The 72,089-nt window shown below is 34.5% G+C and overlaps 1 protein-coding gene and 1 pseudogene across 7 annotated transcripts; both read right to left on the bottom strand.

Annotated features, from left to right (window-relative positions):
• Positions 1-25,950: 25,950 nt before the first annotated feature.
• LOC114306810 (uncharacterized) lies at positions 25,951-30,501 on the bottom strand. Of its 7 annotated transcripts, XR_014349276.1 has the most exons (7): positions 30,391-30,501; positions 30,175-30,338; positions 29,253-29,358; positions 28,914-29,009; positions 26,688-26,796; positions 26,429-26,563; positions 25,951-26,259 (listed from the first exon to the last, which is right to left on the bottom strand). XR_014349276.1 is itself a non-coding variant. In XM_028252115.2 (5 exons), exons 2-5 carry the CDS (start codon positions 29,320-29,322, stop codon positions 26,485-26,487), a joined length of 354 nt encoding a protein of 117 aa, XP_028107916.2. In that variant the 5' UTR covers positions 29,323-29,358; positions 30,175-30,495; the 3' UTR covers positions 25,951-26,484. The 7 variants fall into 7 exon arrangements, 1 of the variants encoding a protein (XP_028107916.2); XR_014349279.1 differs by having other exon boundaries at positions 26,688-27,600; positions 27,700-29,009; positions 30,175-30,495; XR_014349277.1 differs by having other exon boundaries at positions 26,688-28,212; positions 30,175-30,495.
• A 27,226-nt stretch (positions 30,502-57,727) lies between these two features.
• Positions 57,728-58,524, bottom strand: LOC114303810 (gibberellin receptor GID1B pseudogene; annotated as a pseudogene).
• Positions 58,525-72,089: the final 13,565 nt, after the last annotated feature.

The following is a 72,089-nucleotide window of genomic DNA, read 5'->3' as shown; positions in this document are numbered from 1 at the left end:
GACCAAAAACGGCGGTTCTTTACCGCCATAAATAGGTTCAAATTTTTAAAAAAGTAATTCTCTCTTCTTGCACCCCCCAGGTCTCGAACCCTTGACCTCTAATCCACGCAGGCCAACCACTCCACCACAGCCACTCTATATGAAATATATTCCCTAAATAAATATTTAAACATTACTTTTGCTTTATTGTAGATGGTCATGTTCAACCTCTGGCCGCGCGTGGTCACCACTCGCCGGAGCTCTGCCGGCAAAGACCGCCGTCATTAATGGCGATAATGAGACGGCTTTAGCGGTGGTTTCGTTACCGCCGTTAAAAGAGGGCTTTAGTGGTAGTTTTTTTAACGGCGATTTTCATTACCGCCATTAAAGATACTTTAGCGGCAGTTTTTTTAACGGCGGTAACAAAACCGCCGTTAAAGATACATTAACGGCGGTATTAACGGTGGTTTTGTTACCACCGTTAATAGTATTTTTAACAGTGGTAACGAAAACCGCCGTTAAAAAAACGACCGTTAATGCCTTGTTTTGGCGTAGTGCCCACGCCTTTTATTCATTCAATTGTTGTAATAACTTCCAACCCTACATCTTTCTATCCCTTTTATTTATACGTTTTTTTGTATACGCAGCATCATGTTTTATTTATCATATTCATGACTTGCATTTGTGGGATTTATCATTTCTAAAATGATTATATGCACTAGCTCATGCCTTGAGATGATAGACATGTAATGTGTTAGTAACCGGACCCCTAAGTGCATTTGATGTATGTATTGCATTAGCTATTTGTATATAGGATCATGCATATACTTCTGACACATTCTTTTGGCTTACCACTAAGGAACACTAGGTGAGTATTTTTAGTTTTAGCATCTTGCATGAACATGTTACTTACTATATCCTGTATTATATCATGTGGCTATATGCTTAAGTGGAATATCTGTATGAGTGCCAGTGGATGATGGCAATGTTGCTTGTGTTTGAATGTGTTTGATTCTTATGCTTCTAAACTCCCTGTTATTTTGTGAGCTATGCAAAAAGATTTTTCAAAATACATGAAACCAAAACAAGTGACACAATCTATACTTATCTACCTTAGATAGTAATGCTAGCATTAATAAAACCAAGACATAAACATATGGAGACTATAAAACTCATATCATTACTTAATAGAGGCCGATTTTTTGATCGAGTGAGCAAGGATGCTCAAATCATGACCTTCCCCCTTCATACCTAAGTTTCCGAAATGAGACATTTTGGTTATGACGGACAGTGACCTTAGGTACGAGTCGTGGGTTTCCTAGTTTTCCCAAAAGATTTGGTGGTGACTCTGAAATCTGGTGTTGTAGTCTATTTCTGGCAAAAGATTTATGCAATAAAATAGAATTTTTGTACAAATTGTCGGATCTGGACTCTCATTTATGTTTCACATTCCACTTGTGAGACTAGACCAGGAGATCGAGAGTTTGAACTGTTGGGCGCACTCGGTAACCCCGAAAAACATCCTACAAAGTCGCTAGCAGTCGGCGATGGCCAACACTGTTGGCCGGCCATGACACCTAGTAGCGGTGAGGTGATAGATAAGTGACATTGAAAAAATAGGTAAACAGATAGGTGACTTTGTTTGATTTTTGAAATTAGAGGTGAGATTAATTTTGAATTAAGTTTGTGTTTTGGAATTTCCAAGTGTTAATTTGTTTCTAGAAAAAATAGAATAGTTCAAATTCTATTGTGTTTTTAAAAAATGGTAACTATTACCGATGCTGCTGCAACTAATACCAGAGTTGTGAATGATGGTGGGAATCCGAATCCCATATCAACTAGAATGCTAACCCTTGTGATGAACCTTGCTATGAACCCTGTGGTGACTCATGTTTCTGTTCTGAGATGACTGCTCAATCATTATGAGCGCCTGGAGAAATTCACCGGCTTGAATTTCAAAAGGTGGCAACAAAAGATGCTATTTTACCTAACTACTCTTAACTTTGCAAGGTTCTTGAGTGAGGATCCACTGCCCATGGAGGAGAATGAGTAAGATAAATAGAAGCTGATGGCTATGGACACTTGGAAGCAATCAGAGTTCCTTTGTTAGAACTATGTTCTCAACGGCTTGGCAGATATGCTTTTCAACATGTATTATGCTAAGAAATCGACAAATGAGTTAGCGGATTCCTTGGACAATAAATACAAAAATGAGAATGTACGGGCAAAGAAATTTGTGGTTGACCGGTTTTTGGATTTCAAAATGGTGGGCTCAAAAATCATCATTAGCTGGGTCCAAGATTTTCAAGTGATTCTACATGATATTCATGAAGAGGGAATGTTCTTGAATGAATCTTTCCAGGCAACTACTTTGATAGAGAAGCTGCCTAATGGTTGGAAAAACTTCAAGAACTACTTGAAGCACAAGCAATAGGAGATGACAATCGAAGAGCTCATTGTCCGGCTCCGGATTGAAGAGGATAATAGGAAGAAAGGAGAGGAGTACCCTCACTGCTGAGGCCAATGTTGTCGAGCATGACCAGTCTTTGGGGATTAAGAAGAAGCAACCTGTGAAGAAAGGCTCGAAGTTGAAGCCTAGAGGTGGTGTCTCAAAGAGGCCAGTCTACAAGCAGTAAGAACCTACTTATAAGTTTTTTGGTAAGTGTTTCAATAGTGGAAGCGATGGAGATAGGGCTGCTGACTGCCGCAAGCCAAAGAAGCAATTTAAGAACAAAGATCGTGCTCATATAGCAGAAATAGAGGGTCTTTCCCAAGATGTAGATGATATGCATATTTCTACTAGTGTCACTAAAGTGAAGATGGAGGGATCCAATATAAGGGAATGGTGGGTGGACACTGGTACCACTCGCCACATTTGTGCAGAGAATAGGGTGTTTATAAGCTTTGAGCCGATTACAAATAGCGAGAAGTTGTTCATGGGAAATTCTGCAACCTCGGCCATCGAGGGGAACGACAAGGTGGTCATGAAGAAGACTTTAGGAAATGAGCGGACTCTGAATGATGTCATGTTTGTGCTATACATTTGCAAGAACCTAGTCTCGGGGTCCTTCTTAAGTAAGCATGGTTTCCACATGGTTTTTGAATTCAATAAGGTCGTATTGACCAAGAGCCGAGTTTATGTGGGTAAGGGGTTTGTAGGGTGGTATGTTTAAATTAAATGTAATGACAATTATCTCAAACATTAATGGGAATGCTTTATCTTCTGCTTATAGGCTTGAGTCATCTAGTTTATGGCATGGTAGATTAAGTCGTTTGAATTTTGACTCTTTGTGTAGATTAATCAAGTTAGATCACATGCCATCTTTCAAGATTAATCAAAATTACAAGTGTGAAACTTGTGTATAAGCTGAGTTGACTAGGATTTCATTTTATCCTACTAAAAAAAGTTTCGAGCCTTTAGATTTAGTGCATAATGATGTGTGTGACTTGAAGTTCATACAAATCTGAGGTCGCAATAAGTATTTTATTACTTTTTTCAATGATTGCACTAAATATTGTTATGTGTATTTGCTTAAAAGTAAAGATGATGCTATTTATAAATTTATTCTTTATAAGATTGAAGTTGAGAATCAATTAAGATGAAAGATTAAGGCACTGAGAAGTGATTGTGGTGGTGCATATGAATCATCGTTTAGTGAGACTTGTGCTCAAAACAAGATTATCCACCAAACCACAGTACCTTACTCCCCTCAGTCTAATGGCATTGCTGAGCAAAATAATAAAACATTAAAGGAAATGTTGAATGTAATATTTATTAGTTCTGGATTGCCACAAAACATGCGGGGGGAAATAATTCTCTCTGCGAATTATGTTCTGAATAAGGTTCCTCATAAAAAGGTAGACAAGACCTCATATGAATTATGGAAAGGCCACAGGCCTCTATATATTTTCTTATGAATGTGGGGGTGTCTTGCTAAAGTGGTGATACCTACACCCAAGTAGATTAGGATTGTGGGTATTTTTTCATAATAATACTAGAAAAATATTTTTAAAAATAAATTAAATAGAAATGACAAAATAATTTTTTTTAATTAAAGAATGAAATATAGAATAAACTACAAAACTAAAAAATACAAGAATGAACTAGATTACATCATGAAACATATCACAAGACAAACTCATATAGACATACAAAATAATATACAAGAAAGAATTTAAATCTAAAAGTTTGAAGAACAAAAGATAAGAAACGCAAACCGAACCCTGTGTGATACCACAGTTTCCTTAAAACAAATTCACTGCCTCCCTATGGGTGCTAGAGGTACGCCAGCATCTATCTCTCAAGATATGACGATTGAAACAAACTCATGCAGAAGCACCTTTTCAATAGCTTCGGAGAACTTAACAATGGCAACACACACTCTCTCTAACAAGAACCAAAGAAAGGCTAGCAAAAAGAAGATAGGAAAATTTTCTTTGGTATAAAAATCATCTCCAACTTTATTATCTCAAAACACCATCTCATTTTTCATCACTAAAAAACCTCTTTAAAAACAACCTATTAAGTTGGAGGGGAAATGCCTCTATTTATACTTGTAGGGGAGAGCCTTCTTTAAAAGGCTAATATCAATATTAACCAAGGCCATAAATTCTAGCCATTAGGGGCTAGAGTTACAAAGGTTGAAAACTCCAAAAACATTATATAAATCATAATGTATATATAATGCATACGTTTTGAGAATTAGATTAGATAGGTCACAAAAATGGATACGGATGTTAGGTCATAACCCGATCCAAGCCCAATCTCAAACACATGCATAAGTTAAGCCCAGCATAGCACAGTTCAGCCCAAGCTCAAGCTCAAGATTAAGTCCAAGTCCAAGTCTAAGACCAAACCTAGCACATGCATAAGTACAAGCCTAGACCTAGTCCAAACCAAAATTAAGTCCAAATCTAAGCCCAACTTTTATTGATGTCCACTTTATGAGACAATTCTCATTCACAACCTAATGGTTTTGGCTCATTATTTTTATATTGTAATTTTCTCACTTAAGAGAATACAACCCCACTCGGACCCACCTCAACCGGCGGTTGGATCCCACTTTATTTTCAATTTTAATGTTGCCAAAAAATCATTATTTTCCAACAAGGATAGGCCCGGAATCCGTGGATTATATATTCATTGGTTATGGATAAAATAGTAGTGCATGTAGGATTCTTGTGCACAAATACAATATTTCAGATATACACAAGAATATCATCATGGAGTCAAGGATTGTGTCTTTCTTTGAAGATGTATTTCTTTGCTAAACCCAAGTAGGGGATCTGAGTTCTGTGAAGCAAACAGAGGAAGTTGCAAGTGATAGTGATCACATGAGGAATTAGATGAGCTAAGAAAGGGTAAAAGGGCTAGGACTTTGAAGTCCTTTGGTCCACACTCTTGACTTTTATGTTGGAGAAAAAGCCTCTAACATTCCACGAAGTTGTGACTTCATCGAAAAGTCCTTTGTGGAGAGAAGCTATCAAAAGTGAAATTGACTTCATCTTGTAGAACCTCATTTGGGAGTTAGTTAATTTACCCACAGGTACTAAACCTTTTAAGTGGATCTTTAGAAGAAAAATGAAAGCCAATGGATCGATTGATAACTATAAAACTAGGCTAGTTATCAAAAAGTATAGGCAGTGAGAAGACCTAGATTATTTTGATACGTATTCACCTATGACGAGAATAACATCCATTCGTATGGTGATTCCGATAACAGCTTTGTGTAGTTTAGAGATACATCAAATGAATGTAAAGACAACTTTCTTAAATGAATATTTGAATGAAGAAATCTACATGGAGCAACCCGAGGGGTTTTTAGCTCCAGGGCAAGGTGAGAAAGTCTATAAACTTGTCAAATCATTGTATAGTTTGAAGCAAGCCCTTAAGAAATGGCATGGGAAGTTTGATAATGCTATGTTGTCAAGTGGGTTTAAAATCAACGAGTGTGAAAAATGTGCATATGTCAAAGACAATGACAAATGTTATGTCATTTTGTGTCTATATGTTGATGACATGCTCATTATTGGTAGTAATGATGAAATGATTAAAACTACCAAGAAGTTATTAAACTCTACATTTACTATGAAGGATATAGGCCTTGAGGATATTATTCTGGGTATTAAGATTACCAAAACATCTGGTGGTATTATATTGTCTCAGTCTCATTATGTAGATAAAATAGTTGAGAAGTTTAGTGGATCAAATACAAATATGTCAAGGACACCTGTAGACTTGAGTCTACATTTGGCCAAGAATAATGGTGAGAGTGTCTCTTAACCAAAATGTTCTCGAATCATTGGGAATTTAATGTATCTGATGAGTTGTACGAGATCGGATATAGCCTGCTCGGTTAGCAGGCTTAGTAGATACACAAGCAATCTTAATGCTACTCATTAAAAGGGTATTGTGCAAGCATTAAGGTATTTACGTTACATCCAGGATTATGGAGTGCATTACACTAGATATCCAACAGTACTATAATGATGCGAATTGCATATCTGATATAAATGTGTTCACCTTGGGAGGGGCAACTGCATCTTAGAAATCTTCCAAGCAGATGTGTAAATCGAGATCAACAATGGAATATGAGTTTTATGCTTTGGACAAAACAACAAAAGAAGCTGAATGACTCCATTATTTCATTGAAGATATTCCACGTTGGCCGAAATACTCCTACTCATTCCTGTATATAATGATAACTTGTACGGTAGAAGGTTGAGCTGATGTTTTTAATGAACTGTATACGTTGAATAGTCAAGAATGGTATAGTGAGATACCTTAAGAAGGTCACCTATATGAGTGTGAAGTGGGGCCATTTCTTTAGGAATTGACAAGTTTAAATTGTTTAAAACCACTCATTTAACTAGGCTAGTGTTCAGGGCCAAAACGAACACAGCAGTGAGAACAGAAAGATGGTTGGAGTATCACCTGTGTGAGGTCAGTTGTCTCGATTTACACAAAAGGTAGAACAGTTCAAAACATCACGTTCACTAATCAACCAATAAATCCGATAAACTTTCACTAGGAAAGGTTCAAGGCCAAAAGCTACCTTATTTGATGAAGGTTTTTTTTATGTGCTCTCTCTCCGAGTCTTTGTTGTTAAACGTTATCCATTTTTTCCTTTTTTTTGTTCGGTCAATTTTTATTTATGTGGGGGATTGTTGGAAAATAATGGGTTTTTGGTGACATTAATGCGAAATTAGAGTGGGTCCCAACTGACGGTTAAGGTTGGTCTAATTGGGTCTAGATTCTTTACAATGAGATCTTTATATCACAAAAAGAATGATAAAAAATTATTAAGAGTTGAATGAGAAATTGTCTCATAGAGTTGGCCCCGTGCTTAAGGTATTAGGGAAGGTGTGTAACTATCTATCCCACATTGATTATAGAGGAAAACATTGATGGATATTTAAATCCCTAGTTTTACCTAAAGGTGCGAGCCATTTGGGGCATCCAAATTTTTTGAAGGAATGGAATTATGGATGTTTCAAGGACGGGCTTGAATCAAGTTATGGTTTAAGTTGATTATGTAAAAAATGCCACACGCGCGTGCCACCTGCTCAGACCTAGCTAGGTCAAGCCTGGGGATCTTGGGCTTGGTTTTCTTACTGTTTTTTTTTCCTGTATTTCTTTTCAAAATTTTATTTGCTTTATGTTAATTTTTGTTCTTCATGCAAGTTGTAAATTCCAGCTTTTGTAGTTCTTTTATCTTCTATTTTCCAATTGGAATTTGTTATTTTTGTTTAAACACTGTTTGTTGTACAACACCAATTGCATTGATTTTTGTGTGCAATTTTCTTCATCTATTTGTGTGTGAATGTAGAATTATTGCTTTATGTGTTAGATAGCCATCTTTGTCAATTACATGATTGTTGTTGTCATTAGATGACCTCAGAATGTTTGAATTGTTTGACCAGCCCATTTGAATACTTTGCATGAAATGGCAAAATTTACTTTTCTCTTCTTTCTAAGGCCATGTTTGATTGAGAGTTTGGAGAGGGAATTGAATTAGCAATTTGTGAGATCCACCTAATTCATGTTTGTTTACAATAAATGTAAAGATTGGCAATCCTATTGGAGTATGAATCCCTCCAATGGGATTAACATTCCTATAAGAGGATTGGGATTGTTAAATCTCCTTACATGGATTGATGATTAAAAGACCATTTTGCCCTCCACCTTACAAAATCAACAAAGTTATATTGTATGGGATAAAAGTTTTTAGATAATTTTATAGATTTAATCACAACTAATTAAAATCACCATACTAGTGGACAAACAAACACACTCTATTTTTGTATCTCCAACCTAATATCACCGCATTAGTAATCTCATAACTCAATCTTACTGTCCTCATAGGCTTACCCAATCTTGTTAGGACCCCACTTGTTGTCAAATTCTGTGGACAATCTTGGGTTGAATTGAGTTGTAATTTTCTTATGTTTTTGGTCTTCCCGCTCGAGCATAGATTCCACCATCACAGTATTTTTGCTTGTCTGTAAAATATACTGAGTGGTGTGTTATTACGCTTGAGCGTGAACCCTAGTTTGGAACACGTGATATAGAGTCCCTGCTCAAGAGTCCATTTCCACACTCGAGCAGACCTCGCAATCTCAGCCTCTATAAAACCTTAAGTTGCTCCAAATCTAGGGTTACGTTTTCTAGATCTTCTTTAAGGTTGTTAGGGTTTTCTTTTGGAGATATTTTTCTGGTTTTTCTTGATGTTTGATTGAGTTTTAAACTCATGTTCTTATAAGCACACATCAAGGAGTTTGTTTGATCTTCTTAGAGAGTATTCTTCTTCGGTGGAATCCGAAGATTTAAGCACAGAGTAATCAAAGGAGTTTGATGTTGTGTGCAGTTGTTGGTTCAACAATGGATGTTGTGGATTCAACATCAGTCTAATCAATTTCGAGATGAAGGTTACAGTGAAAGATATACAGAAGATTTGAAGACAAATTGAAAGCGTTTGGATAATTTGTTTGGTATCTTTGTAATCTTTCTTTCTTCAGTAGTGGATTGATTTGTGGCGTTTCGCCCGTGGTTTTTTTTATCACAATTGGAGGTGCTCCAATTGTGATTTTTTCACGTAAAAATCGTTTGTGTCGATTTACTGTTTCAGAAACAACAATCTAAATCACATTCGTACGTGCTTGATGATTTAGATTGGTAAGTTTTGTTGTTTGGGAATTGGTACAATTAGTTCTTGATCTAATCATGAATCACTTAGGTTTTTCAATTGGTATCAAAGCAGGTCACTCTTTGTTTTTATCAAAACTATAGAAGTGTGATTCTGTGTGATTGGTGATATGGATTCTATCCGCAAAGATAACTCGACCCATACACCTCCGTTACTAGATGGTACAAACTATTCTTATTGGAAAGCTCATATGAGAGCGTTTTTAAAATCTTTCGGTGAGAAAGTTTGGCACTGTGTGATCTATGGGTGGAGTGAACCTATTATCACCATTGATGGTGTTGATATTCCCAAACCCCTTGATAATGGGACGCATTCGACTATCAAAACTTGAGTTAGAATAGTAAGGCTCTCGGTTCCCTTTTTTGCTCTGTCACACTTGAAGAGTTTCGTCAGATTTGCACGTGTGAGGTAGTAAAAGAGGCTTAGGACATTCTTGAAACAATTCACAAGGGTACTACTTCTATTAAAAGGTCAAAACTTCAACGTCTCACCTCTGCCTTTGAAACTTTTTTTATGCCTGATGATGAGACGTTTGATGATTTTTATGCTAAACTTAGTGACATCGTGAATTCCTATTTCACACTCGGTGAAAAAATCCCTAAAGCTAAGGTTGTTGGAAAAATTTTGAGGTCTTTACCCGAGAGGTTCCAATCAAAAGTGACAGCTATTGAGGAGGCTCAGAATGTTGATACCCTCAAGCTTGACCAGTTGGTTGGAAACCTGCAGACTTATGAAGCCCACCCGATTTCTAAGAAAAAACAAAAAGATAGTGTGGCTTTCACTAGTGCTCATGAGACTGCAAAAACTCCTGAGACTGAGTTTGATCTAGAGTCCGAGATGACGACTATGTTTGCTAAACAGTTCAAAAAAAATTTAAAGAAAAAGAAACCTAATTTCAGGGACCCCATTTCAAAAGATAAGAGTAATGAAAAACCCAAAACATTTCCACCAAAACTTGCTCCAAAAACTGAAAAGAAGATTGTGAAGGGGCAAGGGGTCAAATGTTATGAATGCCAAGGGTTTAGACATATTGCTCTTGAATGTCCATTGAAAAAGAATTGAAAGAAAGTCTATACGGTGGCTTGGGCTGATGAAAGTGGGTCAGAGCAAGAACCCGAAGAAACTGAATCCGGTGAAGACGAAGATAATGCTTTCAGGGCATTCTGGTCCACTTTCACTCAACCTCCTCTAAAGCCAATGGAATTTGCTTGTGGTCAGGATTTACACCGTGCTCCTACCTTTGATGGGAGTAATTACTTGTACTGGAAGATCAGAATTAGCATGTTTTTGAGAGCTTACGACCCTGAGGGCTGGCAAGCCATTGAAGAGGATGTTGAAAGCACTGACAATCCGAGCAATCAGAGAGTTCTGACTACCATTCGTAGAGCAATGTCTGATGAAGAACAGCAACACGTTGCTCACTGCACAAAGGCCAAATATGCATGGAACATTCTGAGTCAATTTCATGAAAGATGAGAGTCATCTTCACCACCATCTATCTCCTTTCCTGCCTTAGTTGCTCGACTGGATGAGGTCCACGAGAAAGATGAGCAAAAAGAAGATGATGAAACATCAGAAAACAATGATGAGATTGACGGTGATGATCTACAACAAGCTTACGAAAAGCTTTACGATGAATCTCTGAATTGGTCCAAGATTAATGACAAACTCAATTTCAAGCTCAAAGCATGTAAAAGAGGGAATGTCAACCTAAGAAGAGAAATTGTAACAGCCAAGCAGAATGTCATCAAGATCTCTAATGACAGGCAAGGCCTTTGTGGGAAACTTCTATCTTGTGAGACCAAAAGGAATGAACTTCTAAAAATATATGCCACATATAACGAGAAGATTGAAAGCCTTGAGATGTCACAAGCTACATTCAAAGAGATGGTTGGTCAAAAAGATGAAGAACTCAGAGATGCTAGAGCCACAATTGCCATGTGGAACAAAGGTTCCAAGTCATTAGAAGACATCCTTGGGTCTCAACAAATGGGTTGTGACAAAAGTGGGCTAGGCTATGGTAATGTGATAACTCACAAGGGACAGGCCTCTACATCACATGACCTAAAAACTCAAGCAAAGAGAGAGCTGAAGGTGCACCAGGGTGATCCCTCTCTTCATCTGCTTACTAGGGTAAGATCAACAAAATGAAGGTAAAACCTGTTTTTGTTTGTTATCATTGTGGTAGGTATGGCCACATCCGTCCTTATTGCTTCGAGTTGTTTGGTAAGGTGTCTCAAAAGGGTAGAAATTCTAATACTTTTAGGTTAGGAGACAACCTTACATGTCTAGGCAGAACATCAAGATTCATGAGGGTGTTCACAACTCTAAGTCATTTACCAAGACCGCCAGTCCTGATTTTGTTAAGACGAAAAAGATATGGGTGAGAAAGGATGACTTGACTTGTTTTGTTGTTCACACTGCTCTAAAAACACGCGACTCACACATGTTGTACCTTGATAGCGGGCGCTCTCGTCACATGTCAGGTGACAAATCCTACTTCTCTTCCCTTGAAAAATATGAAGGATGAATTGTTACCTTTGGAGATGGTGGCACTTCTAGAGTCATTAGTAAGGGCTCTATAAGTGTGGCTGGCATTCCCAAGCTCGAAAATGCATTACTTGTTGATGGTCTTAAAGCAAATCTGTTCAGCATCAGTCAAATATGTGATTCCCACCATGAAGTATTATTTTCAAAAAATAAATGTGAAATTTTAGATAAAAAGGGAAATAGTGTCATGCATGGGGTTCACACATTTGATAACTGCTACAGGGATTGTTACCACTAATGATCTCACTTGCCACTCAGCCATCATAAGTAACATTGATCTGTGGCATCAAAGATTAGGTCACATGAATTTTAAAGACCTAACTAAGATAGCCAACAAAGAGCTTGCGAGACGAGTACCAAAACTGGGTAAGAATCTAAACCATGTGTGTGGACAATGTCAACTTGGGAAGCAAACCCCGTGCCCTTCATAAAAAGGTGAACAACTTTACAACCAAACTTCCTCTTGAATTGGTTCATATGGATCTTATGGGACCCACTCGCACCGAAAGCATTGGAGGTAAAAGATACATTTTTTTAACCGTTGATGATTTTACTCGTTTTTCATGGGTAAGTTTTTTAAGAGAAAAATCTGATACGTTTGATGCTTTCTAGGCCTTAGTCCTTAAAATCCAAAATGAACAGGGTGTTTCTATTGGGCGTATCATAAGAATCCGAACTGATCATGGTCGCGAGTTTGAAAATAGTCCGTTCTCGGATTTTTGTGATATGCATGGAATTAAGCGTGAATTTTCTGCACTGATTACTCCATAACGAAATGGAGTTGTTGAGAGGAAGAACAGAGTTGTTCAAGAGATGGCTAGAGTCATGCTCCTTAGTAAGAAAGTTCCTCCAAAATTTTGGGCTGAAGCCTTAAATACTATTGTTTATGTCATAAATCGTGTGTATTTAAGGCCTAGCACTTTACAAACTTCATATGAATTGTGGAAGGAATTGAAACCTAATGTAAAATACTTCAAAAATTTTGGGAGTAAATGTTACATTTTCAAATATAGAGAGTCTTTGGGCAAATTTGACTCCCGAAGTGATGAAGGTATTTTTCTAGGGTATTCAACCACTAGTAGAGCATTTCATGTCTATAACCTGCGAATTTTATCTTTAATGCAATCAATCAATGTGGTTATAGATGACACAGGTTCTCCTACCTCAGCTATAACTGAGGAAGAAAATGGTGAGTCTCCAATCCTGGATACTAAACCACAAAGTCAAAGAGAAGCTGAGGTCCAAGCACAAGAAGTTGAGACAGCACCAACTTCTCAGGTAAGTCAGAGTCCAAAGAGTGCACAAAGAGACACCACTTCTGATGCTTCTGTCACCACAAGTCCAGAGTTCAAACCATTAGTAAGGGTGAAACTGAATCATTCAACTCAACAGGTGATTGGAAGTGTCTTAGATCGAATGAAAACCTAAAGACAAATTCAGGAGGAGGTATCTCATATGTGTTATGTTTCATTAATTGAACCTAAGAATATAAAAGAGGCCTTACTAGATGATAGTTGGGTCAATGCTATGCATGAAGAATTAGGTCAATTTGAACGTAACAATATTTGGACTCTTATTCCCAGACCTAAAGACATGAATGTGATAGGTACCAAGTGGATCTTTAAGAATAAATCTGATGAGAATGGTATTGTGGTTAGAAATAAAGCTAGGTTAGTTGCTTAAGGCTATACACAAGTAGAGGGTGTTGACTATGATGAGGCATTTGCCCCAGTTGCATGTCTCAAATCTATTCGTATTTTACTTGGTGTTGCATGCTTTTTTGGTTTCAAAATGTTTCAAATGGATGTGAAAAGTGCCTTTCTGAATGGGTACTTAAAAGAAAAGGCTCATGTTGAGCAACCAAAAGGGTTTGAGGACCCTAAATGTCCAAACCATGTCTACAAGTTAGACAAGGCTTTGTATGGGTTGAAACAAGCCCCTTGGGCTAGGTATGATAAACTTACTACCTTCATACTTTATAATGATTTTCAAAGGGGTAGTGTAGACAAGACTTTATTTGTGAAACATACTAAGTCTCATATACTTGTTGCTCAGATTTATGTTGATGATATTATGTTTGGATCCACTGCTTATCATCTTATTAAATACTTTTCAGATTGCATGACACATGAGTTTGAGATGAGCATGATGGGAGAGTTGTCTTATTTCTTAGGTTTTCAAATTAAACAGTCTCCTTCAAGTATGTTTGTTTCTCAGACTAAATATGCCAAAAACCTTGTGTCAAAGTTCAGTCTTGAGTCAGCCAAACATGCACGCACTCTCATGAGCACCAGTCTTCACCTTTCCAAAGATTCCTCTGGTACTGATGTTGATCCTACCCTTTATAGGAGTATCACAGGGAGTCTCTTGTACCTCACAGCCAGTCGTCTTGATATTGCATTTAGTGTAGGTGTTTGTGCTCGTTACCAAGCCTGTCCTAAAGAGTCTCATCTGATTACTGTCAAACGTATCATTAAGTATGTGAATGGGACATTAGGTTATAGGATTTGGTTCTCAACCGACACTACAGCTGAAATCACTGGCTTTTCTGATGCCGACTAGGCAGGGTGTGCTGATGATCGTAAGAGCACATCTGGGGGGTGTTTTTACCTTGGGAATAATTTGGCTACCTGGCATAGCAAAAAGAAAAATGTCATTTCTCTTTCGACCGCTAAGGCTGAGTACATTACTGTAGGGAGTTGTTGTGCACAAATGCTATGGATGAAGCAAATGCTTCATGATTATGGAATTGACCAGAACACTCTCACTCTTTTCTATGATAACACAAGTGCCATTAACATTTTTGAATATCCTGTCCAACACTCTCGTACCAAACACATTGACATTCGTCATCATTTTATCTGAGAGTTAGTAGAAGAAGGCCTTGTTGTTCTTGAACACGTACCCACTAAGCATCAAAAAGCTAATATTTTTACAAAACCCCTTGATCTTCTTAATTTTGAGTTCCTTAGAAAGACCTTGGGTGTAGTGCTCAGTTACTAGGGTGTTACTTGTTACTTGAGGGGGTGTAAGTGATTGCTTTTATGTATACTTGGGTGCTATAATCTCATTCTCATTGATTCCTGTCATCCTTGCATTTAGACTCATATGAACACCTCTCATGCTGCTTGCTAGATTTCATTTTTCTTTGTTCATAGCTCATTCTGAATGCCCATGCTCATTGACTTCATGATCTCATTCTGTACACATTCTTGAGATAAACTGTTGAAGGGGTTTCCGCACGAGTGATCAAAGTTCTCTATGGACCACTAACAGTGTATCTTTTACATTATTGGAGGAATTGACCTATACTGGTATATCATGGGTGATGTTGAGTCTCTTAACCATCTACCATCATTTTTCACTTTCACAGTTCCTCTCTCAATTCATTGAAGTCTGTGCATTAGGAAAAGACTACCTCAGAGGCACCAACTAGGCCGTCCTTTCTGATTTCATGCTTCTCTAGTTTGGTCTCCATACTCTTGAGCGTGCAAGCCACCAATGAGTGCCCACAGAAAAGAAAAATCACAAAAAAAAAGGGGTATTCATTGATTGAGGGGGAGCCTCCGCATTTACTAAACAAATACCCCTTGATTCCTAGTGGTTTGACTTTTCTCTGTGATGTTTCGTTACTCTTGCCAGAGGTCTAGCCATCCGATCACTACGAGGATTAACTCTAGCTCGTGGCTTCTCAAGGATTACACACACACATTCATTATGTGAGCTCTCATGTTTTCTTTTGAGTTGTGCATTCTCATGTAGCTTATGATCATTGATTTAATTTTATCTAATTTGCCCATGATTTTGTGGTTTATAATGTCAAAATTTATGAGTTTGCAAGCTTCATGGTTTGTGGATTATCCCATCTTAGTGTCATATTCTTGTTGTTATGCTCACCTCTGTTTTGTTACAGGTCACATTTCTCAGTGCGATTCGGTTTTATTTGCTCAGAAAAGGTGTTTTGGTCATTGGTTTTTTTAGTCCCCGCTCGAGCGGAAACTCTCACGCTTGAGCGTAGATTTCATCCCTCCAACATTTTTGCAGAGTTTTTCAAACTTCTGAGCTGTTGTTTTTGGCGCTCGAGCGTCTAATTCCTTGCTCGAGCGTAGCCACGTATGTTCTAGCGCGCTCGAGCGTTCAAACCCTCACTCGAGTGAAATGGTTTGTTTTAAAAACCCTTTCCTCGACTCTTCAATCCATTTTCCCCCAAATTCCATCCCTCTCTCTCCTAGGGTTCCTTTGGCAACTCTGTGATCATCCTGCCTTGGGTTGTTGATTGGTGTGTTCCTTTCAGTTCCTTGTTTCTTATACTACATCATTATCTCAGGTATGATTCCATCTTCGTTTGTTAATTTATTTGTTTTATTTGTTTTTGGTTGTCTTTGTTCCTTCTCATCTTCATCATCCATACTCGTGAGTCCTGTTTCTAGAATGTGGTTCTTGATTACTCCTATTTATGGTCTGTTGGTTTGGGTATTTTTGTATGCAATGTGATTATCTTTTCTCATTCTCTTGAATCTGTGGTTATGAGCTCTCATGAGTTATGGGATAGTGAGTTGTGTATTTGGTATGATCACTGCCTTATGTTCTAGTGTTTTTTCATTATATCTATCTGGCAATTTGGTTATGGTCACTATGTTCTCATTGGCTGTTCTATTCTGCATTTTGATATATTGTGATCTCATTGAGGGTTGGTCATATTGATTTTTATACTGCTCTTGGCTATTTAATTCTGAAATATTTGACTTTTTACTAATGGTTTGTTTTTCTGTTTTTGGTTTTGATTCTTGTATTGGGTTGGGGGGGTTTGTGGTTGTTTCTTTTAGGTAATCCTTGGTTTAGTCATGTCCACTTCTAAACATAAGAAGTCAACTGCCTCTCATTCCTCTTTTAATACAGACCAGTTTCCCTCGGCTGAAAAAGCCAAGTTGTTTACAGAGTCTTACCCCTCTAGGACTATTTATCTTGAACGCAATGTTCTGCCAAACACTTTAGAGTCCATCCACATTCGTCCTTTGTTTGATCCTTTGGGTGGGGATTTGGTTCTTTCCTTCTCGAGACGTCTAAATCTTAATTGGGTGCGGGAATTTTACTGTAATATGAAGGGGATTGACGATGTTGGTCCTTCGTTCAAGACTTGGGTCACGTCTAAGTCTATCACAGTTACCCCTGACCTTATTCGTGAGCTATTAGGTATTGGTAAAGTCTTTCCTATTTACTATCCTTTCCCTGTTCGACCCACCTGTGATTTCAACGAGGTGGCCACTAGTTTATGTGGTACATCTCGTTTATGGCTCTCGGGCTCTTTGAGCAAACAAAATGAGCTCCTTTCCCAATTTCGTTTACTCAATCTTATTGTTTGTGCCAACATCATTGTGACCACCCACTACTCCGAGATAAATCAAGAACAAAGTTTTGTCCTTTATTGCATTGCTCACCACCGATCTATCGACCTTGCCACCTTGATCATTCAAAAAATGGTCGTTGCATTTCAGCGCAATAACCTTGGTCTTCCTTATGGTTGCCTCATTAACTAGCTTCTCGCCAAGTTTGAGGTTCCCTTTTTTGACGAGGATGATTTTGCTTCTCCTTCCCGGCCTTTCACCAAAAAAACTATCTCTCAAAGTCAGTCTCATATTAGGGGGGTCCCTTCTGGAGTGGGTAGTTTTGGTGCAGGTGTAGGGGATGTTGCTGTGGCCGAGGAGGCAGAGTATGATGCGGCTATTGCTGGTGACGCTACCGGTGAGGAGGACCAGCTTCCTCTAGTTCGTATTATCCGAGGCTAGATACATCAGTTTGCATAGTCCGTGGTCTCACATTTTGATCGTCTGGAGGGCCGGATGGATATCTTCGAGACCAGGCTTACTAATCTTGAGACTACCGCCGATGCTCGGCTCACTGCATTGGAGGTCTCATCTAGGCGCATTGAGGAGTCAGTTGCTCAGTCCTCTGTTCATCTTTCCCAGATGCTGTCCCTCCTTCAAATGCAGCCACCTCCACCGCCACCAACTCCATGATATCTGTTTTCTTGGCTAGTATACTCTTTGCACAATTATTTTTTTCTTGTTTTTTTGTTTCTTTTTCACTTCTGTTTTCACTTATGTTTTCCTCCCAAACAAAAAGGGGGAGTATTTTTGGAGATACTTTACATTTGGGTAACTGTTGTGTTTTGGGCATGGATATTGAGATGTTTTTGATACATGGATACATGGATATTGGGATACTTTTGACATATGTTTAGATATATATTTGAATTCTATTTAGATATATATTTGGCTATTTATCCAGTTCCACAATTTTGGTTTGTATGGTTGTTTCCGCAGGTGGATTTCTCAAGTTATAAGTATTTCATATTCGCATTCAGCTCTTGTGGACTTTTAGTGGTTTTTTTTTTCGTTTTTGTTAAAGTCGAGGTTGTTGATTGTATTAGTTAGTATGTTTTGGGTTTGTTTATTAGGAAAATTGTTAGAACAGTTTTGTCTGGGATTTGACAAAGGGGGAGATTGTTAGGACCCTACTTGTTGTCAAATTCTGTGGCCAATCTTGGGTTGAATTGAGTTGTAATTTTCTTATGTTTTTGGCCTTCCCGCTCGAGCAGGGAAAGTGGCGCTCGAGCAGAGATTCCACCATCACAGTATTTTGGCTTCTTTGCAAAATATACTAAGTGGTGTGTTATTACACTCGACCATGGGTTCTTACGCTCGAGCATGAACCCTGGTTTGGAACACGCAATATAGAGTCCCCGCTCGAGCATCCATTTCCACACTCGAGCGGACCTCGCGATCTCAGCCTCTATAAAACCTCAAGTTGCTCCAAATCTAGGGTTACGTTTTCTAGATCTTCTTTAAGGTTTTTAGGATTTTCTTATGGGGATATCTTTCTGGTTTTCCCTGATGTTTGATTGAGTTTTGAACTCATGTTCTTATAAGCACACATCAAGGAGTTTGTTTGATCTTCTTAGAGAGTATTCTTCTTCGGTGGAATCCGAAGATTCAAGCACAGAGTAATCAAAGAAGTTTGATGCTGTGTGCAGTTGTTGGTTCGACAATGGATGTTGTGGATTCAACATCAGTCTAATCAATTCCGAGACGAAGGTTACGGTGAAAGATATACAGAAGATTTGAAGCAAATTGAAAGCGTTTGGGTAATTTGTTTGGTATCTTTGTAATCTTTCTTTCTTCAGTAGTGGATTGATTTGTGGTGTTTCGCACATGGTTTTTTTTCACAATTGGAGGTGCTCAAATTGTGGTTTTTTCACATAAAAATCATTTGTGTCGATTTATTGTTTCAAAAACAACAATCTAAATCACATTCGTATGTGCTTGATGATTTAGATTGGTAAGTTTTGTTGTTTGGGAATTGGTATAATTAGTTCTTGATCTAATCACGAATCACTTAGGTTTTTCAAATCTAATTATAATATGTCAAACAAACATTCCCTAAACTAGCAACACTTTTAGGTTGTGTTTGATCATATATTTGGGTAAAAATTTAAAGAAGGAAAAGAAAAAATGTGAAGATAATGTTAAGAAAATATAAACTAATTTGTTTTTTCTTCATTTCTTTCCTTTTTTTGTTCTTCTAAATTCCTATTCAAATTTATGATTCAATCACAACATTAATGCATTCCTAAAGAATATTGTATGTGATTGTCACAACCAGACGTTTTCATTGGGAATCAATTCTGTGAGCCATCCACTAGTTTCTTAACATGTCTTGGAATATAGAACCAATCACACATTATATGTTAAGGGTATAGGGACCGACGCAAAAAATATTATTTGCCACGATATACTAGGCAATGCACCCCAAAAAAAAGGATGAGAAACAAATCTTTATGCGACAACATAAAAACCGAAACAAAAATTTAGCTGCAAAAAAAGACATTATTTGTGACAGTGTTGTGGTTAGATTCGATCATGAGTTTTCCCAAGTATTGGCCAAACTCTTGAAATGGTTATGGCCAACATTAAATTATTTGGAATCCACGAACTCTTAAATTGAAATTTTTTATACACAGTCACAACAAAAGGAGTTTATGAGTAAAATCGTAAGTAACTGCGACATTTTTATTTGTTAATACCCAAACAAGTCTGGTTGCATATATAGGTTGTGTTTGAGTGTGATTGTGTAGGTCTCTATTTGTGTGGAGATCTTGGTTCATCACAATTGCGGTTTATCAAGGAAAGTTGCAATATGCAAACCTCAATTGAGCAACCATCAAAGAAGCCAGACATTGGAGGTCAAACATCTAATGCATGGAATACATCAAATAGAGTGCTCATTGAGCTTGAACAGTGGCCATATTTGGCCATTGTGTCCCCTTTGGTGTCAAACGAAATGATGGTGTCAATTAAACCTGATTCACTAAGTGCTGATAATCAAAGAAGAGATGTGATGGGCACCAAGCAACAAAAGGTTGATGAAACTATGGGAGCTTGTAGAAATTGAGCTTGTAGAAATGCATCTACCAACAAAACCCTCCCCATGGGGGCTCCAACGAACCACAAAGTCCTACCAATGGAATTGAAAAGTTCAACTAAATGAATGAGAGTCTCCACTTATTTATAGTTAAAGAATCCTTCTAAAGCAAATATATATATATATATATATATTTCCTTTCAATCCAATCCAAAACCAACAAAGAAACACTAAATTTAAAATTTTAATAGGTGCAAACAAAGTCAAATAGGTTTGTCATAAATCCAAAATAATATGGAAATAAAAACCAAATCCATATTTAACTGCCCACAAATCTTATTCTAATTAGAAAATAGATTATTAAATCTAAGGGCGAATTACACCAACGGTCTCTATAGTTTGGACCTTGTGTCATTTTGGTCCCTGACTTTTCAATTGTGACACATTTGACCCTGAATTTTGAATCTTGTTCCAAATAAAGACAATTGAAGATATCACTGATCAATTTCAAGGGCAAAATCGTCAGTTGATAAAATATAAACTAATTTGACAAAAATAAATGTCAAAAAAATATTTTTGAAGTTTAAAAAATTATTTTTGCCCACTAAAGATAAAATTATGTAAAATTGATAAATCTTTTAAACATTTAATTATTTATTTTTTTTTACGAAATTAATCTTTTAAACATCTATACAATGTGTCAATTTGGTCTATGTAGTTACACAAATGTCAATTTACTCCATGTGGTTTACACTGTTATGCCCAGCGGTGTGTGTGTAAATTAAATGTGTAAATAAAATAAACAACAAAATAAATTAATACATAAAATAAATTAATAAATTAAATTCTAAATTAAATGCTTACAAAAATTATAAGTTGAGGCTTGTGTTGGACACAATTTCCTTAAAGTAGATTTTGCCTTCGCTCCGGTGCTTCGAGTTTTAATGGCGTCCACTTCCCAGGATGCAATGACTAACACTTGATTTGCAACACTACAAAATCAAGTCTAGCGAACCAAAACTCTGCTGTGACTCTCTCTTTTTCTTTCTAAAAATTAAACACAGAGCAGATGCAGAAACACAGAAATGAACAGAAAAAGAAGGACGGAATTCTGAGGGAAAAATTAGATGCCAAGAATTGCTAGAATGGAAGGCTTTATATAGGAGCAATGGTGGCTTTTCCGAACAGGTAGAAAACCTGTTCAGACAAATTGAACAAGTACAAACTTGTTTGAACAGATATAGATTTGAATTCAATAGGTATGAACCTATTTGGGTGGGTAACGGTTTGGGATCTGTTTGGGTGAAAAAAAAAATGGACCAATTTATTTGAATTTTGAAACCAAAATTAAAAATAAATAAATAAAATTCAAATGTTTTTTGCCCAAAAAGATAAATATTGGCCCGGACAAGCCCAACCCAACCTCACACCACGCACCCAGGCCCAGTCTAGAAGGACGGCGGCAACGACGTACGCGTGTGGTTTTTTGTTTTGGGTCCAATGGGTCTAGCCCACTTTACCCATAACCTCACCCTTCCACAAACTTGGGTACCCATTGGGGCCCATCCCAAGTAACCCATTCAAAACCTTAAGCCTTTCCAATGTAAGGCAAGCATATTTCACAAATGTGTAGAAAACCCACCTAAAGCCATTTCCATGAACCTGAAAACGCCCATTGAATTCTCATTCATTCGGAAATGGTTTTGAGCAACCAAATACACGATTTTATTCACTACACGACATTAAACATAAACTCAATGAGAAATGTTAAAAATAAAGTTTGGGTCCCACCTTAATTAATGCTCAAAGTTAGCAAAAAACAAGGTTTTTCCAAAGCCTCCAAAGCCATTTTCCAGCATACACAATGTGTCAATTTGGTCCCTATTGTTTTGATTTGCTCGATTTTGATAGGGATCAAATTGACACATTGTGTAAACTACAGGGACCAAATTGACAAATAGTTTGACTTTCCGTCCACCAAACTTAACAACCGCGTTTTATGGGACTATAATGACATAATCCATTAAATTAAAGGACAAAATCGAACAAATTGAAACAACAAGGAACAAATTGACATATCGTGTAAATTACAGGAACTATTTGTATAATTTACCCTAAAATATATAAACTTTATTACTGATTTATAATTTTTTTTTTTTTTTTTTTTTTTTTTTTACTGTTATCACTGTGCCGTTATTTCCCTATCCATTATCAGAGTGGGTGGCTCTCATAATGCTGGAGCTTCTACTTCGCTAATTCCTAGCCTTTTCTTTAGTGGGTTAATTATCAAAGGCACTACTTTCTTTTCTAGGTCAAGTCAAAGTCAAGTTGGGATGACTTTAAGCTGTGCTAGTCCATACTATCAATAATTCTAAAAACCTAAGACAAAAAATTGGTTGGTAGATAATTTTTGTTTTTAATTTTTTAAAAAAAATTATTTGTTACAAAAACATAAAAGAACAGTAAACAGAAGCTGATAACAACTTAAATATTTCTCATTCTATAATTTAAAAAAAAAAATTACAAATCCTTACATAATGTAATCAAAATCTTCCGTTATAACTTTTGAATAAAAATGATTCAATTTAGTTGGTGATGAGTGTTCCATTTACAATTCTCTGACAATAATGTTATGGTGACATATTTTTGTATATCATAACTTATCAATTCAATTCTTTTAGTTTAAGGAAAATAATATAGAAATTCAATTTCTAAACTTATTTTAACATCGAGTGAAGTCTGAAGATAATTAATTGATAATTTAAAAATATATATATATATATATAAGAAATAATTATCTTAAATATTCCAGGAAAATTTACCTATCAATCTCATCTTAAGGAATGATGATCCATTTAGTCTCAAAGATTTTCTTATATACTAATTAGTCTTATTGATTTTGAAAATGTAGATTTAATATATTATTTAGAAATTGAATTTACAATTATATTCTTATTTCTATTATGTTTCCTTCTCTTTTTTTTTTTATTTTGTGCTAGAAAGGTAAGGTACAAAATTTATGGGAATTATGGAATGAAATTTTAAATGGAAATCTTTTTTATTTGGAAAACATTTTAAAAGGAGTATAAAAATAACTTGAAATATGAGATTCTTCAAAATTTTCAAATAGATATGGGATTATTCAAATATTTTAAAAGGAGTAGAAAAACTCCTTAGTAAATTTTGAGCAAATGTATAATGGCCCTGTTTGGTAGAGCTGTGAGAATGTAATTATAGATTATAGCTTATAGCTGTGAGCATAAGCTGGTAACCTGTTTGGTGTAGCTGTGGAATTATAAATTTAAGTAGCAGAATAGTGTTTAGTAAATAAGCTGTAAAATAGTTTTTTCTGTGTGATTGACCTTTTTGCCCTTATATGATATAAAAATGATAATTTTGTCATTTTTTTTTCAATTTTGATTTAAAAAAATTATTTCATTAATAAAAGTTAATATAATTAGTATTAATTAGTATCAACTGATATAAAAATTGATACACTTGATAAAAATGTAATGGAAGTATTATTGTAATAATTTTTTTTCATTATAAATTAATTAGTATCAATTAATTGCTTAATCAGTATCAATTAATACTAAAATTATTAATTAGTATCAATTAATGGCTTAATTAGTCTAAATTAATACTAAAATTATTAATTAGTATCAATTAATATTGATAATTAATTTTTATTAGTATCAAGTAATATTAATAATCAACAATTGTTATTTATTAGTATCAATTAATAATTAATTCATTACAAAAATATGCAATATTAAATTTTTTTGACATTACTAATTTTGTTTTTATTAAAATTTTTTATTACAATTAATAATATAACAATTGTTATTTTTTTAATTTATTATTCTTTTTCATTACAATTAAATTGTGTAATTTATTTAATGGATATAACTTGCACAATTTATTTCAATATTAATAAATTATTTTTATTATTATTTTGTTTAATTTATTTTTTTTATTTTTATTTCAATTTATTTTGTTCGATATTATTTTTGTTTAATTTATTTAATTTTTTTTTCCTTCTCTTCCTTCCTGAGCCATCTGTACGCTGCCGGTGGTCTGCAACCCTAGCCACCGCGGTGATGTGGAACAGTAGAGAGAGTGTGTTGTCGCTCGTCGCCGTTCACCCGCCTGAACAATGCCGGAGATGGGAACTGGTTCGTGAGAAATAGACAGAGAGACAGAGAAAGAGGACGGCAGATCTTCATCTTCATCAATGAGCAACCCAGATCCCGTCGTGTCGTCATCCCGTCACCATCGCGCTTCCAAACCCTATCGATCTAGCCATGCGCAGAGAGAGAGTGAGATTGCAGATTGAGACAGACAACCCAGATCTTCATCAGATCGAGTGAGATTGTAGATCGAGCAACCCAAATCTTCATCTTCATCGAGAGAGAAAGAGAGCACAACACCGGAAATAGCCTCCACATGTCGGAAATCGCCAATCACTCTTTGAGAGGAGTGAACAATGTTTTCATTGTTGTTTATATAGTGGGCATATGGTAATATTTGAGATTGATGAGGAGCATTTTAGTCATTTTGCCCCTCAATTCCAGCTTCTCGCTTAAGCTGCTTCAAAAAGCACCTCCTCACCCACTCACAAAATAATCACTTTTTTTACTTATTTTAAGCTAAAAGTTGATCACTTAAGCTAGACCAAACACTCAAAAACTACTTAATTTAAACTAAAAGCTGAAATAAGCTGACTTTAAGCTCTACCAAATGGGCGCAATTTCAAATTATAACACTCCAATGTAACACTCAAACATAACACTCCAAACAAAAATTTGTAGTGTTCTTTTCCCAAACATAACACTCCAATATAACACTCTAAAAAAACTTCTTAATGTAACGCTACAATGTAACACTCATAAAAACTCCTTAGTGTACTTTTCTCAAACGTAATACTCCAATGTAATACTTCAAAAAAAAGTTATGAGATTTTTTAAACCATTCCAAAAGGATATGAAATTCTTCAAACAATTCCAAAAGGAATACAAAATTTCCTTAGTAAGTTTTGAGTAAATGTATAATTTCAAACAATAACATTTGAAAAAAGTAAATTAAGGAGTTTTTAAGGTTTTTGTGTATTACATTAGAGTATTACGTTTGGAATTACATTGATTGGGGTGTTACATTTGGAAAAAGTACACTAATGAATTTTTTATTTTTATTTTTTTGGTTACATTGGAGTATTAAATTTGGAAAAAGTATACTACGGAGTTTGTTTTTAGAGTGTTACGTTGTTACGTTTGAAAAAAGAACACCAATGAGTTTTTTAGTATGTTATATTATTGGAATGTTACATTGAAATGTTACATTTTTTTGTTCGTAACACTGTTGGAAATTAGGCTTTTAGTAGTGTTTAAAAAATGCCGCTATAGCTATCAAAAATGCCGCTAATTGTTTTTGTGACGTTTAGTACCAAACATCGAAGATGCGGCCGTCGTTGTAGCTTTATGACGCTTTAAAAGTGTCGCTATATTAGTATAGGCGGCATTTTTTAACGCTGCTAAATGTATTGCATAACGGTACAATGACATCACGCCGCATTTAGCGACGTTTTAAAAACGTCGTGATAGATCTTTTCTATTTTAAAAATATAACCGTTGGCATTATTCTATAGTGGCGTTTAAAAATGTTGTTATAGCTTCGTTTGTTTTTATTTATTTATTTTTTTTTAAATTGTGCTAATTCTGTGAGATTTAACTAAAAAAAACTGCAATAAAGATGAAAAATATTCAATATATTGACTAAATTTAGGTAAACATAATACTTGATCAATTCATGCTTCTCAATATGCAAAAATATTTCAATTCCAAGTTGAAATAAAGTTGAACTAGTGCCTAGGCTAGGGGTAAGTTGAAAGTTATTACAAAACAGATCGGCATGAAAGATGCAATTCAAACTAATTATACATACAAGTACTATGAAAGCATCTACCAAGAAACAAAAATTCCTGGGTTTTTCTGTTGACGCAGTCAAAGAAATGTCTGAAAGATCATTGGAAAAATAAAATGAGATTTGATGTGCACTCTTCAATTGCCAAAACCACTGTTGCAATCCTCTTCAATGATTCAGAGGCCTTGCACAGATTAGATTCAGAAAATGGAATGTTGCAGGGAATAAAAGTTACATCAGAATTATATGTGAAAGGTGAAATCAACACAATCTACCACTTTCCAGTTAACAGTAGTATAAATTCATAGTATTAAGTACTAAATAATTATTTAGAAGAAAACCAATTCACTCACATAATTTGGAAAGATAACCATATCAACATTCCCAGGCACCTCTACTAGCAGCTGTCTCACAGAGTACTCATGAGCATCCGTTGGATGAAGTAACTTGTCAGTGTCAAGATGGACAATCCAATCCATGCCAACTTTCTAAAAAAAATGGAGAATGTAACGACCAATCTTATGAATTATTCAAAAAGAATTTCTAACTGGTAAAAAAAACGAAAGAAAGAAAGTTGTACCAAAATTCATAAATGAAAAGATATGATCATACCCTTGCCATGACGATAGCCATTTCCATATTGAGGGATTGCTTGACAAATAACTCAAAGTTGCAAGGTTTGTAGAAAAAGTTTGCCAACCGAGTCTCATTCCAGATCCGGCTAAACAGCACAAATAATAAAGAACAATGAAATTGAAGACTAACTCGTAGATTAATAGGAATTTCCAATGCAGTTCAGATTTAACAACAAAACTAAAAAATACATATATTTTCCAATTCAAGCACAAAAGAAAGGTTTTACCAGAGCAATAAAGCCAACGGACAGCCTATTTACCTATTAATAGAAAAGCTAACTAATCATTTAAGAAATGAAAAATATTCAATAAATGGAGGAAATACCTCCATAAGAATTCTTCAAGAAAGGTCATAGCTCTAGAACTAATGATAATGTTGTATCAACATGAGTTCATTCTACTAGCTTATCATCTCTCCAATTAATTAATGCAAATGAAAAATGAAAACCTATGTGGGTACAAACCAATCGATCTCTTCAAATTGCATAAAAATTTCTTTTCATATGTTAGCGAGGCTACATACAGTATCAAAATAAGAACTTTGAGTAATTATGAAACCTTAAAATAAGTGCCTTCAACCTAGCTGCAATGTTACCAGTGATCTATCAGTTTCGTGGCTCGGGGATGGACTAAAAAGAAAAGACCTCAGTTGACAATGGGTGATGATTCAAAACATGGGATCAAGGGATTAGAGATTCGTCTATTGCTTGGCAAAAAATAAACAAATAAATTTCTTCAATCTCCAATTGTCCTCAGATATATATGTTAAGAAATGAACCTAGCAATGTATATCAAGCAATCTAACAGAAATTATATGAAAAACTTAGCTTGAAAATTTAGCATAACATATGTAACAATCCAAGTGGAAAATGAACAATATAAGCTGAAACCTGAGCCAATAAGAATAAGCAGCATTAACAAAAGAAAACATAGAGTTAGAAATAACACTGCTCATATCATTGTGATAAATGGAACAATGTTCAACATACAGGCACAATAGCTGAAAATCTTTTGTCGTCCCAATCTATTGACGAGTTCTTGACCTAAAGGGCATGGCCACAGCCATTCAAGTTTTGCAGGTACCCAAGCTACTACAAGATCTTCATACAAACTCATCTGCACAGTTTACACAGATTTATTTGAAGATCAAAAGATGTCCTATTTCTGCAAACCCTTTAAAAAAACAAGATTAATAAGATTTTAAGGTAAACATGGCAAAGACAAGATACATGAAACATAATCTCCACAAAACTAGGAAGCAGAGCAAATGGACATTTAAAATAGGTGGCCAACAAATACCCAAAAATAATCATTGCATAATGTCAAGGTTGCTCATCAATAAGCAGGGAGAGATTGAAAGAGCATTACCCATAATTTAGAATCAAACAAATGAAAACAAGAAGTGCTTCTAAAGCACAATGAAAACAGCTATTACTTGCAATTTAAAACGAACTTTGGTTAGGAAGATTAGAAAGCCAGCCATGCTTTTCAACCCATTCTCTCTACAACATGCATTATGTATATCTAAAATATGATGTTGAGATGAATAATTAGCATGACAAGAAATAAAAACACACACATAGAGGGGGAAAAAAATAACTCATTTGCAAGAACTTAACAGAGTACGGAAGAAAAAATTAGCTAGGATGGTTTACTCATGTACAGTCATAGCCCCTAAATGCACCAGCACAGGAAGGAATTTGGACAGGATAACAGGAAGGCAAAAAAGAAAATGGCCCAAGTTATAACAATAGAGCTGATGGCATATAATTTAATGGGTGATCTGACAAATAATATGAAAATAGGCAAAGCTGAATAGCCGAGGGATTCTCGTAGCTGGACTTAATGAGTAGTACTCAACAATAGTAGATCACCATGAACAAAGTTTATAGGATCAGTATGAAAATTCATATCCTTTCTTTAAACTCTACCGCTGCACTGTAGAAAATGATGAACCATCTCAATCACCCGAAACAAATTAAAAAAAAAAAACCTCCTGATACATTTAACTATTACACAAAATGTAAGCAACATTAATGCCTTTGGACTCTGTTGTCAGCAGCTTGTCTGTAGAAACTAAAATAGTTTGAAGCTTCATCATTATATCTTATGCCAAAATGATATAATTCTTCAAACAACGTGTGCATTAGAGCCTATTAAAACACTGATAACTGAAAAGCATAACAAGACCTTCCATGCTTACCTCTTTTCTGCTCTTCAGAAGCTACAGAACATTGCCTAAGGTATCTTTTATGGGCCCCACCTTTAAGGAAACCCATCTCTTTGCTTATATGAGGAACTACATCAATAAAATTTGTCAGAAGAGAGAGGCTAACAAATATTTTGATACATGAACTTTATTAATACAAAAGAACAAATTTGATTGCTAAATAATCAAAGATTATAAGATATAATTTGCAATAAACCCATTTTTTTAATGCATGAATCTAGTGATAGTTTGTGAAAGGTAGAGGAAGATCTAATTAATGTTTAAAATTGATGAAGTACATGCTTAAATATAATAAAATTAGCAAAAATGTACCACAATAGAGTGAACTGCAGCAGGGAAGCTTTGCTTCTTTATTTGCAGAAATCTTAGCCCCTTTTTCCATGCAAGTACGTCCATGCTGCGTTTTCAGTAGGGAATCCTTAGAAAAAGTGAATATCTCAGGATCAATGCTATATACAAACATACACTTGTGCAAAAACGATGAAGCAAAAAAATGGGAAGTGCAAAAAATTGAATGTTCCCCATTGTAATTGTTTTACAAAATACTAGTAGTTTGAACATTGATCATACATTAATGGAATGCCAATGTGTGACCTTTAACAGAAATAAGAGAATTGAATCCAGAACAGCTCACTATCAACTGTATTGAAGCACCACAACATTGAATCCAGAACAGTTCACTATTGTAAATAAATTCCAGTTTATTGCATCACACAGAGACACAAGTTCACTGGTTAAAATTTGGCCTACTGATCTTGAGGTTATGGGTTTAAATTTGAGGGTGGTTACTGTGTGCAAATTATGCCAAAGGTTAGGTTTGCGCTAAAGCTTTAAAAAAAATTAAATAAGAAGGGTAGAGTTTTAAAAAATTTACACCTATGATTAGTAATTGTTTAGAAGATAAAGCTATGAAAAAAAAATACCTAAAAAATAAAGTGTATAGCATAGGTTTGAGCCACATCAGAGTTTAGGATGTGGTCGACTAACTTTCTTCCTTCTGACATTCCTATATCTAATTTGTAGGCCATTTGAGCTTCCTTTATTCAATATTAGTTATGGAACAAGCATGAAGGATATGACAGGATAGTTTCAAACCAAGTATCAAAACCATTCACAGGATTTCACAGGATTGATTTCAATAACCAAATTGACATTGCACCATCAGTTCAGCTTGAGAGAGACAAGGAGAGACAGAGACATAGATAGAGAGAGAGAGAGAGACAGTGGAGCTCACCGATCTGAATCGCTGAGATGAACTTTGATTTCGAGAGAGAACTTCGAACTTCGAAATGATTTGAATCACCGATCTGACATGATCTGAACTTTGATTTCGAGAAAGAACTTCGAACTTCGAAATGATCTGAATCACTGATCTGTTTCCCTGAGACCGATCTGAATCTATGAATCTAATTAGGGTTTAGACAGCAGAGAGAGAGAGAGTGGAGCTCACCGATCTGAATCGATTTTGAGATGAACTTCGATTTTGAGACAGTGGAGTTCGAAATGGCTCTCAGATATTAATGGGGTTTAGACAATAGAGAGAGGGAGAGAGAGAGAGAGAGAGAGAGAGATTGCTCACTCAAGATTTGGAGATTCAAAATACAGCAATAATACATACGACTAAAATGTTACTCTAAAGCATCACTAGTGAGTTGACATACACTTAAAAAATAAAAAATAAAAAAGCACAGTAACACTGTGGCAATAGGTAAGACCCACTGCCATATCATTAGTTCTACCACTAATTAGTGGTCTAAACCATTTTTCTTCAAAATAAGAGTGAAAATATGGAGAGAGGGAACGTGAGAGATAACCCATTAGAAGGCATTTATAAACGTCTTCTATTAATGAAACGGTGTTTTTTTATTTAAAGAAAAATGCAGCGTTTACAAAACGTCGTTAAATATATCAACAGTGGCATTTTAAAAAACACCACCATAACCCATATTTCCTATAGTGATGTGGGATTTGTTCTAGATGAAAGAAAAATCCAAAACCTCTATAGTGTGATTGTCCAAATGTGTAATTTTACATTTAGATAAATACATTTTTATCCCTAAAAAATTAAACCCAAATATATAAGTAATTGCCTTTTATGTAATTTTTATTTTAATGGAACTTTTGAGTTCAAAAAAAAAATAAAAATAAATAAAGGATTAATCAGTTCACAAAATCACATTTTGAGATTGATGTTTCACTCAATATTCTAATAGATTATCATATAATTAAATTTAAGAAGTATGTCTAATTTTTAAATGTCTAATTTTTTTAAATTAAAACAACAGTACTCTTATTTACTACGTGGACAAAGTTGCCCTCAGCGGCTCGCCTTCATTGTCTCTCTCATCTCCTCTTTCTCTTACCATTTTGCCTTTCTTTAGGTTCAACTATTTTTCTTTCCCTACCTGTCCGACTAAGGTGCTAGAACTCATTATAAATTAAAAGTTGCTAATTCAGTAGTTAAAAATGTTTCACTCCACTACAAGAAAATACACAATTGGCGACCACTTTTGCCGACTAAAAATATTTTGGTTGCCAAAAGTAGTGGAATTGGCGACCAAAAATTATGTTAGTCGGTAAAAGTACAATATTTAGCTACTAAATTTTTTTAGTCGGGGTATATTAATTTTTGGCGACTAAAAAAAAAATTAGTTGCTAAAAATCTCACAATTGGCGACTAAAAAAAATTTAGTCGCTAAATTTGTCACAATTGGCGACTAAAAAAATATTTTGGTCGCGGTATATATAGTTTTGGCAACTAAAATATTTTAGTCGCTGAAAGAAAAATAAAAAATTATTTTTTATCTTTCGCGACCAAAAGTTTGGTCGGCAAAACTTTAATTTCAGCGACTAAAAATTATTTTGGTCGCGGTATATATAGTTTTTGCAACTAAAATATTTTAGTCGCTGAAAGAAAAATAAAAAACTATTTTTTATCTTTCGCGACCAAAAGTTTGGTCGGCAAAACCTTAATTTCAGCGACTAAAAATTATTTTGGTCGCGGTATATATAGTTTTGGCAACTAAAATATTTTAGTCGCTGAAAGAAAAATAAAAAACTATTTTTTATCTTTCGCGACCAAAAGTTTGGTCGGCAAAACCTTAATTTCAGCGACTAAAAATTATTTTGGTCGCGGTATATATAGTTTTGGCAACTAAAATATTTTAGTCGCTGAAAGAAAAATAAAAAACTATTTTTTATCTTTCGCGACCAAAAGTTTGGTCGGCAAAACCTTAATTTCAGCGACTAAAAATTATTTTGGTCGCGGTATATATAGTTTTGGCAACTAAAATATTTTAGTCGCTGAAAGAAAAATAAAAAACTATTTTTATCTTTCGCGACCAAAAGTTTGGTCGGCAAAACTTTAATTTCAGCGACTAAAAATTATTTTGGTCGCGGTATATATAGTTTTGGCAACTAAAATATTTTAGTCGCTGAAAGAAAAATAAAAAATTATTTTTTATCTTTCGCAACCAAAAGTTTGATCGGCAAAACCTTAATTTCAGCGACTATAAATTATTTTGGTTGCGATATATATAGTTTTGGCAACTAAAATATTTTCGTCGCTGAAAGAAATATAAAAAATTATTTTTTATCTTTCGCGACCAAAAGTTTGGTCGGCAAAACCTTAATTTCAGCGACTAAAAATTATTTTGGTCGCGGTATATATAGTTTTGACATAAAAAATATTTTCTTCACTGAAAGAAAAATAAAAATTTACTTTCACTCATCACTCTTTCTCTCTCTTTCTATCTATCTGTCTCTCTTTTTCTCTCTGTGTCTCTATCTCTCTTCTCTTTCTCTCTCTTTCACTCATCACTTTTCTCGGTCTGTCTGTCTCTCTCTGTGTCTCTATTTTTGTCTCTGTCTCTCTCTCACTCATCACTCTTCTATGTCTCTCCCTCTGTGTCTCTCGCTCATCTCTCTTTTCTCTATCTCTCTCATCTCTCGTCTCTCTCTGTCTCTCTTCTCTTTATCTCTCTCGCTCATCTCTCCCTGTATCTCTCTCGTTTATCTTTTTCACTTTTTTTTTCTCTCTCTCTCTTTGTCTGTCTCTTTTCACCCATTTTTTCATCTTCCTCTCTCTATTCTCTTTCTCTCTCTTACTCATCACTCTTCTCTCTCTGTCTGTTTGTCTATCTGTCTGTCTCTCTCTTTCTGTGTCTTTCACTCATCTATCTCTTCTCTCCTTTTTGTATCTCTCTCTGTCTCTTTCGTTCATCTCTCTTGTCTCTATCTCTCTTGTTCTTCTCTCTTCTCTCGCTCTCTCTCATCTCTCTTTTCTCTCTGTCTCTATTGCTCATCTCTCTCTTATTTCTATCTCTCTCTCTCGTTCATCTCTCTCTTATTTCTATCTCTCTCTCTCGTTCATCTCTCTCTTATTTCTATCTCTCTCTCGTTCATCTCTCTTCTCTCTATGTCTCTCTCACTCATCTCTCTTATCTCTATCTCTCTCTCTGTCTATCTCGTTCATCTCTCCTCTCTCTCTGTCTCTTTTTATGACTCTCACTCTCTATCCCTTTCTCTCTTTGTCTCTCTCTCTCTCTTTGTCTCTCTTCTTTTTCTCGCTCTCACTCATCACTCTTCTCTATCTGTCTGTCTTTGTCTCTCGCTCATCTCTCTTCTCTCTATCTCTCTCATCTTTTTTCTTTCTTTATCTCTCTCACTCATCTCCCTTCTCTCTGTCTCTCTCTCTGTCTCTCTCACTCATCTTTCTTCTCTCTCTATCTCTCTCTTTTTCTATGTTTTTCTCTCGATCATCTCTTTTCGCTCTCTTTCTCTTTCTTTCTTTGTCTATTTGTTACTCATCTTTTGTTTCTCTCTGTCTCTGTCTCTATCTCTTTCTTTCCATGTCTCTCTCTCTTTCTCTCTCTGTCTCTCTCTTACTCATCACTCTTCTCTCTCTCTTTCTCTCTCTATTATTTATTATTATAATTTTACTTTTTATTTATTATCATTTTGGAGGGATTTTTAAATTAATTTGGCGAGGAACTCTAGAGGGATTTCAAACACACTAAAATGAGTTAGGGCTTAAACACGTCTCTCTCTCTGCCATCGATTCTCTCGCGCCTCTGTCTCTCTCTTTCTTTTCACCCATTTTGTCATCTTCCTCTCTCTCTTCTATTTCTCTCTCTTACTCATCACTCTCCTCTGTCTGTCTGTCTGTCTCTCTCTCCCTGTGTTTCTCACTTATCTATGTCTTTTCTCATATATTTTCTCTCTCTGTCTGTTTTGTTCATCTCTCTTCTCTCTATCTCTCTTGTTCATCTCTCTCCTCTCGCTCTCTCTTATCTCTCTTTCTCTCTCTGTCTCTCTCGCTCATCTCATTTCTCTCTATCTCTCTCTCTCTCTCTCGTTCTCTCTCTTCTTTCTATGTCTCTCTCGCTCATCTCTCTTCTCTCTATCTCTCTATCTGTCTCTCTCGTTCATCTCTCATCTCTCTATGTCTCTCTCGCTCATCTCTCTTCTCTCGATCTCTCTCTCTGTCTCTCCCATTCATCTCTCCTCTCTCTTTGTCTCTTTTTCTATCTCTCACTCTCTATCTCTTTCTCTCTTTGTCTCTCTATCTCTCTCTCACTCTCTACTACTACTATTACCTCTCATCTACCACCGCCACTCTATCTCCTTTACCACTACCACAACTTTACCACTAATCTCCTTCGCCATCACCACCACCACCACCAGCACCTCATATCCACCACCTTCACCACTACTGTCGCTTTCTCTCATCTACCACAAAAAATTAGTTCTTGATTTTTAGTATAAAAAAAAAATCGGCCACAAAAAAAAAATTTAATTGACCATAAAAAATAATTTTATTTCAACAAAAAATATTTTTCATTGAAATATTACCCCTACTTCTACCAAATAAAAAAAAAAATCATTAAAAAAAATGAAAAAAAATTTCCCCCTTTTTTTCACTGACCCGCCTGCCCAAACTAATTTCCCCCCTTTTTACCGTCTTTCCCCCCCTTTTTTCATTTCCTTTCAGGTTTGCAGAGCCCCTGTTTCGAAACAACACGCCTCTCTCTCTCTCTCTCTCTCTCTCTCTCTCACGGAGGCGAGCGACGAGCGACGAATTTTGGTACGAGTTATGAGCTCCGAAGCTGCTTCTTCAAAGCTTCTTCACCAATTGCTGGGACCAGAAAATGTGCAGCGTTGGTGTCTGGGTTGTCCTCTGTTACTTCACCAACGATTTCATCGTTCAACGAGGTTCCAATCAGCTCAATCTCTGTTTTTCTTTGTTAAAAAATGGTTTTGATTTTTCGGTTTTTGTTTTTTCGTGCGATTCTAATTTCTATCTATGTGGGTTTTGACTGTTACTTTGTTGGGTATGGTTGGGTTTGGCTGATCATCACTGGCCAAGCTCCTGCTTTGCCGTTGTGGGCTGTGAGTATCATCATCCATTTGATTCGGTTCTATCTTTGCATCTATCTTCTTTCTTTTTTGATGACTTTTTTTTTTTGTTCTTCTTTTCACTTTTCACTTCACTTTTCCTATTTGTCTTCTTTCAGATCATGTTAGGTAGAATAGCGATTTGGGTTGTTGCTAGTCTTGCAAGATTCAATATTGTTATTTATTTTTTTATCTGAATCTTCAAAGCACGTTTTGTGATTACTGTGTGGAATATTCATGTTCATGATTCCTAGTTATCCCAACTATTTGGAATTGATCATGGTCTAGTGATCTGTTCTGAATTGAATCAGATTATGTAATTGATCTTAATTTTTGAATCTATGCATCTGTTGCATAAGTTGCTGTATTTATTGATTCAGATTCAGATTCCTAGTTATCCCAAAATTGTAATATTGTAGAGAGTTTCACAAATGATTCAACATTAGGGTGAAAAGGGTTTAACAATTTATTGGTAAACTTTTTTCTGTATTTTCTGAGGTGAGCTAGCTTGCCATATCATGAACCTATTGGTTGTTCTGTTGGCTTGTCTATTCATCATGATCTGAACTTGCTGATTGCAAGACTAAGTGAGTTTAATTTGCAAGACCACGTGATTCTGCTATATCAATGTGTTCCACATGTATATGTATCTTTTCTACCTCTTTTGTATTTTTGTGTTAATTCAATATATATATGTAATATGCACCTCAATTAGGAGAACAGATGCGCAAGCTTTTTTTTTTTTTGTGTGTGATAGTACTGTACTTACTGTTTTGGATTTTCACTATCAAAAACTCAGATTTTTCCCAAGAGTACTGGATGCAAATATGATATCACAGGTTTGTTTGTTATCTCTCTTGACATTTTGTTCTCATTTTTTTTTTTTTCGTGCTGGACGAAACTAAAATATTATATATATATATATATATATATTTTTCCTTCTCTCTAGGTCCTAGAAACCCTTCTCACATTGCTTTTACCCTTCCATTGTGTTATGAGAGTGTTTACTTAGGCACTTCATTCTTAATTTTCTTAACATACAGAATCATTCTTGTAATGGTATGATACAAGAGTACTGCAGCTCCCTTGAGATGTTTTTCCGTTAAATAATCCTTTGAATTTGTTATGTCAGTGTGCATCTGCAGTTGATAATTTGGCTACTTATTATTTCAAGCACATAACGGTTGGAGAGTCCCCCACTACACCAGCTGCTCTTAATCATGCTCGGCATGTTGCAGGTCGCCCTGGTGTGTTTCCTGAAGTAAGTTGCTTCTTCTTTTTCTTCTTTTTTTATAAGTAGTTAACTGATTTCTCTTCATTTGAAATGCATATTATCAGCTTAAATATTCTAATGACAATTGAGAACCATAGGGTTTGGTTTGTCATAATGCCGACAGTGAATGGTGTCATATCAAATATAATTATGATAAATGATGTGATTTCTTCTACTCTCTTCATTTTCAATCAAAACATCCATCATTGGCCCCATAATTTCAAAAATGTCATTTACATATCATTTTGGATGTGATTAATGCTATAAATTTTATGTTGGCAAATTATTTTCTGTCATTTATTTATTATTTTTCTGCCAATCAAGCAGAAGTTACATTGGCATGCCATGTCAATTTTCAAGGACATGAATTTGATAGCCAATATCTTAATTCCTTGGTGCACTGTGAGATAATATGCAAACCAGGCACCGGTGCATATAATGCAAGAGGTTTCACAAATCTGGGTTGTTCTGCAACCAGAAATTGTTTAGGTTTCAAATTTATCATCTATTTAGTGAACATATGACACCACTAATACGTAACTTTAACAAGTATCTAAAACATATATGGGTTGACAAGGAGACAATTACCTCTAGCTTTTTGAAGGAAATAGATAAATTTAACACAATTGAAGCACGTGCCAAAATCATTCAAAAAATTGACAAGAATATCCAATATTCAATGAGCAAGTGTGAATTTTGAAGTGAAGTCAACTTCCAAAGGTGAAGGCACCTTAGAGGTTTTATAAATTTTTTAACAAGTGGAAATACAGAAGCCATACAATGAATCGATATTTGAACAAGCACTTTGCATATTATAAGGAACATTATGCTTTATAGTATAGTTTATATTTAAAAAGATTAACCAGGGGGGATGAACCAATTCAAGATGACTGCTAGAATGATTTACTTTTTAAATTGATCAACATTAGTGATTAGTATAATATGTAAGTGTGATATTAGTATAAGAAAATGTTGGAGTGAGAAAAGAGTTCAACTTCTAGCAATCCAATCTTCATTACAGCAGCCTTTTAAACTTAATTGATTTCAAAGTGACAAAATCAATCATCTGAAAAATTGAATAAATAGAGAAAAGCCAGCTATCGAAATTGAACATCTCTTTCTTCTGTCGAAATAATAACGATATAATGTTATAAAATAATCTGGCAAGATGATAAATGATATTTGGATCAATGAAATATATGAATAGGAAGTTTACAGTCATAAATAAAGATATGGCAAATAAATTAATTAGACTATTCTCTTAAAGAAAATAAAATAACAAGGAAAGTAGACATAAAAACATGGAGAAGAATCTTCAAATTAAAAACTATATATTTATTCTAGGTGCACTAGACTCTCACCACTACGAAGTTTGATAAGAGTTAGATATTCGTAGTCTTACCCTAGCATGTAGAGATGTTTTTGTGGTTTTAACACCTAATGCCCAGGCATTCTAGATCTGCTCCAAGATTTCTTCAAGGCAAGCAATTTAATGTAGAGTATTTTATGAATATTCTATCAAGAGGTACCTAGGGTTTCCATGGACAATTTACTAAACAAAGATAGGAAACCAATTATCAGGATACATAAACATGGACCATTTATGCTATTGTTTTTCGTAGGTTCGAGCTAAACACAAGGAAGTTTGTCTTCAAAAAGATAGTCCCCTGGGAGAAACAATCCTTGTATGTTACAATTGTGGTTGTCGAAATGCTTTCCTTCTTGGATGCATCTCTGCCAAGACAGAGAGTGTTGTCGTTCTTTTGTGCAGAGAGCCTTGTCTCAGTGTCAATGCATTGAAGGATATGAATTGGGACCTGAGTCAGTGGTGTTCCCTTATATATACCTTTTTCCCAAAGTTGCTAAACTTGTACACTTTGTTAAAGCTAAAAGTACACTTTATGTTGTAGGTAGATAATGAGTTGCGTCTTGTACCTGGTGATGAGTTGCGGCTACGATATTTAGGAGATGCAACTCATGCGGCAGTCAGTAGGGCATGTGGTAAGCACTTTTTTTTAATATAATTTGTTATTTCTTTTGCTTGTCATCTTTAGTTTTTGATTTTGTTTTAATTTCTCTTGGTTAATTTTTCCATTGAGAAGTTTTCATATAAAATGTTGTCCTCACCCCACCTCGCCTCACCATTTGCTGTCCAAACACCGCCTACTGGTGTTTCAGCCTCAGCTGCGAAGAACAAGGGGATGGATAATTACAAACAGGGGAAGTATGCTGATGCCATAAAGTGGCTTTCTTGGGTTGTGATTCTTCTTGAGAAGACTTGTGATGGTGCTAACCCTTGTAAGTTTATTTGTGATTGGAAGTCAACTTGTCTGTAACCCTTTTGAGTGAAGTGTGGTTTTGAATGGTACGAAAGACAGACTTATGTCTCTGCTCTGCTCGTTAATGTTCTTCTTACCTTTAAGTGGAGAAGAAGTAGAATGATATTTTTTTTCTTTGATGATATTATTATAATGGACGCTTGATGTTTTCAATTAAGTAAACTTATTTATGTGCACATGTTTGTAAGTCTGACTATGTTATCCTTTGTTATATTTACCGTTTTGTCTTTCGAGCAATTAATCCAATGCCTATAATGCAAAATCATGATTTATAGACCATTCATGAAGCATTCAGTAAAACCTCTTCAACACGGCTTATAATGTTATTAGAGGATTCACATAACCAGCATCCAGTAGATGTGATTTGAAGTCATATTGAGTGGATTTTCATATGGGCTGTGCTTGTATGTTTGTTAGGTAGACTGCTAATGTTTTTTGTCCCTATAACTCATGAACATGCATTCTGAAATTTATGGCAAAGAAGGGTTCATTGATTTGTGTAGAAAACCTATGTAATTGGGGTTTAAGGCTTGTGTTGGATGCCCACTACATGCATTAGTTTCTGAAACAATTAATGGGTCAGGACATTTTTAAATCCTGCCCCTACTGTGTGCCTCTAGTCTTCGAATAAATTACTAAGTGATGATTTAAAAATGGTCTTTGATATTCAGTTTAATTAAGCAATCTTAATAAAATTTGAAGCTTAAACAGATTGACCAAAAACATACATTGGATTTGCCCCCCTTTTCATTTTTGGTTCATGAATAATACTCATGATGTTGGCTAAGCTTTCATGTGTTATATCTATTCATGTATCTCCTTTTGATGGCTATATTTAAAATTTGTTAATTGCTCTTTGGTAGCCTTCGATTGTACAATCATAATTTACCCAAATTCATACAAATTTTTATGCTAAAATTGCTTGTATGAAGTGTACTATTCTTTGGTCTAGTTTTTCTCCACCATTGTGTTGTAGGAACAAATCAACTTGGCTGATGTCAAGTACCCACTGGAGCATTTTAAGGTAGGTTAAAACCTGTTCATTTATTTGATACACAAATAGAATTTTAAACAGAATGACATTTGGTTTCTTTTTGGGTATCAGGGAGCCCTTTGTTTAAAGGAGTTCCTCTTTTTGACTTGAGACAGAATAATAGAACATGTAATCTTTCACTCATGTTCAATTATATATTTCAATTATATGCTGCAATGGTTCATCTACAAGACGTTATTGTTTCTTGCAGAACATCCTTGTTGTCTCAAAGTATTACTGAAGGATTATCTTGGCGAGACTTGCTGAGCTGCTTTGTCTCATTGTTTAGGTATGCCAATACTTAATTGTGGTATAGTCATCATCAAATGTTTGTAATGTAATCATATAAAGTTTTTGCCATATGGTTAATTTTTTTTTATGAGAATACTTCATTTTGGATGTTTTTCTGGATTCTAACTTTTCTTATTTTATTTGTAGGTGACTTCCAAAAACGATCAAGCACAAGGCTGATGCTTCAAAACCATATATATTTCTTCCTGTTTTAGAATTTTTTTTGGATTCCTTCATTGATTTTGCTTTTAATTTTTGTTCAATTACTTACTGGTTTTCAATAGATGGATATTTAAAACTTGTCTCAATTAATGTTTTGAATGGAATGATTGTAAAGTTTGGGATTGAGCAGGAAAATATGATGAATTTTAATGTTATATTTAGGTTGGGTTGAATGAATTTTGTTCAATATTGGATTGAATGTTTATAAACAAAAATTGATTGTTCAAAAAAGAAAAAAATTGGATTGAATGTTGGATTGTGTCGAATGTTAATGATTCAGTTGATTTGTATGATGCTTTAAAATTATAAGTTTATTATGGATTGAATGAATTATTAGGAATTACAGGTGTATTGTTTTCTTGCTTTTGGCGACCAATTTATTAGTCGCGACAAATAAATAATTTTTTTTCGCAAAAAATGACAATTGCCGACCAAGAGTTTTGGTCGCAAAAAATACATCTATTGCCGACCAAAACAACACTTGGTCGTGGAATCTCACTTTTGTCGACCAAAAGTTTTGGTCGCGAAAAGTAACAAATAGCGACCAAATTTTTTGGTCGTAGAAACTATTATTTAGCGACGAAGAAGTTTTGGTCGTGGAATGTAATTTTTGCCGACCAATTTTGTTGGTCGTTGAAAGTAATTTTTGCGACCAAATTAGCGACTAACATGTATGGTCGTTGAATGTAATTTTTTCCGACCAAAGTCTTTTCGCGACTAAATAGGTTAGTCGCGATAATTATATGTTTAGCGACCAACAATTTAGTCGCCAAATAGAACGTTTTGCCGACTAAAAATCTTTTTAGTCGCCAATTACTTTCCACGACCCTCAATTGCCGACCAACTTGGCGACCAAAAAAATTGGTCCGGAATATGTTTTGCCGACCAAAAATGGACTTTTAGCGACCAATTTTTTGGTCGGCAAATGTGTTAATTCTTGTAGTGCTCAGCTTTAAAAATCAAAATTTTCCATTTATTTAAATTAGTGTTCCACCCGTGCTACGCACGGGTTATGTTTACAATTATTTGTATATATGTAAATTGTAATTTTTTTTTATTTATTTTTTTTTTTGCACACAGAAAAAGGACTATAACAAATGCAGCATATCTTTAATCAATTATTTTATATTTGCTTTTATTCAAAACTTAAAAATAATGTACATGCAAAATTTATAACTAAATTAAGGTAAAATTTATTCCTAACAACATTTTTTTTTTTACTTCTAAATAAATACTTTAACAAATAAACTTGAAAAAAGTAGTCAATATAAATATTATATATTAAGTAAAAAAAAATATGTGGTTCGCAATTATGCTTACATAAATTTACTATAGTTTTAATTTCAAATTTATATATATATATATATATTAAAAGCATTTTATTTAACTAGTACCAAATAAAATTTTCTGAGCAAAAATGAAAGTTTTAAAATTTTGTTGCAAATTTTCAAATGTCTATTGTTAAATTTTCTATTCTACTTGCTTGTTTGTTTTGCTTACTTTTAATCTTTGATCTTTGCTCCACATTTATCGTATTGTTTTATTTATTTATTTTCTTCTTACTTGATTTTCGCATGATACTTCTTTCATAGTTCATCTTTGAGTGTATTAATGAAAATATCATACACTTAAAATGTACAAAATTACAATATATATAATATAAAAAAAAAGTAAGTAATTGCCCAAAACTAAAACTACTTTAAGAAAAAATTAAAAAATAAAAACAAAAATGAAATTGTTCGAAATGGAAAATGATTTATTTATTTATTAATTAATTTGTAAAATAAACTTTTAAAGAAAACAAATAAAACTATATAAAAATATATATAAAAAAAAAGAAATATAGAAACCAAACATAATACAAAAAATAAATGAATTATAAGATTTTCAAGAAATGAGACTTATAAACAAATTTTGTAAAATCTTGTCTATTTATATACTTTTTGTGTATACTTTTTGTACTTCTCATCCCGTGAATGACATTGAAATAATTTGCACTTCTTGCATTAGGTCCATCTAATAGCTTTATCAAATACAGATGTAATAAATTTCATAACACAAAACACAAGCAATTACGAGACAAAGTATCTAAAAAAAATGAAAGCAGCATCCAATGACGATGTCGAAACACACTTGACGTTTTAATTGGAGGTATAACCAGTTAAATCATCATAGAAGAGGAAGACAATTTTATTTTTCATCACATCAATTACATAACTCAATATATAATTTTAATATCTCTCACTCTTCTACACGTCTAATTCTCTATCAATATTAGAATGAATGCATGAACCAAAAAAAATGGAGCATTTGAAAAGACAAAGAGATATGGTTTGAGACCTTTCAATTGTTGAATTCTATTAATTAATAGTTATTAGGTTTCAATGGTCGGGCTTCTAATATTTGTTAGCCATTAAAGTTGAGTTCTTTGGTTTCATCTATATTCACTTGATAATTTGACACTGGACACGTGTCAAGCCTTTACACAAATACTTGGCACATTTTTTAGCATTATTAATGAAATGCACAGTGTAATTTTTTTTTCTGTTTTTTTTTCTCTCGCAATTACAGCCTGCTATTTTTTAATAAGAATTTATATTTGTTTTAGATATTTTTTTAATGTACAAATTATTTTTTATAGTGTAATTTTTTTTTTCTCTCTTTTTTTTTGTAACTTGCTATTTTTTAATAAGAATTTATATTTATTTTAGATATTTTTTAATATATAAACTATTTTTTTAGATTTTAATGAAATGTACAGTGTAATTTTTTTTTCTTTTTTTTTCACAATTGCAACCTGTTATTTTTTAATAAAAATTTATATTTGCTTTAAATATTTCTTTAATATACAAATTTTTTTTTTAGATTTTAATGACATGCATAGTGTACTTTTTTCTCTTTTTTTTCACAATTGCAACCTCTTATTTTTTAATAAAAATTTATATTTGTTTTAGATATTTTTTAATATACAAATTATTTTTTACAGTGTAATTTTTTTCTCTTTTTTTCGCAATTGCAACTGTTATTTTTTAATAAGAATTTATATTTGTTAAATATTTTTTTAATATACAAATTATATTTTTTTTAGATTTTTTATAAAAATAATTTAACAATTTCATCACTAATAATAGTATATGGGAGAAGTTGAAAATGGTACGGTAGTAGATATGGGAGAAGTAAAAAAAGCTTGTGGGTTAGGAAAAGTCAATAAATGCTGAGTTTTTTTTTTAAATGAAAAAATTAAAAAATTAAAAGATTAAAATATTGGAGCTCACATGAGGCTTGTGGATTAAAAACCCTATTTCCTTATATAATATATAGATTATTGCTTCTTAACAAGTTATAAGTAAAAATCACACCAAAAAAGAACACATGTGGCATAACTAAGTGCTTGTTTGGGATAGTCTATAAAAGACAAAAAGTCAAAAAATTACAAAAAAAGTCAAAAAATTATCACTATTCACCAAAAAAGTACAAAAAAAAAAAACAAAAAAAAAGTACACAAGCCAAATTTGTATTGAAGTGATGGTACAAGCTCACGTGCGAACAGGAACATGTTAAAAAAAATAAAAAATAAATAAATTATTAGATGAGGCTTCCCTCTAGCCGTTCATCGAACTGGAGGGTACTGTTTGGCCCATGGGACTCACCACGCGTTCCGTTTTGATAATCCGAACCATTCAATGTGTAGAACTCGTTGAGTATTATATGTCTGTAAAACATCACGTTGATCGGATATCAATAGCTATGTGATCAAATCAGATTTTTGTCAGCCGTTTATTTTTCACTATCTATTTTTTTATACAAAACTGATTTGATCACATAGCTATCGATATCCGATCAACGTGATTTTTTGTATGCATGTAGTACTCGACGAGTTCTACACATTAAACAGTTTGGATTATCGAAACGAAACCCGTGATGGGCTCCCACAAATCCAACAGTACCTTCCAGTTTGATGAAGGACTGAAGGGAAAGCTCATCCTATACGTATATATTCTGAAGCATGCCTACCCACCATGTCATTTCAAAGCAATCTGTACTAGATCCTTCAATCATTACTGTTATCTAAAGCAATACAGTAATTTTGCTATTTTATACAATATTTTAATACATATTTTTTCGTAAAAAGTCAAAAAGTTATCCCAAACAATCATTTTTTTTCCTCTACTTTTTTATCCAAAAAGTCAAAAGGTGCACTTATATAGTTCATCTCAAACAATCCCTAAATATCTTATAAGTCGTAATTAAAATAAGGTCATAACCAAGAAGATAAAATTAGTTATAACTAAAAAAAAAAATATTTGATATAACTTTAAAATGTATATGACAAAAAGTTTATATACTAGAATTTCCCTTAGAACTAACATCACAGCCTCCAAATCACCAGGAATTGTGAAATTTTGGCATGGATTCTCACGAACATTCAAGCTCAACTCCACCGCCGATGAATTTTTTCAAACAGGGAAATCAAACTTCACTACATCAACTTGACAATATAGCCGAGTCATTCGATGATTTGATTTGATTATTTCCTTTTTGTTGTCTACATTTCTTGATCTAACAATAGAATTGCCTAATTTGAGATTTCTTAGGTCTTATTTGCGAACAAGTTTTTTTTTTTTTGTGATTTTTTGACTTTTTGATTAAAATATGAGATGAAAAAAAGATTTGATTTCTCTTAAGTTTGTCATCTCAACTTGAAAGAGTGTGTTTAGACTTCATAGACTCATTTTAGATCGATTTTGGTAATCCTTGGACTCCACCAACACCACCAAACTCCAAAAGCACAACCCAATGATGGATCTAGGGAGAGATGTAGGTGGGAATGATCGCACCTCCAAAAATTTTAAAAATATCGTATATTATACTAAAAAATTAAAAATAACAAGGATTTGTGCACCCAAACATACTTTTGCCCCCATAGTGATAATCATGGATCCGTCCTTGGCGCTATCCATTGTGAATGGCTGGTGATCACCTCCATTACCAGACTTTCTATCCCTGACAAACCCATCACCGAGCCAATCTCACCGTTCATTTGTGATCTGAAAAACCTCATTGTCATCGATTTGTACTACAACTACCAAGGCCGGCTCTAACTTTTTCGGAACCCAAAGCGAACCTTAAATATAGAGCTTTTCATACATATTAAAAGAAAAAAAAAATTGCGATGAAAAGATTATAAATATGAATAATTTTTTCTTTCGTATTCAAAATATATTTTTAGAAAGCATAACATGTTTGATACGTTTACCAAAAATTACTAATATCATTATCATAATGCTAAGTTGGTCTTCAACTATAACAAATCAAATAATCAATGAAATGAGACATAAAATAAAATAAAAAGCATGTCATCATAACAGAAAAGAAAAGAAAAGAAAAAAAAAATCATCTAATCATCATCAAACAAATATTTAATCAAGTAAAAATATGAACACATACCCATTACAAAGATTGTAACTTGAAACCCTATTTTATATTACAAATATACCATCATAATTTAGTAAATAAAAAAACAAAAGAAAATAAATAATACAAAAAAAGTTCAAAAAGATAATAGTTTCCGATTAATTTCAAAAAGTTTAGATGAATAGTTCTATAAAATTAATAAATAAATAAAATAAAAAAGAAAATAGAGTACCTTCGATGCTTGTGATAGATTACACCTCCAATTTTATAGTCTTTCGATTTTAATATGGTGTCGCTCTTACACGTAGGGCTTAAAAGTTTTCTGTATTGTTCCCCCAGTTCTTACAACCAAGGGAAACCCACCAGTAAGTCAAAACTTTGGTTTTGCATTACTTACACTTGGGCCTCAAAAGTTATCAATTTTTTGGGTTTTTCTAATTCAAATTGGGCCTTTTCTAAGAAACAACTTTGGACCTTCAAAATTCAAGTGGGCCTATGTTTTACAGATCTCAAATTCAGATTGGGTCTTTTATTAAAAAATGGGCACTTACAGGTAGGCTCCAAATACAAAATTCAAAGTCCATCTAGTTCTAAAACAAAGCACTCACACCAATTAGTCCTACATATTTTTAATTGTTACCAAAAAAATAATAATTTATGATGTTGCTATATCCCACTACCGCTGAATTTTCGTTAGACGGTCATTGGAAGCTCGCTGAAAGTTCAACATTACTGAGAAGTTGTCAGAATATCGCCGGAGTGTTATGAACATCACTGGAAGTCGCTAGAATGTCTAAAACGTTCGTATGAATATCGTCAGAGACTTATCGGAATGTTTAAAATATTGTGGGGAAAAAAACGAATAAATAGAGAAATTAGAGTAAAAAAAACATAGCAAAATGTGCTAAATATTGATAAACTGGAAGGGAAAAAAATATAACAACAATGAACAACAATAATGGAGAAAAAATATATGTTATTTTTCAAATTTTATAAAATTTAAACAAATAATCTCCAATATTGATCAAGCTGAAATGCAAGATTTGAAATTGTAAAATTATTACAGTTTCAAAGAATGATTCTATTAAGCATTTATTCTTATTAATTAAACTGAAAAACATGTTACAAAACTGCAAAATTTTGTAGTTAAAGCATGTTATGAAAATGCAGAATTTTATAGTTCTAAAGCATGTTATGAAACTATAAAATTTTGTAAATTTAAAGTTTAATTCACTTTAGTACCAAAAAAACTAAAACTAAAACATTTTACAGTTTTTACCGCTTGTAACGAAAACTGGAAAATAACTTGTTCAGAACTTGAAAATTTTCTCCATGAAAACAAGAAAAAAGAAGTGTGCAGTAGAGAAAAAGTAGAAAAAATAAAGAGAGAGAGAGAGAGAGAATTATACTTCAGTAACTGTTTTTGGTTTAGATTTAGCTGGATCTGATGTAGGTCTAGTCATCTTCTTTGCCATAAACTCATGTCATTCGTTGTCGGTAAGGGTGAAACAAAGAGTCGGTGATCGGTGGTTATCAATGAACCCCAATCGATGATTGTCGTCAATTGCAGGTGACTATATATTAGAAAGAGAAAGAGAACAAGGAAGGCATGGTCGCCGGTTGCTGGATATCAGAAAGAGAGATAAAGAAAAGAATGAAGGCGTGCAAGACCGTTGGGTCTACCTAAAAGGTTTGGGATTAAATAGAGTACACCTATTTCAAAGAGGACTTGCGGGTAATTTTCCCATTAAAAAACAAATGTGGACCTTTAAAATTCAATTGGGCTTTTTTTCTTATAGACAGGTACAAGAGCCAAAATAAATTTGAGGCCCTTTTTTTAGCCTTTGTTTGGGGGCCCAAAACGGTGCTTTGTGGGCTTGCCCCTCAAATCGGGCCTGACAATTACATCATTGAACCATTCCCTATAGTTCTCTACAATTGTTCCAAGCTAAAATATATAAATCTTTCCCTAAACTTATTGGTTGCCTCATTCCCGACGATGTTAACCGGCTTTTGACATAACGCCAAATCCTCAACCTCAATAGCAACAACTTCACTAGTGACATCCTAGCAGCCATCGGGTAACTCCTAGCACTCAAAGCCCTTCGATTTTTCAAAATGAGTTCAATGGCTCTTTCCCCGTCAAAAATCGACAATCTCTCAAATCTTGAAATGTTAGAGCTTTCAGATAATAAATTTGCATCAATAGCAATACCATGGAGCTTTACTTAGTTGAGGAAACTTAAACAACTCTTGATAAAATTAAAAATTAAAAAAAAAATCGAGGTTGATCGAAGAAATCCCAAAATCAATTAGGAATTTAACAGAGCTCGAGGAATTGGACTTGTCAACAATAACTTGACTAATACAATCCCGAGTGGTTTGTTTTTGCTAAAAACTTTGTCAAAATTATTCCTCTACAAAATTCACTTGTTTGGTAATATTCAACGCCCTAATCTCATCATCAAACTTAATATATGCTAAACTCAAATGGGTCACCACTATATTGAATTCGTTCAGATGCTCAGTCACCAAAGCACCTTCTGTCATCCTCAGATTAAACAATCAGCGCACCAAATAAACTTTATTTGAGGCAGAGGGTTTTTCGTACATGTTTGAGAGGGTCTCCATGAGACCCGCTATAGTCTTCTCCTTTGATATGTTAAATGTAACGTTACAAGACAACGTTAGCCGAATAACACCCAACGCTTGTTTATCAAGAAGAATTCACTCATTATCCTTCATCTTTTCTGGTTTTGAACCTTGTGACAACCCTAACCTATGTTTAGCATTAATTCATGATTAAGCATGCTAAGTAAATGATTAAGATGAAATCCCAAATTGATTATGTGAGTGTGTTGTTTTAATTGCATTTCTATCTGTTTGATATAGAACGATCTGTTCATGTTTCAATTTCGAGTTGCGAATTGAAAGCCTTATCGGTGACTGATTCAGAAATTGACTTGTGTTATATGCTATTAGGAATTATATAATTTTATGGTAGGTCTAATTGAAATTTGATTTAGAACAATTAGATTAGAATAAATCATGTTAAATTATTTTAACTTGAGTTATTTACACATTTGTCATTGGTGGGCCTTTACAAGGCCATTTGTTTGATTTCATATGTGTTTGGCACACCATTAGCCTCCATTTTCTTGCAAAAACACGAGTGAGATGAGAGTAGGAGAAAATTGAATTCAACATGAGTTTTGCTTGAAAGTTAGAAGAATTGAAGAGGGAAGCTTGAAGAATTGTTCATTGCTCAAGAATTTTTGCTTAAGTGAAGCTTGATTGAGTAGCCTAGGTAAGAGCCCAACCTTTTAACCTTGAAATTGAGCCATCTAGTCCTTGAACACAAATTAAATAGGTGAATCAATGAGAGAATTGAGCAAGAATTTGAGGAAGCTAAATCAACCCATGCATGTATGTCCATATCATTGAATTTTGAGATTTGTTTTCATAAAAATTTCCACATGCATGTTCATATTATGGTTGTACCTTAGAAATTCACCATGTTTTTGAGTTGAATCTTGCATTTGATCATACTTTGGAGTTTTGGAGTTCATGAGAACTCATGCATGCCATGTCTTTGAATCGATCATAAAGTTTTAGTTGAAATTTGGTACAATGGACACACTTTTGGGCTTTAATCTTATGAAATGATCTTCAAAACATGTTGTGTTATGAGTTTCTAAGTATTTTCCAGAGAATTGGCCCAAAAGGATGAGTTTTGGCATATTAAATCCATGGTTTGAGCTTTGAGAGCAAATCTGGAAAACCCAAAATTTGGCTTCCTCGCTCGAGCGAGGGATTCCACACTCAAGCGACCACCTTTGTTTTTAGACTTTCGCTCGAGCGACAGAATGTTGGCTCGAGCGTAAATTGCAAGCTCTCAGAATTTTTGCGTGTGCAAAAGCACGCTCGAGCGACAAGACTTGTGCTCGAGCGAAGAACTGTGTCTCACGCTCGAGCGAGCATCGAGTGAAGATTTTCAGCCACCAGTACTTTTCACATTTTTGCAGATCGCTCGAGTGAAGGAGTCTACGCTCGAGTGACCAAGCATATTCTGCATGTCCGCTCGAGCGAAGGAAACCATGATCAAGCGTGACCCCTGTTTTCAGCAAGTTTTGAAAAATATTTTTAAGTAAATTTTTGCATCCTCATGCCATCCTAGGTATTCTTAAGCCATGTTTAAGGCATCATAATGAGAATAATGATTTAGAACCACACCAAAACAAGCAAGGGACTAAGTTATTAATTCCAGGCGTGTAATTTAGTGTGTGTTCGTTCTGCAACTGTGTAGGTTTGGCACCCAAGGACGCCGATTAGCCTGCCTATAGCCCAATAATCTGTGAGTAACGATACTATAAAGCTATGTTAAATTATAATTAATTTCTGAATGATTAACTGTACTGTTCTCTAAAATGACATTGTTTACTGAATGAATGTTTGTCCTATTTTATGAACTGTACTCGTGGCATCCACAGCAACTGACCGTTACTGTTACTGCTACTGCTACTGTTACTGTTACTGTTACTGTTACTGCTACTGCTACTGTTATTGTTACTGTTACAATTACCGAGATCTCTGCCAGTTCCAATGTTTGAAACTACTACTGTTTACTGTTTTGATGGCCATCAATTGACTGTTCGGTCTATTTAGACCTACTGTACTGTTCTGTTATTGGATGTACTACGTATGACTGCTATAGTTTCCAACCAAATGTTATGACTTGAAATATGAGTCACTGATTGAATAACTGATTTACTGAGGCAAATGACTGTTTCAATTATCGAAAGGACATTCATTCTTAATCTCTTTACACATTTGTTATTCACTGGGCTTTAGCTCACGGTTTATATATATGTAGGTGGCCAAGCACCGGACCAGAACTAGAAGCGTCGACTTAAGCTCCTGTTTTGTCAAGCTAACCATCACGCCTCATATCGAGGTTATGAGCCTGCACGAGTCAAGGCTGTTTTGAGGTGTTTCAGATTCACCCTTTTTGTCTCTGCTAATGTAATGAATGTTTAAAACTTCGGTTGTGCAGTCATAGTAAAGGGATTAGGTCCCTAACCTGTATGCTACTGTGTACATACATATGGCTATAAATGTGGTTATGTCCATAAAAGTCTTTTTTCATTCAGGTTTTCACAGCTCATTGGACATCTTTTTATTACTGATTGACTTCCGCCAGCCCCTTTATATTGTATTGTTGTCGTTACTGTTAAGCAAGCCTTTGGTAATCACGGATTACTGGCCGGTTAGGGTTTGGGTCGTGACAATACTATAAAAGGGGCTGATATAGATTTTTTTGATACAGATAGTCTTCAATATGCATCTTTCAAAATCTATGCCATTGAATTTGTCGATTTCGACCTTTCCTTTGTTTGCGGCCATCACTTCCACTCAAACCAAAGCTTTGACATCAGTTGTTAGAAATTACCTCTTCCTAACTAGGATCGATGAGACACAAAATAGCAAATAAGAAAGATAAAAAAAAATTAAATTTTTTTTTTTTTTGAAGAAATCACACACATACACAAGATTTACGTAGTTCACCCTAGAATACGACTGTGTCCACAGCTATTACAATTTTCACTAAGATAAAAAAAAAACAATACAACTCTCTTACAGAAAAGAATCCTTCATCTATTTATAAGTATAAAATTAAGGCAATGCAGAAGTAATAAGAAATTACCAAAGTGCCCCAAAAAATTTGGTAAGAGAGGACCCTAAAACCCCCCATTAGACCTAGGACCCAGTAACAGTACTTGTTAGGGTCCACAAGACCCAACAGGAATTACAATGTAAGGATAACTCGTTCTTAGAATATTTAATTGAAAATGATATGTATCTCATATTTGTTTTGTCATAGAATTAGATATCTATTTTAATAAATCTCATGTTTAATTAGGAAATTATGAAAATGATAACTTCTTAAAAGACCATTTTGTCATTTTGAATTGTTTATAATAGCAATGCTAAATTTGAAATATATTTTATTTTATTTTCATATGACCATTTTTAATTATATTTAAAAACTACATTAGAAGTGTATTTCCATATATGATTTTGCTTTAAAAAAAAAAGAAAAAAAATACTATTTTATATTATGAGATTAATTTACACATGTTTAAAAAAAAAAAAATCTAACGTGTTTAAAAAATATATTTAAAAAAATAACAGAAAAAAAATCTTATTCTTGGATCAATTTCAACATTTAACTAGCGAATTAAAAGTATAGTTGAGTCCATCAATTTCTATTCTACCTATCCCATGTGATTAAATTATTCTACACATGTGAAACTATTAGGTCCAACCGAGCTATTAATCCAAACTTATCTTTTTTAACCAAATGTTTGGATTATTTATTGTGATAAATATAGAGTCCACACTACAACATATAAGGGTTTTAAAGACCAAATGTTTTGGTCTCTAAAAGTGAAAATTTTGTTGCAAAAGATATTTAGGGACCAATTTTCATCGTCACGAGGATAATCGCTAAAAGGTCGTCCCGAAAAATTAAAAAGCAAGACTTTTAGCAACAAAATTTTGAAAATGTCACTAATAAATAGACTTTTAGGGACAAAATAATTTGGTCTCAAAATGGTTTATTTTTTGAGACAAAAAATTTGATCCTAAAAGGATAATAATTTATCACTAATATCCAATTTTTGTTGCTAAAAGTATAACAATGATACTTTTTACAACAAAAATATTTGGTACCAAAATTAATTTTGTCTTTAAATTTTAATCCCTAAAACCTTAATTTTTGTTAGTGCCAATTTCATACCTAATCTCATCAAACAACCACCCCTTAAGATATTGAGATTTGTTGATGAGGGATTTAAACAAAGGATTAAAGAATTGCAAATCCACAATGCTTTGGTCAAGTAATGTGATGTAAGAAAGCAATTCAGTCAGTGAAGGAATTCTCTTTCCCTCTCTATTATTTTATTCCTTTGATTTACTCACTCACAAATGTTCACAAATGTTTATTACTTCTCTTGCTCTTATTTGTCATATATCTAATTTTCTAAGGAAAGTTTTTCTTCTTTTTTTTTTTTTTAAAAAAAAAAGTTTATTTTTAATTAATCCAATTCATCCCCTTGGATTCGGGATAGGCTCCCCTCTATATTTTATTTTTTATATTTTTTCATACTCTTCTTATGAGGCTTAATTCTAAATCTGTGCTGATGATCCAAACCATCTATCTCGTAAATTTGCAATAAAGGTCATCCATACAAAAAATTAGTTTTATTGGATATTTATAAACATAAGAAAAAAATTACATTTTATTTTATAAAACGAATGATAACTGTGATTGTAACTTACTATTTATTTTTTAAAATAAAATGCTATTTATTCATATGTTTATAATTGTCTGATGAAGTTAATTTTTTACATGAATAACCTTTATTGTGATGTCTACAAAATAGATAATTCGGATTACCGGTACGAGTTTAGAATTGAACCATATAAAAGAAGTATGAACAAGTATGGAGAGATGAGATATGAAGGGCAGCCATGCTTGTTCACCAACCCTCATCTTTGGTAATAGGTTTCAATTTTGTAAACATGCCACTGTATCTTTGGTAGCAGTTGGAAGATTTTTGCATTTGCATATAGGCAAATCCTAATGTCATAGGCTTACCAATTAAAAATAAGGATAAAAGAGAATTTTAATTCTTAAAGTATGCATTTTTTATTATTTTAATTTCTTAAATTTTAATTTTATCATTTTGATACTCAAAGTTGTCAATTTGAGTTAATTTAACCATATCTCTAATGTTCGTTTACATTGTTAATGGAAAAAATATTTTATCTTTGGATAAAAGACAATTTTGGTCTCCTATAAAATATGCGTTTCTTGTCATTTTAGTCTCTTACGTTCTAAATTTTGTTATTTTGGTCATCAACGTTGTCAATTTGAGCAAATTTAATTTGAGCTAAGATTAAATTGACTTAAATTCACAACGTTGAGGACCAAAATGACAAAATTTAAAACTTGAGAGATTAAAATGACAAAAAACACATATTTTAGGGATCAAAAATTTTTTTATCTGTATTTCTGTTATCAATGTAAATGGACGTTAGACTTATGACCAAATTGACAATTTCGAGGATCCAAATGACAATTGAAACTTAAGAGACTAAAATGAAAAACAACAGATACTCTAGAGATTAAAATTGTCTTTTATCCTAAAAATAATGTAAGTCTAACTACACATAATTGAATTATAGAAAAATATTTAAAATGTATATGTCAATATGTAGCGTTCACTAGAGGTATTATTATTCATCGATATCTCTTTTTTTTTTCTTTTTTTTTTATTTATTGGCATATTTGTCGATATCTTTACTATTTCACTAGAGATAGGTCTCATCATACTAACATATACATTATATATAATTAAGTAAATTTATTCAAGGAAAATGAGAAAAGTAGTTTTATGATGAGTTTGTTTGCTTGTTGGTTTTTGTTTTTGTTTTTGTTTTTTTTTTTTTTTTAACCATAGATGACTTTTGTTTTCATAATAAGTTTTGTTATGTGCCAATACAACATTGTTAACAAACATGTAATGAGACGCATAATACAAGACATAAAAATAAAACATAATCATGGCCTTTGTGTGATGAGACATATTAAACAATTTTAATACAAGATAGTAATCCTTTCTATGGTGCAAGTAAGATTGGTTGGATTAATTGATTTATTTATTTTTTTTTTAAAAAAAAAAAATTGGTGATAAATTCAATTTGAAAATTGCTTGAGATGTTGGGTCGTTGGATAATTCTTTGGGTGAAAAGTACATGTTTTGCAAATTATTGTGATGAGAAGTACATTTTATTATTTTGAAGGACATTTTGTTTCTAATTTTGCCATTTTATTTTTTAACCTATCTGTTCAAATATCTCTTCTTTTTTTTTTTATCTATTGAATTTTTTAACCTATCTGTTCAAATCTTTTTTTATCTGTTGTATTTTTTTTACCTATTTTTTTCTTATCTGTTGAACATAACTTTCAAATATCCTTCTCTCTCTCTCTCTTCCCGTAATCATATTTTATCTATTGAATTTTTTTAATCTATTTTTTCTTATCTATTGAACGTATTTATTCAAATCTTTCCACAAACCCACTATTTGTTCAAAATCTTTTTCTATCTCTCTCAACTTCTTCTTTTTGATCTTTGCATCTATTAAAATAAGATAACCAATCTTCATCAGTATCAACTTCCAACTGGAGGGATCTCACCACTAGCAGGGCCATTCGGAGATGAACTTCCGGCTACTGAACGACCTAGATCTTGTCTCTGACCCCTTCGACAAACTGCCAATGTCGCCACTAGGCACTTTGGGCGACGACGAAGTCTGCCGCTGCCTCCAAAATGTCAATGATTAAGATGAAGAGACCTCTTATGCCAGACAACTCCATCTTCCCTCAGATCTAGCTGAAAGGACATCACTGCGCCGGTACGAATGCGAAGTCACTAATGTCATGTCCAAAACCCTTCACCTCCACAAATCCCTGAATGGTCGCGAGATCTCTAGAGTCAAGAACGAGATCTTGAAATCCGAGGGCCTGAAAACCCTAGTTTCCTTGAATGGAAACTATCTTCTCGAGCTCGCTCTTTCAGAGAAGCTCGAAGATCCGAGAAAGGTCATTGGAGTCAGGTCGAGGTTGGAGAAGAAGTAATCGATCCCACCACCATTTTATCCTCCTCTGTTAAAATTGATGTATAGAGAAATAGAGAATTGTATTATTGATTGTTGTATGTTATATATTACAAATGGTGAGGGCGTCCTTATATAGGAGATGTATGTGTAGTGGAGTAGGTGGTGGTAGGTGTAGTAGGTGGAGTAGGTGATGGTAGGTTTGGTGGCAGGTGTAGTAGGTGGAGTAGGTGATAGGTTTTAACAGCCCCCCGCAAACTCAAGGGGGATAGGAACTAACCAACTTGAGTTTGAAGAGAGTAAAATAAGAAAATAGACTAATACAGAAAATAAAACAGGATAGGAGACACTGGATTGTTGTGTCATAACGTTGTAGAGGACACTGGATGGGTGTGTCATAATGTTGTAGAGGACACTGGATGGGTGTGTCATAACGTTGTAGAGGACACTGGATGGTTGTGTCATAACGTTGTAGAGGACACTGGATGGTTGTGGCAGACCGTTGTAGCAGAGAAAGTCTGGACAGTTGACGAGGTCACACCGGACCGAGGGAGATGCTAACCGGAATCAATGTCGGGACAGTTTAGGGGGTCATGCCGGACCGGTGGAAAAGCTAACTGGAATCAATGTCGGGACAGTTTATGGGGTCATGTCGGACCGTTGGAAAATACACTGTATGATGGTGTATAGAGGCTGCCCAAATATATATATACATGGATATATATATATCGAGCCCTCAAAAGTCGTGCCCTCAAAAGGCGCGCCCACTTCATCAAAAGGCGTGCCAGACAGAAAGCGTCGAGCCATCAAAAGGTGAGTCGGAGACGCGGCGAGGCACGTGAGCGACAGAGCGGCGTGTCGGCCGCGTCGTCAGTGTCGATATAAACCAATGCGGAGGCTGTGGAAACCAAACCAGGCTGAAACCTCTGAACATTGTCAGGCTGAAACACTCTGAAAATACTCTGGATCCAACCCTTCTCTGAAAAACTCTGCGTTTTCGGAGAGAGAAACTTTGTAACACTCTGTAGCACTCTGTTGCCCAGAAAATGGCCTCGTCTTCCCGTGGTCTGCTCACTCTCTTTCCTGACATCAACGAGTCAACAAGAGAGATAATTGGTGCGGTGGCCCGTGAACCTTAACCAAACACCTCTGGTTTTGCTCCGTTGAACTTTCCGATGCGGTCTGTGGAGCAAAAAATGGCGGTGCAAACTGATATTGAGGCCAATCAGTATACTTTGAAGTCATGTGTGGAGACCATGACGGCGGTCACAAACTTGTCACACCGGCTGCAGAGTAGGACAAATGAGGTGCAGCAGTTAAACGCCCAACTGGCTCTGCTCCAGCGCATGTATAAGGATGCGCGAGCAGAGATAAGTGTGCTAAAGGTGGAAAATAAGGAGCTGAAGCGGAAGGCCACCGTTATGTTTCGATTTGGAGGTTCGCCATATGCAGCAGTGGAGGAGTACGGGGGAGTGAACGTGCTCGGTGGACTAGGAAGCACTGAGGCAACGCTGTCAAAGGTCGCCCAGGACGGAGGCAAGAAGAAAAGACCGGCGGAAGAGGCGAAGAAGTGAGGTCGGTGGGTGGCCGTCTGCAAAAAAGAAAACAAATCTTTGGTTGTTGTGATGGTGGTCTTTGTTTTTTTTTTTTTTTTTTTTTTGTGGTGTAAAATGGTGATCGGGGTTGATCCCGGAGATGAATAAAATATGGGTGTTGTGCAAATTTGTAAATTGTTTGTTTGTTTTTTGTTTTTTTTGTTTTTTTTATAGATATATATATATATATATATGGGGCAGTGGAGAAGATTTTTTTTTTTTTTTTTTTTTTTTTTTTGTAAAGAGGGGGAACAAGCCCATGGTGTTGATCATGGGTTCTGAATGTGGTCCTAAAAAAAAAATAATAATAATAATAATAATAATAATAATAATAATAATAATAATAATAAATATAATAAGAAGAAGGCGCATTGGAACTAGATCAAAACATATTCTAAGAAAGGTTGGTGAATATGGTGTGGGCAAAAGGTGTTTAAAAAAAAAAATAAATAAATAAAGTGGAAGGAGATAAGAACATCATGATTGCTTTGAGGGTCTGGGTTTGTGCAAAAGTTGATGTAGTGGGAGCTTTGAGTAATAGATTATAATAAACATATACATATAAATATATAGTAAAATAAAAGAAAGGTGAGTGCCCGGTTTTGAATCGTCACAAAGTATCTTCCATCCAATTTCTTCTCTGATTCAGTCCTTTCTTGCCCACCAAACAGAGGATGAAGAAGTATATTACCCAATACTTCAACTCCTGATTCAGCTGCTCTCACTGCAACATGGTGAGCAATGTTACCACCAGAGCTATCTCCAGCTAAGTAAGCATAGGCTTTTGAATCTGTCCCACTCTGTAGCCAAGGTCTAGAGTGAACCCATTTCAGAACAGCCCATCCATCATCAGAAGCACAAGGGTATCGATGCTCGGGCGATCGACGACAGTTAACAGACACCACAACAGCCTTGCAATGGCCAACGAAGTGGCGACAAAACGTGTCGTAAATGGCACTGTTGGCGGAGGAGTGACTGAAGCTTCCCCCATGGAAGAAGATGATTACAGGTACGATTTCAGTGGTGCTTAAGGGCTTTTCGAGCTCTACTAAACCCCATTGAGACTCGTTTTCTGGGGCTGGTCTGTAGACTCGATTGAGGAGGCTTGTGGATCGATCGACCACGTCGAAAGAGTAGACTCCGTCAACTGGGATTGTGTTGGCTTGGACTTTGCGATCGAGGAACTCGGCTAGATCATGGTTGAATGTACCGTCCGGGCGGCGAAGCATGTTGTAAGCTAGCTTCAAGTTTGATATGAGGATCCATGTATTCGTGGAACCACTCTCTTGGATTCATTAGCGTTGATTTCATTGCTACTAGCCATGAGGACTATACAACCCACAAAGATTCAAGCTTTTTTTTTAGAAGATTTGGGCAATGATGGGAAGGTATGTGTAGAAAATAAGCGGAATAAGTTGAGGTCCGGTGGACGGCTAAGGTGAGGTTGCCGCCCGCCGGTGAAGCGAAAAATACTAGGTGCTAAACCTGCTCTGATACCATGTTAAAATTGATGTATAGAGAAATAGAGAATTGTATTATTAATTGTTGTATGTTATATATTACAAATGGTGAGGGGCTCCTTATATAGGAGATGTAGGTGTAGTGGAGTAGGTAGTGGTAGGTGTAGTAGGTGGAGTAGGTGATGGTAGGTTTGGTGGTAGGTGTAGTAGGTGGAGTAGGTGATAGGTTTTAACATCCTCCTCCGATGCTCTCTCTTTGTTTGACGAGGGCGTGCACCCCCAGTCGAGAATGCGAAGGAGAAATGTAAAGAGTGAGAAAGAGAAAGCAAGAGAGAGAGAGAGAGAGAGAGAGAGAGAGAGAGAGGGGTATCTCTGTTTGGATTTGTGGGTTGTTGGAGAGAAGAGATGATAGAAAGAGAAGAGCGAGTTGAGGGAGAAGTTGCAGAAAGGAGAGAGAAAGAAAGATAGAGAGAGAAAGAGAAGAGGAAGAGAGAGTTTTTGGACAGATAAAACAAAAATTTTATAACTATGACCGTTGAAGAGAGTAGAATAGAGAATGGGTAATTTAGTCATTTTGCGGAACTATGTCTTCATAGACTGCGTGATGAAACAAATTTGAAATTGGACTTTTCGACTTAGCACCTTTTTTAAAAAAAAAAAAGGAAAAAATTAAATTATACAATCACTTGTACAACTTCCTTAATTGCCTCTACAATGTAAATTTTAGTTAATGTTTTTAGCGTGGGGCAAGGATCTTCTCCTTACCTTTCCTACTTCACTTCTTTCTTGCAATGATTAAGATTCATTTTAATAGAATTGAATGATGTAGATCATTCCAAAAAAATTATTTTTTAATTTTTAATTTTTTTAAATAAAGTGATCTGAGCCATTAGATTCTCTTAAAATAAATCTTAACCATTACAAGAAGGAAGTAAAGTAGGAAAAGCAATGAGAGAATCCTTGCTCGTTATGTCCACAATAGTCTCATTTCTTTTGATGGGGAAAAAGTTCACCTTCTTATATTTCTACATCTAGAATCTCACTTCTATCGCGAAATAAAATAAGACTATTATAGATGCATTATTTTTAAGATGGTGCAGGGAACACCCATCATCAACCAAGCACTCATCATTGGAGGTTGTTTGGTTGGTTAAATGTTTTATTAAAAAATTAATAGATATTTTTAGAAGGATAAATATATAAATATAAGGGGTAATAGTTTCCGTTTGATTCTCGCTTCTTTTCAATTTTAGATCTAAATTGGATATTTGTCGTTCATGTCTATAGAGCCGGTCATGATTTAGTCATTTAAATTATTCATAAGATCATTTTTTAATTAAAAAATTAGAGCGATTTAATAGTTATAACGTTTTCATTTTATCATTTATCACTCAAAAAATTGATGGTCTATTTTGAAAAACATACTTGTAAGTCGTTCATTTTTTTAGAAACAAACGCGATAAATTTAACATTCTATGTTTATTAAATTAATCTAATTTTTTTAAAGTTGATCCGATAAATGCAGCATATTCGAAAATTTTATTCAAAATATGAAAAAGAACTATTCATTTGTATATAAAAAAATGAATGGTAAGTGTGATTTGAAGTGTAAAATTTAATAAAAACGTGATTTAATAAAAAAACTATCAATATCTGATCAACTTATTTTTTTCACAGATATGTTCTATTCAGTCTAGTTTAAAGAGTGAACAATTTAAATAATCAAATTAGACCCAAAGTGAGACCTATTAAATGCACAATAATAATCGTTGTGCTCCATGCACAACAGCTACCTCAATTTCGAAATAAAACATTAAACTATTGATTGTGTCTGCTTGGTCCATCTTTCACAAATTAGTGTTGTTTGGTCCAAATGGTGGATGGCATAAATAGTTAACGGAAAATCCATTTTGACATTTCACCTGTGTATTCTATACTCCTGTTAACATGTCTCGAAAAAACAGAGAAGAACAGAGTATAGTGGCAAAAAATAGAGAAGCTAATCACAAGCAAATAAGGAAGAAAATGAAGAAGAAAATCAACAAAAACAAGAAGCAGGGGTGTCTTTACAAGACAAGAACAACAACAACACCAACAACAACAAAAATGCTAAAAAAATAGTATGTAAAAAAGCTAACAAAGCAATTTCTCAAACTCTGTTCCAGAAAGGTTGAAAGAAAAATGTTTAAAAATTAAACAAAGGGCAAATTACAGAAATGGTCCCTATAATTTACCCGTGTTTTCATTTTGGTCTCGGCACTTCTAAATATATCAATTTTGCCCCTGCAGTTTGGTTTTTGGCTCGAAATGGTTCAATAGTTAACTGTGGTTAGACATTTGGACGGAAATTCGACGCGTGCAAGGCACACACGGGCCAATTTTGACTTTCTTAACTTTCTTGAACAATTTTGACTTTCTTGAGTGTTTTTTAATCAATTTAATTTGTTCTCTAATATCATCACTCAAATTTAACTTATTTAATAGATATTTTATTTAATTTCATTATTTAATTATTATTATTTTTAAAATAAATTTATTTAAATTTTTAATTAAAAAAATAACATATATTTTTGTTGATATTTTATTTATTTAATTTTTAAAAATAAATTTATTTAATTGTGTAAAAAATAAAATAAAATCAATTTTTATTTTATCTAGCTAAAAATAATTAAAATATTAAAGATATGTTTAATATTGCTATTACTTAGTAAACAATTGAAAAATAATAAAATAATCTTTTGCATATTTATCCTTATCCAATTCGTCTAATCAAATATTAGATTCACTAAAAATATTCATTTACAAACATCTAATCTCAAGAGAAAACAAACACGGGATACACATCCAATCCAACCAAAGAGTCCAGGAGATTCACAGGTCCCAAGACTCCGTGTCCGGCGAACTAAATAATTAATAAAAAATAATTTATTATTAAAATAGACATTTATAAATATATTAATAAAAAATATAGACATTTATAAATTATTTTTTTAGTATTGTTAATTTAAAATTATATATTAATAAAAAATATAAAATATAAAATATAAATTTAATTTAATTAAAAATAATAAATTAAAAATTATGGCCTTATAAATTAAAATTAAAATTAAAATTTATAATTTATATGAGGGACGCCATATCCCTCATATGAGGGACTAAACAATCCTGGGGAGAGGTGGTTTATTTCTATGGGATTGGTATCCCATGGGAGTAATGTGTGAAATGTCTATTTTATCGTCATGATATTATTTAGTAAACAATTAGAAAATGGGGGATTAAAATCTATCGCACTTGAATCCTGGGACTGTGAATCTCCCAGACTATTTGGTTGGATTGGATGTATATCCCATGTTTGTTTTTTCATGTGATTAGATATCTGGAAAAATGACTATTTTTAGTGAATCTAATGTTTGGTTAGACGAACTAGATAAGGATAAATGTACAAAAAATTATTTTATCATTTTTCAATTGTTCACTAAGTAATAGCAATATTAAACATGTATTTAATATTTTAATTATTTTTAGGTAGATTAAATAAAAATTTATTTTATTTTATTTTTTACACAATTAAATAAATTTATTTTTAAAAATTAAATAAATAAAATATCAATACAAATATATGTTACTTTTTTAATTAAAATTTTAAATAAATTTATTTTAAAAAATAATAATAATTAAATAATGAAATTAAATAAAACATCTATTAAACAAATTTAATTGATCCAAAAACACTCAAGAAAGTCAAAATTGGCCCGTGCATGCCTCGTAGGCGTCGAATTTCCATCCAAATGTCTAACCACCGTTAACTATTAGACCATTTTGAGCCAAAAACCAAACTGCAAGACAAAATTGATATATTTAGAAGGGCAGGGATCAAAACAAAAATACGAGTAAATTATAGGAACCATTTCTGTAATTTGTCCTTAAACAAATAAAAGCTTCATACATATCCTATTTTAAACAATGATTTTACACCTACCTAAGTAAACATTGCTTCAGAAAATACTCAAACATACTCAAACAGTCATAAAAACATAAAAAAAAAAAAAAAAAAATGAAGAAAAAAAACTCAAACAATATATTTATAGGTTGGGATTTCACCTTTTGGAGCAACTGGGATTTAGCTTCATCCTTCTCTAGCCACATCATTCGGACTACTCGGGAGACAATAATTTGTGTGGATGTAGCGGAGTTCTTAAATATAACATTATTTGTATAATAAAGTATGTCCTGTGTCCATGGAATTCTTCAAATAAAAAATTTATGGGCATTAATTGATCTTGTATCTTTAGGGGGAAAATTAATATGTCCTGAAAAAGTGTCATCAATTTTTATTTTGAATATAGACTGTGTGGTGTAATTTTAAATTTGTTATTGTGTAAACTATTTAAAACAATTGTGAATATAGAGTGATAACCATGATAGATAAGTGTTGCACCGGTCATCTCATTCGGACGATCAACCAATAAACACAAATTCAAACTTTCAGGCAAATACAAATTCGAGCCACTAACCACTTTTCTTCTACTTTTTTTTAGATATTTGATTGAATACTTTTTTAAGGACATCTTATCCACTTGGTAGTTGCTACTTTTAGGGAAATTCGATACATACTTAAAACAATGGGTACTATATGTTGCACTTGAATTAGGACATTTTACCTTATGGGTGTTTAGCGTCACATTCAATTTTTTTGAAAATAAATTTGATACTCTTTGAGGTGATTAGCTTATTTTTCCCTTATGGGGGTTGTATTTAGTGATTGTGGGGCTTGTCTTGGTTAACAGCTTGGTCAAGATTGTTTATTGTGGATTAGTGGATTGTTTGATAATGTAAATATTTTTCATAATATAATTATTCTCTTATCAATTGACCCCAAAAAAAAAATGTAATAGTTACGATCTTTGTTGTATTTTATTTTGACCTATACAAGAGTTAGTTTTGACTAAGTTATAACCTATTCTTATTTTATTATTATTATTATTATTATTATTTTGAAATGGTATTTAGTTACGACCCGTTAAAGTATGGTTATGACTTAATTATAATTATTTTGGCTGTGATTGGAAAAAAATTGATTATGGCTCAACCAGTATTTAATTAGAATCATTTGTTGCCTTTTTAGGTATGACTAAAGTTATGATATTTTATGACAGGGTTAATTATACTTTTCGGAGGAGGATCCCCTCCAGTCCAGATTTTGGATTAGAGGATGCTGTTTGGGCCTGTGAGGCTCACCACGAGCCATGTTTCAATGATTCAAACCGTTTATTTTGTCAGGCATTTCGTGTATTTCATCCACACAAAAAAATTAGATCAAGCTGATAATTATAACTTATTCAATTTTTTTCACTAAAACAATAAACAACAATTGTGTTTTTTTAAAATAAATCATATATTTTTTTCAGTGAAAAACGTAATAAATTGAATAACTTATAGTTTTCAGATCGACCTAATATTTTTTGTGGATAGAATACACGAAGTGCCCGACAAAATGAACAGATCAGATAATCGAAACGGAGCCCATGGTGGGCCTTACAGGCCCAAACAACACCCTCCAGTCCAAAATCTGGACGGGAGGGAATCCTCCTCCATACTTTTCACCCTATAGTTTAACTTAAATTTCACTTTAATTCTTTTTGTTTCAATTTGGTCATTCTATCTAAATTCCTATTAATTTTATCCACGTGTAAATCTTAAAAAATTGATAAATGTTCCAAAATTATTAATTTTAACCTCCAATTTGAATGGACATACCAAATTGAAATTGAAATTACACTAAAGTGTAGAGATCAAATCATTCAATTTAAAACTATAAAAACTAATGCGGAATTTGAATCAAATTACATGAGTAAATAGTGTAATTAACCCTTTATGATATTATTAACACTACAAAATCTCATAACTTACACAAAATATACCCTTTTTGAGGGCATATATTGTAGAAGGATCAAAGTTTCAAGTACACCTTAGGAAAACTCTCATATGTCAATTCATGTGCCTTCATTTCACAAGGAAAATATAAAAGGGTAGTTGCCTTCGACGCTTCCTCTTTCTCTCATCTCACGTGTGTGTGAAGTTGCTTTTGTATTTACAGTTGCAATTTCTGTGAACGCAGCCTAAAACACTCTACAGAAAAAGGAAGAGAGAAAAAGAAAGTTTATTTTCACATTAGAATTCAAAATTTGATTGGCTTTTTGCACAGAGTTTTCTCTCTCTTTTAACAACCGTTGACAAAACTTGACTCTTAAAAAAGTTTTAAACCTCTCTCATTGCCACACCAAATACAACCCTCCCACCACCACCACCACCACCCTGAACTTTGCTAGCTATATGTACCACCCAAAAAACCAAACACCCACCTCTAAAATATCCAAAATAACCCAAATAATATCCCTCCAAATCCTTTTCTCCATATTTACCCTGCAATTCCTCACCGTGCCCTAGCATAGCCCGGAATTTCACTCAGTGGGATCATTCAGCAAGTCATTATCAGTGTTATTATATCTTATTTTTAGTTTGAGAAATATTTTATATCACCAGTGTTTTTTTTTTTTTTTCTTCGTATTGCTATCTATATAAAACATCGGTGATTGATTATCTTATTTGAAGATAACTATTATGGAATCAATTAATAGAACCTATTGACATTAATGCTCAAACGATCTCAATCACACTAACAAAACTAATTCAAACTACGTTAAGTTACAAGCACAAACCAAAAAATTGGGATATTAATATTATTAGTTCAATAAAATTGTGATTGTTGTGACTGGAACAAATGTCGAAGAGAGAGAGAAAACGAAAGAAGGAAACACTGTGAGAGAGAGAGAGAGAGAGAGAGAGAGAGAGAGAACAAATGAATGAATGCATCAATAGCAATGCAACAATGGTTGTTGTAGAATGAAGCATTGAGGGAGCCAATACTGAAGGAGGAATTCCCCAGGTTGTATACACTATGAACTGATAAGGAAGGTACTCTGAGTATATATGTGCAATCAAGGGACATTTAAGGGAACAAAAAAGGGGAGTGGAAGCTTGAATTCAGAAGACAATTACTTGCTTGGGAGGAGGAGGAGTTGGGAAGATTGTTAGGCTTATTAGGTGAACCTCCAAGGCTTATTGTGGGACGCCCAGATTCCTCAAGATGGAGTGCATCCCCTTCAGGTCAATTTACTGTTGCTGCAACCAGGGATTGATCATTGATCTGAGAAACAAAAAGGGCCTGGTTTGCTTATTCCTAAACCGATCTGGGGCAATGTGGCTCCCCCTACAGCCCAATTCCTTAGTTGGTTGTTGGCATGGAAAGGAAGGGTTAAAACAGCAGGCTATCTACAGAACATTGGGGTACTGAGTAGCAGTGTGGAAAATGTGTGTCCCTTTTGTAGGAATGAACCAGAAAATGTGAACCATCTTTTTCTGCTGTGCCCTGTGATCTGGAAAGTCTGGTCAAGTCTATTGCAGTGGTGGGAGGTCCAATGGGTGACACATGGAAAGTCTGGTCAAGTCGACCAGGCTCAATTACGGAAAATACATGTGGAGTAATTTGAGTGGAACAGTCTGTTTAATGCGAACGGTATTGTTTGATGTTTAGGAATGATATATTTTCCTCATTAATTCTGTTTCTTGATCCTGTATCTTTAAACTTCCTAGTTTGTGATATGATCTTTGATCATATTTGTCAATCACATTTTGTTATTGTTAATGTAAATTGTATTAACCTACCACTACCACCTACCACACACACTCACCTCCTCACCTAACCTACCACTACCACCTCCACTTCACTCCACCTACCACCTACACCTACTACCACATTTTCTTCTATATATAGGAATTGTAAATACATCAATCAAACACATCAATCAATAATAATATAGATACATTATTCTCTGTATTTCTCTCTTTACACATTAGATTTAACATGGTATCAGAGCTAGGTTAACAACCTAGTCATTCTGCTTCACCGGCGGGCGGCAGTCTCTCCTTGGCCGCCCGCCGGACCTCTACACATACCCATTTCAACAAGTCAAAGAAGAAGGTCGACAACGGCTGACAGGAGACCGGAGCCGTTTCCAGGGAACCAAACACTCCTCCTCATCTTCACTTTCTCTCCCCCCAACCAAACCCATCAGAGACCAAAAGACTAAGCTCACAAGGCCCTTACCATCCATCCTCGCCACTTATCAACTTTTCTCTCTCTCTCTTCCCACAGGTGCCACCCTCTTCGCCATCGTCTCACGCACCCTCGTTGCAAGCAACAGGACAACCACCACGCCGCCTCTCCTCCCCATCACGGCCGACAACAGCCGCCAGCGCTACAAACCATAACCTCAGCCTCTATCAGATCGGCACGTGTCACTTCCCAACCACCACGCCGCCACTCGCGGCAGCCACCGCCGTCGACCTCGGCCCCGACGCCGCCTTGTAACGCGCCCCTGTGCCCCGACCCGCCACCACGCTGTTCACCCCGTCGTCCGTGTCTCTACTCGCGACGGTCACTAGACTTGGGCCCCGAACAATGCCCGATGGATCCTTCTTCTCCATACTCTTGATCTGAGCTACAAACACACAGACACAACACATGCATCATTCCATGCATACACACAACAGCCGTTGACCTGGCAACCTGATAGAACCACCACAGTATCTTCTCTGGCTCTCGCCCAATCACGGCCTCTCTCTCTCTAAAAAGAGGAGACCCAAACACCACTCAAGAAAATCAACTTCTCTCTGTGGACCTCTCGGCATCAACCTCCCTCTCTCTCTCTCTCTAGACCCATGCACACAACACACCCAGCACAAACACACATAGACACACGGGTTAGAGGGGGAGAAGACACACACCCTCACACGGCACTCTCTCTCTCTCTTTAGCCGAGACCAAAATCTTTCTCTCTCCATGGCCCCATTATCATAATCGGCACTGATGCTTCACTCAACATAATTTTATTTTAATATATATCTATGTATATGTTTATTATATTTTCTCCCACTATGTCCACTTTTACATAAACTTATACCTCTTTTTCTTTTTCTTCTGAAGCCAACACCATGCCAGTGTCCACTTTATATTAACATCTTTCACATCCCACCATGTCCTCTTTTTATTTTTAAAACCTATCTTCCCTTCTGCATCCCACTCTTTCTTTTGTCAGACTCCACACCCCCCACAATATGCTGTCGCCAGCACCCACTATTCATCCCACTAGGAATATATAGAATATATATATCTTAAAAAAAAAAAAAAAACACAATTTACAAATTTGCACAACACCCATATTTTATTCATCTCCGGGATCAACCCCGTTCACAATTTTACAAAAAAAAAAAAAAAAAACACCAACCACAAAACAAAACAACAAACCACCACATCCACAGGCGGGATTTTTTTTTTTTTCTCTACTCTGCCGCCGGTCTCTTCTTCTTGCCTCCGTCCTGGGCGGCCCTTGACGGTGTTGCCTCAGTGCTTCCTCGTCCACTAGGCACGATCACTACTCTCTGCTCCTCCACTGCAGCATATGGCGGCCCTCCAAATCGGAACATCACGGTGGCCTTCCGCTTCAGCTCCTTGTTTTCTGCCCTTAGCACGCTTATCTCTGCTCGCGCATCCTTATACATGCGTTGGAGCAGAGCCAGCTGGAAGTTTAATTGCTGCACCTCATTTGTCCTACTCTGCAGCCGGTGCGACAAGTTTGTAACCGCCGTCATGGACTCCACACATGCCTTCAAAGTATACTGATTAGCCTCCACATCCGTTTGCACTGCCATTTTTTGCACCACCGACTGCATCGGAAAGTTCAACGGAGCAAACCCAGTGGTGTTTGGTTGAGGTTCATGGGCCACCGCACCAGTTCTCTCTCCTGTGGACTCGTTCAGGTCGGGAAAGAGAGTGAGCAGCCCACGGGACGACGAAGCCATTTTCTGGGCAACAGAGTATTACAGAGTCTCTCTCTAAGAAACGGCAGAGTTTTTCAGCGGATTTCGCAGGTTTTTTGCTTCTGCCTCGGCCTCAGGCTCTGTCTTGGTTAAATAGCCGGGACAGCCACGCGCATCGCGCGCCTCTTGACGCCGACAACCTGGCACGCCTTTTCATGGCACGCCTTTTGATGACTCGGGCATGCCTTTTGATGGCACGCCTTTTGAGGGCGCGACTTTTGATGGCTCGATGTATATCTACATGTATATCTTTTGGGCAGCCTATAGACACACTCATACAGTGTCTTCTACACCGAACAGCTTTATCAATCCCTTTGTTTCAACCTCAAATAGGTTTCTATAATCACACCTATTTGAGTTTGAGGGGGGGTTATACACAGTATCATGTTCAAGTCACCCCATGGCGCACTCCCTAAGTCGCCCCCTTGGTGCACCACCACAACCTCTTCTACTTCGGTCCGGCATGACCCCATAAACTGTCCCGACATTGATTCCGGTCAGCTTCTACATTGGTCCGACATGACCCCGTAAACTGTCTTCTACAACGGTCCGACATGACCCCGTAAACTGTCTTCTACATCGGTCTGACACGACCACACAGTGTCTGCTACATCGGTCTGGCATGACCTCGTAAACTGTCCTGCTACATCGGTCCGGCATGACCTCGTAAACTGTCCTTCTACACCGGTCCGACATGACCCCATAAAGTGTCTCCTACAACGGTCTGACATGACCATACCGTGTCTCCTATCCATTTTTTATTTATCAGTTTATTTTTCTGTTTTGTTACTCTCTCCAAACTCAAGTTGGCTAGTGCCTATCCTCCTTGAGTTTGAGGGGGGCTGTTAATGTAAATTGTATTAACCTACCACTACCACCTACCACACACACTCACCTCCTCACCTAACCTACCACTACCACCTCCACTTCACTCCACCTACCACCTACACCTACTACCACATTTTCTTCTATATATAGGAATTGTAAATACATCAATCAAACACATCAATCAATAATAATATAGATACATTATTCTCTGTATTTCTCTCTTTACACATTAGATTTAACAGTTATCATTCATATTTGACATTCACATTTTGTTATTAACAAAATATGTTCAGACCAAAATATAAGCCACCCAAATGTGTTCAGATCAAAGATCGTTTCACAAACCACTTGTCTGAACAGGTTTGGTCTGAACAGATTGGGTGACTCTCATGCTGGCCGTCACTAATACTCAAACCTTTTCTTTAGTGGGTTAAATTATCAAACATCTAGGAAGCAGGGATACGCATACAAGATATTGTGATATGGATACAGCAATACGTCAAAATCTGAAAAAGTAGGATATGAATATGGCGGGATACATTCGTAAAAAACTATTTTTTATAATTTTAATAATGTAATATGTATGAAAATAAAACCTAAAGAAAATTAATAAATAAAGCGAGAAATTCCTATTAAATAAAGAAATATGGTAAACTACCAATATATCCTAATAGTTGGACTTAATTTCCACCAAGTCTTATTGAAAATAAGTTCTAGTAAAATCGTTACTAAAAATAATTTTGTGACGATTTTTTGCATATGTTGCTAAAATTTGACAATTAGTAACTTTTTTGTCACGATTTTTATAAATTGTCGCTAAAATTTACAAGTAGTGATTTTTTCTGTGATGAATCTTTCAAATTGTTGTTGAAAGTTGAAAATTAGTAACTTTTTTGTGACGATTTTTTTAATTGTCACTGAAAATTAAAAATTAGTGACTTTTTTTAATAGTATTTGATGAAAATCGTCATTAATTCTCACAGGACCTATTGGGCAAGGAATCCACATATTAAGACTTATACGTAATTCCCCCAAAGAAATACTAATATTAAAGTTCCTAAAATTAAAAATTTGGTAAAGAAATACTTATATTAAAACAATGTAGGAAAAAAAAAAGGAATAAAATTAAATAAAGCAACCTAATAGCTTTGGAGGGGGGGGGGGAAGAAACAAAAACAAGAGCAAAGAGTATTGACTATTGAAAAATATAAATATAAAATAAAATAAAAATTAAAAATTATTTACTTATTTGGTGTATTAAAATATAATAAATAAAAAATTTTTTAAGAAAATTGGATACTTATTTAGCGCATCCCTCATGTGTCCTGCTATATTCTTCAAGTATCCTTTGCGTATTACTCTACTCTCATATTCAAAATTTTAAATTATATAAAAAAAAAAAAACGAATACTTATTTACCGCATCAAATACGTATTTTGCCATATCAAACACTTATCCATATTTAATATATATCTGATACTCATACCACACATTTTTTAGAATATCCGTGCTTCATAGTCAAACATCTGGTGGGTGCCCGTAGATGGGACTTTCTTCTCCCAGGTCTTTGTGGTTTAGTCCAAGTCAGTTAAGTATCATGCAGTAAGGGATGAGTTTTTACCTAGCTAGTCTCACAGTGGGTCTAAAAGCATAAGACAAAAAAAAGTTTGGTACATGTGCTTTGTTTTTCATTTTTGGATAAATTATCAATAAGTGTTAATAGTTGGACTTAATTCCTATTAAGTCCTATCAATTCATCACGGAAAGCTGATCCTATCAAAATCATTGCGTAAAATTGACAATTAGTGACGCTTTTTGTGACTTTTTGATATGTTGCTAAAAACCAACAATTAACAACTTTTTTCTAAATATGTCGCTAAAAACTAACAATTAGTAACATTTTCTGTAATGTTTTTCTAAAGATGTCGATAAAAATTGACAATTAGCAACGTTTTTTTTTTATGAAATTTTCAAATTGTCGATAAAAACTAAAATTAAACCTTCTTTTTATGTAAAAATGCTACTGATTATCACAAAATTTATTAGATAATAAGTCTACCTATTGGAATATACACATAGTCCCCCTTAATTTTTTAAGAACATTGCTGTCAAACGAGTCTCATAGCCATACCCTAGTGATGTACATGCAAGCAGTATTTAGGTGCTTGTGAGGAAAATGTTGGGATACTACAATATTTAAGAATTTTAGGATCAAACTCTTTAAAAGTAAAAATTTTATTGTAAAAAAAATTAAAACATTATTTCATGTTGTCACCCATCTCAAAAAGTCACATAAAGGGACATTTTTTACAATAAAATTATGAAAATGTCACTAAAAGAATATTTGTTACTAAGTGCTCAATGTCATTGACAAAAATACAATAAAAAGACACTTTTAGTAACAACGATACTTCCTTCTTAAAATGTGATTTTTTTCTTTAAGTTTTTATCACTAAAACTTTGATTTATTATAAATCCTAAATAATAAAAGAAAATAAAAATTCTCGTAAATGTAAATGTAAAAAATTTAGGTCTATTTTTTTTTATGGCGTTTGTTTGAAAAAAAGAAAAAAAAGAAGAAGATGGCGGTCTATTTTTAAAAACATATTTAGCATCTATTTTTTCATGCAATAAAATAAAAAAATGTTACAATTATTGAATTGATCTAATTTTTTTC

Source organism: Camellia sinensis, chromosome 13 (assembly GCF_055761805.1).
Source record: "Camellia sinensis isolate YWXY chromosome 13, ASM5576180v1, whole genome shotgun sequence".
NCBI classification, from domain to species: domain Eukaryota; kingdom Viridiplantae; phylum Streptophyta; class Magnoliopsida; order Ericales; family Theaceae; genus Camellia; species Camellia sinensis.
The sequence above is the reverse complement of the archived record's forward strand: the minus strand, read 5'-3'. Positions and strand labels throughout refer to the sequence as shown.

Excerpts from the sequence above, each read along its gene's own strand:
- LOC114306810 (XM_028252115.2), bottom strand. The coding sequence starts at position 29,322 with ATGGAAAAAGGGGCTAAGATTTCTGCAAATAAAGAAGCAAAGCTTCCC. Across the intron at positions 29,010-29,252 it reads CTGCAGTTCACTCTATTGTG|TTCCTCATATAAGCAAAGAG; the intron begins GTACATTTTTGC and ends TTATTGATGTAG. Across the intron at positions 26,564-26,687 it reads TGGCTATCGTCATGGCAAGG|AAAGTTGGCATGGATTGGAT; the intron begins GTATGATCATAT and ends CATTTTTTTTAG.